Below are 66,930 nucleotides of genomic sequence, written 5' to 3'. Positions count from 1 at the left end.
AGTAAATAACTGCTCCTAGCTATAACAAAATAGAATCGGTTAACAACAAAATATTTTAGATCTATCTATGTATCTATCTCTCCCTGCCTGTCTCTCTGTCACTCACTCTCCCTGCCTTTCTCTCTGTCAATCACTCACTCTCCCTGCCTGTATCTTTGTCTCTCACTCTCCCTGCCTGTCTCTCTGTCACTCACTCTCCCTGCCTGTCTCTCGGTCACTCACTCACTCTCCCTGTCTTTCTCTCACTCTCCCTGCCCATCTCTATGTCATCTACTCTTCTGACTGTCCCTCTATCACTCACTCTCCCTGCCTGTCTCTTTGTCACTCACTATCCCTGCATTTCTCTCTGTCACTCACTCCCTTACTCACTCTCTCTGCCTGTCTCTCTGTCACTCACTCACTCACTCACTCACTCTCCCTGCCTGTCTCTCTGTCATTCAATCACTCTCCCTCCCTGTCTGTCTCTCACTCTCCCTGCCTGTCTCTCTGTCACTCACTCACACTTCCTGCCTGTCTGTCTCTCACTCACTATCCCTCCCTGTCTCTCAGTCCATCACTCTCTTTCCTGTTCCTCTGTCACCCACTTTCCTTCCTGTCTCTCTGTCACTCACTCACTCTCCCAGGAATAAGTAAAATCCATATTCAAATGGGTCATTAAAATATAAACTTATATGTAATTAGTTATTAATTACATTTTTGCTCCCCTTAGCAAAAAAATGTTGTCGACTTACAATATGATGGATAATTAAATACTACTGGCCCTTTAATCAATCAGTTGATATTGTCCCTGAGGAGGAGACACAGGACATAAGATGGCCACTGGTCACATGTCCACATTACATGTCATGCACCAGCCTGGGCAGGTCATGTGATCACAGCTATGTTTGTCTCTAGCTGGTTGGTTGCAGTGCATCCAGTATGGCCAGTTTTGTGGTGGGACTTCTCTCAGTGAGGCACTGTGCAGTAATGGCAGCTACAGACATATCGTTACTATGGTGACAGTCCGTTACATCATCATTGGGAGCAGAGCATAAGAGGAAAGAGCTATTACTGAGACCTGAGGGATCATGGGACTTGTAGTTTTCAGAGTCAGCCATCTTAAAGATAACTTTAGAAACCAATAAAATTTAGTGAATCATAAAAGCAAACTATTAAACCTCCATTTTGTGATTAATGACATTGAGTTTTGTTGTATCCACCTATTTATAGCATAATGGGTTTTTGTGGCAGATGTTCATATTCCAGGAATACCGCTTCATTAAAAAGGGCATAAAATATAAAAAAAGAATAATTTGGAAGGGCATTAGATGTAGGGACATCGTATACTTAAAATAATTTTTTGGAGGAAGATATACACTCACCGGCCACTTTATTAGGTACACCTGTCCAACTACTCGTTAACACTTAATTTCTAATCAGCCAATCACATGGCGGCAACTCAGTGCATTTAGGCATGTAGACATGGTCAAGACAATCTTCTGCAGTTCAAACCGAGCATCAGTATGGGGAAGAAAGGTGATTTGAGTGCCTTTGGACGTGGCATGGCTGTTGGTGCCAGAAGGGCTGGTCTGAGTATTTCAGAAACTGCTGATCTACTGGGAATCCAGTGAGTGGCAGTTCTGTGGGCAGAAATGCCTTGTTGATGCCAGAGGTCAGAGGAGAATGGGCAGACTGGTTCGAGCTGATAGAAAGGCAACAGTGACTCAAATCGCCACCCGTTACAACCAAGGTAGGCAGAAGAGCATCTCTGAACGCACAGTACGTCGAACTTTGAGGCAGATGGGCTACAGCAGCAGAAGACCAGACCGGGTGCCACTCCTTTCAGCTAAGAATAGGAAACTGAGGATACAATTTGCACAAGCTCATCGAAATTGGACAGTAGAAGATTGGAAAAACGTTGCCTGGTCTGATGAGTCTCGATTTCTGCTGCGACATTCGGATGATAGGGTCAGAATTTGGCATCAACAACATGAAAGCATGGATCTATCCTGCCTTGTATCAACGGTTCAGGCTGGTGGTGGTGGTGTCATGGTGTGGGGAATATTTTCTTGGCACTCTTTGGGCACCTTGGTACCAATTGAGCATCGTTGCAACACCACAGCCTACCTGAGTATTGTTGCTGACCATGTCCATCCCTTTATGACCACAATGTACCCAACATCTGATGGCTACTTTCAGCAGGATAATGCGCCATGTCATAAAGCTGGAATCATCTCAGACTGGTTTCTTGAACATGACAATGAGTTCACTGTACTCAAATGGCCTCCACAGTCACCAGATCTCAATCCAATAGAGCATCTTTGGGATGTGGTGGAACGGGAGATTCGCATCATGGATGTGCAGCCGACAAATCTGCGGCAACTGTGTGATGCCATCATGTCAATATGGACCAAAATCTCTGAGGAATGCTTCCAGCACCTTGTTGAATCTATGCCACGAAGAATCGAGGCAGTTCTGAAGGCAAAAGGGGGTCCAACCCGTTACTAGCATAGTGTACCTAATAAAGTGGCCGGTGAGTATATATATATATAATAATTGATAAGCGAGTCAAATTGTATATTTTGTAATTAAATGGGAGCATTACATATAATTCGGGGTACAGAATTATTTATTTAGAGGCTATAGTATATATATAATTTCTTTGAGAGTGGTTTTGTTATGATAAGGTATATTTTTAAATAGTTTAAGGACACATTCGAGTCAGTTTTTTTGTGAGGCAAAATATTATTTAGGAATAGAGATGAGCGAACATACTCGTCCGAGCTTGATGCTCGATCGAGCATTAGCGTACTCGTAACTGCTCGTTGCTCGGACGAGTATTTCGCCCGCTCGAGAAAATGGCAGCTCCCGCCGTTTTGCTTTTTGGCGGCCAGAAACAGAGCCAATCACAAGCCAGGAGACTCTGCACTCCACCCAGCATGACGTGGTACCCTTACACGTAGATAGCAGTGGTTGGCTGGCCAGATCAGGTGACCCTGGGATAGACTAGCCGCTGCCCGCGCTGCTCGGATCATTCTCTGTCTGGATGCCGCTAGGGAGAGAGCTGCTGCTGCTCAGGGAAAGCGTTAGGGTGTTCTATTAGCTTACTGTTAGGCAGGAGTGATTCTAAAAGAACCCAACAGCCCTTCTTAGGGCTACAATAACGTTATATTTTTTTTTTTTTTTTATTTGCAGCTAGTACCATATTGTGAGGAATTAGCAGGGGGACTTGCTACCGTTGTGTTTAGCTCTTAGTGACACACATATCCACCTCAAACACCAAAGTGGGAAAATTTATTAGGGGTTTGAGTAGAATTAGGCACAGTCTGCCAGTTTCTTTTTATTTTACGTTTATTTTTTTCATAACTCAGCGTCATCTCATCTGGCATAGTAGTGTGCTGTAATACTTGGCTAGAAAATAGCCATAGGAGAATACAAACGTCTTAATTACGCCTACAGTAGCGTTATATATATTTGATTTCTGGTTGATCTGCTGGTGGCTGTACTTGCTGCAGTGCATCTACTATCAAATTGGGAGCAATTTGGAGTCAGACTTGCGACCACTGTGTTTTAGTGACGCACATATCCATCGCAAAGACCGAAGTGGGAAAATTTATTAGGGCCCGGGGTTGTATTTCAATTAGGCACAGTCTGCCAGTTTCTTTTTATTTTACATTTATTTTTTTCATAACTCAGCGTCATCTCATCTGGCATAGTAGTGTGCTGTAATACTTGGCTAGAAAATAGCCATAGGAGAATACAAACGTCTTAATTACGCCTACAGTAGCGTTATATATATTTGATTTCTGGTTGATCTGCTGGTGGCTGTACTTGCTGCAGTGCATCTACTATCAAATTGGGAGCAATTTGGAGTCAGACTTGCGACCACTGTGTTTTAGTGACGCACATATCCATCGCAAAGACCGAAGTGGGAAAATTTATTAGGGCCCGGGGTTGTATTTCAATTAGGCACAGTCTGCCAGTTTCTTTTTATTTTACGTTTATTTTTTTCATAACTCAGCGTCATCTCATCTGGCATAGTAGTGTGCTGTAATACTTGGCTAGAAAATAGCCATAGGAGAATACAAACGTCTTAATTACTCCTACAGTAGCGTTATATATATTTGATTTCTGGTTGATCTGCTGGTGGCTGTACTTGCTGCAGTGCATCTACTATCAAATTGGGAGCAATTTGGAGTCAGACTTGCGACCACTGTGTTTTAGTGACGCACATATCCATCGCAAAGACCGAAGTGGGAAAATTTATTAGGGCCCGGGGTTGTATTTCAATTAGGCACAGTCTGCCAGTTTCTTTTTATTTTACGTTTATTTTTTTCATAACTCAGCGTCATCTCATCTGGCATAGTAGTGTGCTGTAATACTTGGCTAGAAAATAGCCATAGGAGAATACAAACGGCTTACTTACGCCTACAGTAGCGTTATATATATTTGATTTCTGGTTGATCTGCTGGTGGCTGTACTTGCTGCAGTGCATCTACTATCAAATTGGGAGCAATTTGGAGTCAGACTTGCGACCACTGTGTTTTAGTGACGCACATATCCATCGCAAAGACCGAAGTGGGAAAATTTATAAGGGCCCGGGGTTGTATTTCAATTAGGCACAGTCTGCCAGTTTCTTTTTATTTTACGTTTATTTTTTTCATAACTCAGCGTCATCTCATCTGGCATAGTAGTGTGCTGTAATACTTGGCTAGAAAATAGCCATAGGAGAATACAAACGTCTTAATTACGCCTACAGTAGCGTTATATATATTTGATTTCTGGTTGATCTGCTGGTGGCTGTACTTGCTGCAGTGCATCTACTATCAAATTGGGAGCAATTTGGAGTCAGACTTGCGACCACTGTGTTTTAGTGATGCACATATCCATCGCAAAGACCGAAGTGGGAAAATTTATTAGGGCCCGGGGTTGTATTTCAATTAGGCACAGTCTGCCAGTTTCTTTTTATTTTACATTTATTTTTTTCATAACTCAGCGTCATCTCATCTGGCATAGTAGTGTGCTGTAATACTTGGCTAGAAAATAGCCATAGGAGAATACAAACGTCTTAATTACGCCTACAGTAGCGTTATATATATTTGATTTCTGGTTGATCTGCTGGTGGCTGTACTTGCTGCAGTGCATCTACTATCAAATTGGGAGCAATTTGGAGTCAGACTTGCGACCACTGTGTTTTAGTGACGCACATATCCATCGCAAAGACCGAAGTGGGAAAATTTATTAGGGCCCGGGGTTGTATTTCAATTAGGCACAGTCTGCCAGTTTCTTTTTATTTTACGTTTATTTTTTTCATAACTCAGCGTCATCTCATCTGGCATAGTAGTGTGCTGTAATACTTGGCTAGAAAATAGCCATAGGAGAATACAAACGTCTTAATTACGCCTACAGTAGCGTTATATATATTTGATTTCTGGTTGATCTGCTGGTGGCTGTACTTGCTGCAGTGCATCTACTATCAAATTGGGAGCAATTTGGAGTCAGACTTGCGACCACTGTGTTTTAGTGACGCACATATCCATCGCAAAGACCGAAGTGGGAAAATTTATTAGGGCCCGGGGTTGTATTTCAATTAGGCACAGTCTGCCAGTTTCTTTTTATTTTACGTTTATTTTTTTCATAACTCAGCGTCATCTCATCTGGCATAGTAGTGTGCTGTAATACTTGGCTAGAAAATAGCCATAGGAGAATACAAACGGCTTACTTACGCCTACAGTAGCGTTATATATATTTGATTTCTGGTTGATCTGCTGGTGGCTGTACTTGCTGCAGTGCATCTACTATCAAATTGGGAGCAATTTGGAGTCAGACTTGCGACCACTGTGTTTTAGTGACGCACATATCCATCGCAAAGACCGAAGTGGGAAAATTTATTAGGGCCCGGGGTTGTATTTCAATTAGGCACAGTCTGCCAGTTTCTTTTTATTTTACGTTTATTTTTTTCATAACTCAGCGTCATCTCATCTGGCATAGTAGTGTGCTGTAATACTTGGCTAGAAAATAGCCATAGGAGAATACAAACGGCTTACTTACGCCTACAGTAGCGTTATATATATTTGATTTCTGGTTGATCTGCTGGTGGCTGTACTTGCTGCAGTGCATCTACTATCAAATTGGGAGCAATTTGGAGTCAGACTTGCGACCACTGTGTTTTAGTGACGCACATATCCATCGCAAAGACCGAAGTGGGAAAATTTATTAGGGCCCGGGGTTGTATTTCAATTAGGCACAGTCTGCCATTTCCTTTTTTATTTTACGTTTATTTTTTTCATAACTCAGCGTCATCTCATCTGGCATAGTAGTGTGCTGTAATACTTGGCTAGAAAATAGCCATAGGAGAATACAAACGGCTTACTTACGCCTACAGTAGCGTTATATATATTTGATTTCTGGTTGATCTGCTGGTGGCTGTACTTGCTGCAGTGCATCTACTATCAAATTGGGAGCAATTTGGAGTCAGACTTGCGACCACTGTGTTTTAGTGACGCACATATCCATCGCAAAGACCGAAGTGGGAAAATTTATTAGGGCCCGGGGTTGTATTTCAATTAGGCACAGTCTGCCATTTCCTTTTTTATTTTACGTTTATTTTTTTCATAACTCAGCGTCATCTCATCTGGCATAGTAGTGTGCTGTAATACTTGGCTAGAAAATAGCCATAGCAATAGGATAGCATCGTTTGGTTTTAAAAACTAAAAAACACAAAAAAAAAACAAAAAAAAAAAAAAAAGTTAAAAAAAAAATACAAGTTATAACTCTCATTTTCAAAATGTTTAACCCGAGGGCTAGGGGTAGAGGACGAGGGCGGGGACGTGGGCGTCCAACTACTGCAGGGGTCAGAGGCCGTGGTCCTGGGCGGGGTGAGACACCACCTGCTTATGAGGGAGCAGGGGAACGCCGCAGAGCTACACTCCCTAGGTTCATGTCTGAAGTTACTGGGAATCGTGGTAGAGCACTGTTGAGGCCAGAACAGTGCGAACAGGTGATGTCGTGGATTGCCGACAATGCTTCGAGCAATTTGTCCACCAGTCAGTCTTCCACGCAGTCCACCCATGTCACCGAAATCGGCACTCCTCCAGCTCCTGCACCTCAGCCTCCTCCCCCCCAGTCTGCCCCCTCCCAGCAAAATTTGCCATTTGAACCGGCATACTCTGAGGAACTGTTTTCTGGACCCTTCCCACAGTCACAAACCACTTGTCCGGTTGCTGATGAGCAATTTTCCGATGCCCAGGTTTTCCACCAGTCGCAGTCTGTGGGTGATGATGACCTTGTTGACGTAGTGGAAGAAGTGTGTAAAGAGGTGTCCGACGATGAGGAGACACGGTTGTCAGACAGTGGGGAAGTTGTTGTCAGGGCAGGAAGTCCGAGGGGGGAGCAGACTGAGGGATCGGAGGATGATGAGGTGACAGACCCAAGCTGGGTTGAGAGGCCGGGTGAACACAGTGCTTCTGAGACGGAGGAGAGTCCTCGACCAGAACAGGTTGGAAGAGGCAGTGGTGGGGCCAGACGGAGAGGCAGGGCCAGAGCTGGTGCATCAGCGCCAAATGTGTCAACTAGTGAAGCTCCCGTGGCGAGGGCTCCTGCGGCGAGGGCTAGATTTTCAGAAGTCTGGAGGTTCTTTAAGGAAACACCGGATGACCGACGGACTGTGGTGTGCCACATTTGCCAAACCAGGATCAGCAGGGGTTCCACCACTACTAGCTTAACTACCACCAGTATGCGCAGGCATATGAATGCTAAACACCCCACTCAGTGGCAACAAGCGCGTTCACCTCCGGCCGTGCACACCACTGCTCCTTCCCCTGTGTCAGCTGATAGTCAGCCCCCTGCCCAGGACCCTGCCACAAAAACCCCATCGTCACCTCCACGATCCTCCACAGCATCCACCAGCGTTCAGCTCTCCATACCCCAGACGCTGGAGCGGAAACGCAAATATAGTGCAACCCACCCGCACGCCCAAGCCCTTAATGTGCACATCTCCAGATTGCTAAGCCTGGAGATGCTGCCCTATAGGCTAGTAGAGACCGAGGCCTTTCGCAGCCTCATGGCGGCGGCCGCCCCTTGGTATTCGGTCCCCAGCCGCCACTACTTTTCCCGATGTGCCATCCCAGCCCTGCACCAGCACGTGTCAGACAACATAATTCGTGCCCTGACCAACGCCGTTTCTGACAAGGTCCACCTGACCACGGACACGTGGACGAGTGCTGCCGGGCAGGGCCACTATATATCTCTGACGGCACATTGGGTTAACTTGGTGGAGGCTGGGACCGAGTGTGACCCTGCGGCTGGTCATATACTGCCGACGCCGAGGATTGCGGGGCCTACCTCGGTCCAGGTGTTTGAGGCCTACTATGCCTCCTCCTCCTCCCACCCCTCCTCCACCTCCTCCTCCGAACGACCATCCGTGGGCATGGCGCCATCAGTCGGTAGCTCTAGGCACAGCAGCAGTGCCGTCGCTAAGCGACAGCAGGCGGTGCTCAAACTGCTGAGCCTAGGCGATAAAAGGCACACCGCCCAAGAACTATTACAGGGCATCACGGCGCAGACTGATCTGTGGCTGGCACCGCTGAACCTGAAGCCAGGCATGGTTGTGTGTGACAACGGCCGTAACCTGGTGGCGGCTCTGCAACTCGGCAGACTGACACATGTGCCATGCCTGGCCCATGTGTTAAATCTGATAGTTCAGCGTTTCCTCAAGACATACCCCAATCTGTCTGATTTGCTCACGAAGGTGCGCCGCATCTGTGCGCATTTCAGGAAGTCCAGCACAGATGCTGCCACTCTCAGGGCAGCGCAGCGCCGCCTCCAACTGCCCGCTCACCGACTGTTGTGCGACGTGCCCACGAGGTGGAATTCAACACTGACCATGTTATCCAGAGTTTACCAGCAGCGCCGAGCGATTGTAGACTGCCAGATGTCAACTTCCACCAGAACTGGTAGTCAGGTCAGTCAGCTTCCTCAAGTCTACAATGAGGAGTGGACGTGGATGTCTGATATCTGTCAGGTGCTGAGTAACTTTGAGGAGTCAACACAGATGGTCAGTGGCGATGCCGCCATCATCAGCCTCACCATCCCGCTGCTTGGCCTGTTGAAAAACTCTCTGGTCAGCATGAAGTCGGAAGCTTTGCGCTCCTCACAAGAGACAGGGGAAGAAGATTCCCTTGTTGATAGCCAAAGCACCCTTAGGTCTGTTTCTCAGCGCATATCGGAGGAGGTGGAGGTGGAGGAGGATGAGGAGGAAGAGGAGGAGAATGTTGGCGAGACACAAGAGGGGACCATTGTTGAGTCCTACACTGTTGAGCGTGTATGGGCAGAAGAAGAGGAGTTGGAGGAGTTGGAGGAGGAGGAAATGGACAGTCAGGTCAGTGAGGGGAGTGAATTCTTACGCGTTGGTACTCTGGCGCATATGGCAGATTTCATGCTAGGCTGCCTATCCCGTGACCCTCGCGTTCAAAGAATTTATTCCAGCACCGATTACTGGGTGTTCACTCTCCTGGACCCACGGTACAAGCAAAATCTTTCCACTCTCATCCCTGGAGAGGAAAGGAGTGTGAGAATGCATGAATACCAGCAGGCCCTGGTGCACAAGCTGAAACAGTATTTCCCTTCTGACAGCGCTAGCGGCAGAGTGCGTAGTTCTGCGGGACAAGTAGCGAGGGAGAGTAGGCGAGCAGGCAGCTTGTCCAGCACTGGCAAGGGTACGCTTTACAAGGCTTTTGCCAGCTTTATGTCACCCCAGCAAGACACTGTCACCTGTCCCCAGTCTCGGCAGAGTAGGGCTGATCTTTACAGAAAGATGGTGAGGGAGTACGTAGCTGACCATACCATCGTCCTAAATGATCACACAGCTCCCTACAACTACTGGGTTTCAAAGCTGGACATGTGGCACGAACTGGCGCTCTACGCCTTGGAGGTTCTTGCCTGCCCTGCCGCTAGCGTCTTGTCAGAGCGGGTTTTCAGTGCAGCTGGTGGCATCATCACCGATAAGCGTACACGCCTGTCGACTGACAGCGCTGACAGGCTGACGCTTATCAAGATGAATAAAGCATGGATTTCTCCTAATTTCAAATCTCCAGCAGGTGAAGGAAGCTCAACCTGAATAATTTATCCACTCCTCCTCCTCCTCATTTTCCTCCTTCTCCTCCTCTTTCTACAGTAAAGCAGAGGAAACTGGCTGTTTTTTGACAGGGCCCACTGGCTCTAGGTATAGTACTTTATGCATTTAATTTTTCTGGAGGGCCACCGACACGGTCCTCTGTTTTAAACAATTTTTGGGAGTGCCACATACAGGCACTCAATCTATTCAATTTTTCTGGAGGGCCACCTTTCCGGTCCTCTGTTTTAAACAATTTTTTGGGACTGCCACATACAGGCACTCAATCTATTCCATTTTTCTGGAGGGCCACCTACCTGCTCCTCTGGTTTGAAAAAATTTTTGGACTGCCACATACAGGCACTCAATCTATTCCATTTTTCTGGAGGGCCACCTACCTGCTCCTCTGGTTTAAAAACTTTTTTGGACTGCCACATACAGGCACTCAATCTATTCCATTTTTCTGGAGGGCCACCTACCTGCTCCTCTGGTTTGAAAAATTTTTTGGACTGCCACATACAGGCACTCAATCTATTCCATTTTTCTGGAGGGCCACCTACCTGCTCCTCTGGTTTGAAAAATTTTTTGGACTGCCACATACAGGCACTATCCAAATTGAATTGTCTCCATAGCAGCCTCCACACGTTGTCTCCATTGCTACCTCCAAAAGTCGTCCATATAGCTGCCTCCATACATCGTCCCTTTATCAAACGAGGTTTGTCAGGCCGAAATTTGGGTTGTTTTCATGGATTCCACATCAAAGTTGTTAACTTTGTCGCCACCCTGCTGTGTTATCCACAAAATACACTGGCAAACTTTTACCATTTACGGATATTATTTCAGCGCTTCTTGCGCATCTGTTTACATTCCCCTCACCCGCCATATCCTAAACTTATAAGAACGCTACTACACTTGATCTTATACAAAAGGTTCTTAGAAGTGCTGTTTGGGGAGTAGCCTAGAGACAGGGGCTTGGATTGGCGAAAGCTCGCCTAGCAGCGGAGCGCCAGCTCCATGCGCATCATGCGCTTCTTGCGCATCTGTTTACATTCCCCTCACCCGCCATATCCTAAACTTATAAGAACGCTACTACACTTGATCTTATACAAAAGGTTCTTAGAAGTGCTGTTTGGGGAGTAGCCTAGAGACAGGGGCTTGGATTGGCGAAAGCTCGTCTAGCAGCGGAGCGCCAGCTCCATGCGCATCATGCGCTTCTTGCGCATCTGTTTACATTCCCCTCACCCGCCATATCCCAAACTTATAAGAACGCTACTACACTTAACTTGGTGCAGGCTGGGACCGAGTCTGACCCTGGGGCTGGTCATATACTGCCGACGCAGAGGATTGCGGGGCCTACCTCGGTCCAGGTCTCAAAGGCCTACTATACCTCCAAATCCTCCCACCCCTCCTCCACCTCCTCCTCCTCCGAATTACCATCCGTGGGCATGGCGCCATCAGTCGGTAGCTCTAGGCACAGCAGCAGTGCCGTTGCTAAGCGACAGCAGGCGGTGCTCAAACTGCTGAGCCTAGGTGATAAAAGGCACACCGCCCAAGAGCTATTGCAGGGCATTCCACATCAAACTTGTTAACTTTGTCGCCACCCTGCTGTGTAAGCCACAAAATATACTGGAAAACTTTTTTCATTTACGGATATTATTTCAGCGCTTCTTGCGCAGATGTTTACATTCCCCTCACCCGCCATATCCCAAACTTATAAGAACGCTACTACACTTGATCTTATCCGAAAGGTTCTTAGAAGTGCTGTTTGGGGAGTAGCCTAGAGACAGGGGCTTGGATTGGCGAAAGCTCGCCTGGCAGCGGAGCGCCAGCTCCATGCCAAGAACCAACTAACATAGTTTTAACTGCAGTACCTTAAATCTACTACTAGTTCACTGCCTCCATACATCGTCCCCTTATCAAACGAGCTGTGTCAGGCAGAATTTTGGATTGTTTTCATGGCTTCCATGTTAACTTTGTCGCCACCCTGCTGTGTAATCCACAAAATATACTGGCAAACTTTTATCATGTACCAATATTATTTGAGCGCTTCTTGCTCACCTTCTTTGGTTCCTCTCTGCTACCCATTGGTTTGAAGCCTGAGTCCATTTAGGGTATGTCGCCATGACACTCTCTAGCCTTCCGCTGCTGCCGCTGCCTCTGCATGCCGTCCCCTATAGTGTCAGGGTCAATTATTGGATGTTTTAGATGCTATCTAGCTTCATTCTGTCACTCTGTCATGGCCATGCTGTTGCCCATAATTTTGGCATAATGGTGCGATTAAGCAGCCTCAGAGGCATCCATGCATGCTGCCCCTGCTGTTTCCTGTCCATTTCCGTGGTGTTTCCATCCTTTTCTGAGGTTCCCAGGTGTTTGGCCAAGCTTCCCTGTGCAGAGCCTTGGTCCCCTTGAAAAATGCTCGAGTCTCCCATTGACTTCAATGGGGCTCGTTACTCGAAACGAGCACTCGAGCATCGGGAAAAGTTCGTCTCGAATAACGAGTACCCGAGCATTTTAGTGCTCGCTCATCTCTATTTAGGAACATAGTGTGGAACATAGTGATTATGACATTTTCACTAGTTTTTTGTTATGACACTACACTGTAAGTAACTTTCATATTTTCACAGTTGCACAGTGTAGAGATGAGCTGCTATGAGCTGAGGATATACGGTTCTGCAGCCATAACACACAGTAATCCTGGACCTAAAGGTGAAGACATGTTACCTGTGACTAGATCCTACTTCTGCCTCTCTGATCAGTCCTGTAGTAAAAAAAAAAAAGAGCTTCTCCACTACAGCACAAAAATCAGTCACCTTTATTTTGATCAGTGGATTATTGTCTGACTTAGGTCATATACCCTTAAAGGGGTTTTCCCACTAACGGCCCACAGGATACGGTCTAACTTGCTGATCTCATCACTGAGACCCCCACCAATCACGACAATGGGAGGTCTGTGGTACCTCATTCGGACCTCTCTTTGCTCCCCAAGATAAACAGAAAACCCCTCTAAGTGTAGATGTATGTACTTATCCTTAGGTCAAATACCCTCAGGTGTATTTATCATGGTGGCTAACCCCAAAGGGCTTCACAGGAGCACTCACATGATCACTGCACGTAGTTACTATATAAAACTATGAACTCTGTGTACACTTCGGTCAAACATATTTTTTTTTCACATTGCAAATTAACCCTTTTACATGCCATATCTTCTCGCTAAAAACAATAAATAAACAATCTAATGAACTTTTCAAATCATAGGGAGACATCAGTCATGATAGTTTTGGGTTCTCTTTTCTGCAGGCTCCACAGGTAACTTCACATTAAATTCAGTTTTTGGTTTTAATTTCTTTTTTTCATGAGAAATATATTACAGATCTGCAAATGCTCTTGAAGTTTTTTTAAACTGACATTTAAAGATGATAGGGGAAGCGTGGAGGGACATCAGTAGGTCTTCGGCAGTAGCCAAAGTTGATGACCACAAGATCATCAAAGCCTTGAATAGACTTTAGTTTTCAGTAGTGAGATGATCCTGGTTTTTATATCTCCCAATAAAATGAGCAGCGCCGTCGACCCTCTTTTAGTTGTTAAGAAGATCAAGTGTTCCTGGTTTCAGGTAACATCAAAGAAGAAAAGATTTATCAGCAAATGCTTGAAGGATATGAGCTCAGATCATTTCACACTAAAACTGATGGGTGTATTCTGCCACCTTCTGGCTCGTGCATGTCTAGCGTCAGTTTATAAAGTGAACAATTTAGGAAAGGGACATTTTCTTATATTTCCTTCTATGAAAATGCTTTTTTTGTGTGTGTGGGTTTCTTTCAACATTATTTTCTGTATCCTCCTCCTTCCTTCCGAGTTATAGCACTAAAATTGTCAAAAAGTTTTGTGAATGAGTGTTTTGTAGGACAACTGCATGGTAGATCAGTGATGTGCACCTTTGCTTTTCAGCACTAGGATCCTGGCATCAAATCTGACCAAGAATAAAATCTGAATGGATAGAAAAGATAGTAAAGCGCAGGCGAACATGTTGTTGCTTTATAAGAAAAGAGAATACAAATAAACTTTTTTGTTGTTCTGCTTCTAGGAGAATTTATTATAACAGGTACTGGGATAACTACCACCATAACTGCTGTAGCAGCTGCTATGGGGCCCGCAAAGTGGGGGACCCAATCAGGCCTCTCTGTGGCATCCCATTCTCCATAGGATACAGATAGTGTTAACTGCAGAGGACCACCTAAGTTTTTCATTCTTCTATTGTAAGTTTTTCATTCTTCTATTGTAATTTTTTATTGGCACCATTTTGCTTATAAATGAATGAAACAAAGTAATTACCGGTAAGTAACTTTTGTTTCCAGCTATAGATTACAAAAAAAAAAGGTCAGATTTGTGTTTTTAATTGTTGACACATTTACATAATACTCATGTAAAATAATAAATCTTTATTGATTTGATTTCATATTTTGCATAACTACAGATTGTTGGGTTTGCGGCGACTATTGTTGCTGATATTACAGTTTGTAAGTATAAAACTGACAATGTACTAATAATAACCAGACTGAGAAGGTCATGACAGCTATAGGTGCCATGCAGTTGCGCTTATAGCCACCTGTAGAGCCTCTGGTCACTGGACAGGGTGCACAGGGTATATGAACTGTTCAGCACAACACAGTACTCTATTGTCTTTCCTAAATGTACAACATAACTCCTCTCGAGCATGGCTAACTCTTTACTTGTGGTTTGTTTTGTGATTTGCTCACGTACATGATGTCTGCTGCGCTCCAGTAAGTGGCAAATTGTGGCACATTTACTAAGACTAGTGTAGTGAGTACTATATGCTGTCTGCCTGTATATAGTGCAGGGGGCACCAGATTCGGGATTTCTAGCGCAATGCCTCGACAGAGAGCACATCTCTTTTTGGGTGCACATGGGCCAATCAGACACATTTCTGTCGGACTTTGCATGATAAATGTGTTGCACGGTCCGACTGAGCACCGGGACGCCCCCTTCAGTGCAGAAATTTGTGTCATCTGAAGAATAGCGCAGCCGTGCCACAAAGCGTCGCGTGTGACTTCTTACTAATACCTGTGCAAAGTCCGACAGAAAACTGGCGCAAGGTCATTAGTAAATGTGACTGTTCATCTGTGCTCCAAAGGTCCAGGCTTGTACGGCCCAGAAATAATCACAATTTTCTTTCAAATAACTATGAACTGTGATTATTTCCCCCTTTTTACAACCTCTGACCTCCATGGCGAGTAGGCTAGAGGGGTATGAAGTGAGGGGCATGCCGGGCAACGGAATGGTAGTGGGAAGTTCTTGCCTGGCTGCTGTGCAGTCGCTATAGCCTGCGGCCGTGCAGGTCTGAACGGTTGCAGGTTATAATGCTATTCCGTGCTAGGCAGGGTTCTCTAGGAAGGGATCTCTAGTGACCGCAAAGGGATCGCTTGGCAGTCTCAGGCTTCCGAGGGAATTAGGCAGACAGTCTAACTCCGATTTAGATTTTATCATGTAACAGTATGTGGCATTAGGATAGCTGCTACAGTTTGCTTGCCATCAGGCCCTCCACATCTACAATACTTCCATGCCCGCTTACAGCACGGATCTGTCTGCAGTATATGTTGACAGCATATTACTCTGTTAATTAAATTGTATTGTGTCCTATTCTCTGACACAACACGCAGGGTCCGTGCACGGCTGTCTACGTGAATGAACCTCTTCTGCCTCGGTGTCAAAATCCATTTTGTCATGTTGACAGTTTCCGAGGTGAAACATTTAGTGTTTATACCATCCCCACAGACCATAAACATTGCTTGTGACAATGCCCTGGTGCTTGTCGTGAGCTTCTTGGTAAAGGGGAAGTGTCACAGAACAGCATTTTACATCTGACAGATGGATTGTGTCTCTGTATGAGAGGTAGGAACAAGCCATCCGAGAGCTGCTACAAACTGCATCAGGGCTGTTATTCATTAACTATTCATTTAGAAGATCCTCTCCGCACGCCCATGGCTTTGTTAGACAAATCTTCTTCCCACAAAGGTAAACAGGACAAATTCATTAAGCAAAGAAAGAGAAGAGAAGGATTTAAGCACAGCGCCGTAGTAATTAAAAAACCAAAACTCCGAGCCAGTGCAGGGAATTCATGAAGACATTGATAGGATGCACTCTTTATAGCTGAGAGAGAACGAACGTGAAGAAAATTCAGTTATCCACAAAAAACATAGGACATTTAACAGGAACTGAATACAGTTTTTTTTAATCCACATCAAAATAAAAGACAGAATGAGAATGGATCTCTTTCCGGTTTATCACTAAAATATTTGTAAATGTGTAGAATAAAGATCCACAAGTAAAGTGGGAATATAAAATATAGACCATAACACTGAGAGCTAAATTTAAAAAGAGAAAAAAAAAATGGGAGACAGGACTAAACAGTGCTGGGAAAAATAGGGGCACAACAGGGAAAACAATCAAAATGAATACATTTTACAACTAGCGATGAGTAGACTCTCCATTTTTAATTCCTGCCATCAACTCCAGAGAAAAGCAAGGCGGCACTCACCGATGTGTAGAACTTTTTTATTCAGACAGGGTGCAGTACAAGGGAAGAGCGGGGCCAGGCGACGGGCCGTTTCCCGCTAGATCGTACTTTCTCAAGTCGTTGACTATTCTGGCTATGTTTGGCAGAATCTAAAAGTTCTGTTTGGGTTAACCCCCAGCGGTAACACCCACCTTCACTAATAACGTTTGTCACTCGCTAAATGGTTCCGGGAACCCCAACAACGGCATTCAATTGCTGGCAGCGTTAATTGTAGAGTAAATGGCTCTGCTCGCAGCATTAAAGAGTTAACGCCCACAATAGGTACCAGCAATGATCGCAGGTGTTACTTGCAGAGGGTGAGCATGAATGGCAAACTTCTTGCTGAAGTCCAGGTTCAGGGACCCCAACCCAAGGTGTCCGTCACAGACCTGAACATTATGGTTGGGTTCCAGTCATAAATGGACTAAAATATACAGTCACCAGAGGTGAACCTTATAAGGGGGGCAAAACTCAAAAATGCAACCTACGACAGCCAGCATGGTTCATACTAGTTACAGTGTAAATGGTCAAAAATAATGGTTACAGAAGTGGGTAGAGGGAAAACAGGACTAAAAACAAGGGGTAGGACTAAAAAAATAATCATCAATGGTGACAGGACAGAAAGATTTAGCAGCAAACGTGGGAATTAAAACATACAGGCCAAAACTAGGAATATGTATCACTACAGGTAGGAGGACATAAAATACAGGCCACATCAGGGAAAAATAACCAAATATCTCATTATGTACTTAGGGCCAGATTAAGGTCAGTGGACTCAATTTATAGACTGTAACAGTGTCCTCATCTAGAGTACCATAATACATTATGTCGGTGTTATGTGGCTTTGGGCCCCTCCAGACAACCAGACCCCCAATATCTATACTCTGGCATGGCAGGAGTCTTGTAATCTTTACAGTAAATAGCCAGAAATTGGGTGAAATATTATCTTTATTTGTACAAAAATATAAACACACTGGAAAAGAGTAAAATATAAAAAAATCATATGCAGTTTATGAAGTTTAAAAATAGAAAAATATGCACTTAATAAGACATCAAAACAGAACAGATAAAGACAGGTAAAATATATTGCCATTTGTGCTTATTCACTTATAAAGTTAATTTCCATATGAAAACAGTTTAAAGCATAATGATTGTTCATAATCGATACAATTCTGCATCACCAGAAAGAGGGAAAGAGGGTTACTCGGGGTACTTAAAAGTGGTTGCAGTTTTTTTGTTTTTACAAAGATGACATATTGGGGCAGATTTATCAAGCTATCTGAAAGTCAGAATATTTCTAGTTGCCCACGGCAACCAATCACAGCTCAGCTTTCATTTTACCAGTGCTCATGAATATTTTAAAGGGGAACTGTGATTGGTTGCAATCGGCAACTAGAAATATTCTGACTTTCAGACAACTTGATAAATCTGCCCTATTATCTGTCATTTAAGATAGTGTCCCCAGCCTTTTTTTGTCCAAGGACCGGCTGTGAGCATAACATTTTAGCATTCCCTCTTTCCTATGTCCCCTCTCCTGTAGCATGCCTTCCCCTTTCCCCTAAATGCTACAGGAATGGGGACATTGAAAGGGACACAAAAGTCCCCTTTCCTACAGCATACTCCCCTTCTTCATTCCCCCACTGCATTCTTCCCTTCCTTTACTTCTCTTCTGCATTAATGTTTGGCTCTATTGTCGGCAGACACAATGGGGCACATTTACTTAACTGGTCCCTGCACGATCCCCGAGGTGCGTTGTCCGCCAGAATGCTCATCTGCCGCAATTCATAAAGAGGATGTGCCTGATTTCCTGCTGGTGTCGCTTCCCTGCTGAGGTCCGTCGGAGTTCACCTTCTTCCTCCCGGTGTATGTAAGTGCATTGGATGCGACACAAATTGATTTGTTAAATCCCGCGCGTTGTCAGAATCCATCGGATCGTCCGTTGGCCCGCCCCTCGATTTCTGTTGTGTGAAAGCCGGCGTGATTGCGACACCATACAATCGCGTGCAACGCACTCCCCGGCGATCCCCGAAAACTTTGGAAAACCCAAAGGAAATGCAGCTGCGGGACCTTAGTAAATATGCCCCAATGTCAAGACATAATGTACTGCTCTATTGCCAGTGCGCGTTTACATGTAAATGAAGTAAAGGAATAGAGGACTGCTGTAGGGGAAAGGGGAAGGTATTGGTGAGTTTGGCCACGGCCCTCTCTTGGGCCACGGCCCTGTGATTGGGAAACACTGCTTTAAGGGGTTGCCCAAGTTTGAATTATTTTAAATATATGGCTGGAGGAGCTTAAAAAATAATACAATACATGTGCTTACCTATCTCAAGGTAAAGTTCAAGGTCAAGGTATAGTTTTCAAAACTATATAACAGAAAGCCAGATCACTGTAAGTCTAAAAAAATATCCCCAATATAAAGAACATAACAAACTATTCATATTCAGATATTCATGACCTCATATGCACATTGGAAGGAATTACTGTTGTACTTGACAATAAGATTCTTAAAATGTTCAAGGGTTAGTTAAAGGTATTGGGTCACAGAAGAGTCTCCGGAAAGGGTAGAACCCACCATAGAAAATAAGAAAATAAGCCCCATTTTAAACCTGATGAAGGAACAATTCTGAAAATTTTTAAAATAGAAAATCTAAAAATTCAAAGAGTTTTAGAAAGTACATTCTTGGACTGCGTTCAGAATGCAGAAAGTTAAACTAAACCTGATTCTGATTAGAGTACATAGCAAAAAATAAGTACCCTGTACATACATATCAATAAGCCATTTTAACATATATTAACCTTTGTAGATATAATTTATTACAAAATATATTATTATTTATTTTTATGAAAAAACTGTCATATTTATATATATTCATATAAAAAAGGAAAAGGAATTTAATTCTGAAATTCTGCTAAAAAGTGCAACATTCTACCATTATGTACGCAACATTACGTAATGAATTTCCTTGCAAGATTCTGTGTGATTTGAGTGGAAACAAATGTTTTAATTGGTTTAGATATAGGGGAAAAAGGGGTTAAATGGAAATTAATATTAGAATTTGGAAAATTGAACACAAGATTTGACAAAAAAATATTCACCTTAGGGGACTACACTGTAATTTTTGACTCAAACTCAAAAATTTAACAAATGTAAAAGAACATCTGTATCTCTTCTGCAATGGAAGGCATTTTGAAAGGAAGATAGAATGTGGTCTTCAAACCGACCAGGATTAATTCAGAACAAGATGCAAATTATTTTAGTTTTATGCTGCAATGTATTGTTGGTGGATTGAAATATTGCACACTAGACTTTCCCCATAATTTGGGTTTTTCATGGTGCTCTGTGTTACCATCCCTTTGCACTTGCGGAGCTCCAGATACTGGTTGCGTGGGAGCCTGTAGAGTCTGCACTTTGCCGTAAGGCTGGCTGAGGTTTCCTTGGACTTTGATCCAGGTTATCAGTGATTTCTTCCAATGATGAGAATTCAGAGTCTGTGTCATCCCATGACTAGAAAAAAAGAACATTAACACAATCTCATTTGTTGGTTAAATACCGTATCTACTCAAGTATAAGCCGACCCAAGTATAAGCCAAGGCCCCTAATTTTTTCCACAAAAACCTAGTAAAACCTATATTTTTTTTACTCGAGTATAAGCCGAGTTTGGGTTTTCAGCACAATTTTTGTGCCGAAAAACTAGGCTTATACTCGAGTATATATGGTAGTCGATGTAAAAGTATAAAAATAAAAGTTGCAGTTTTGAAGTTTGCAGAATTCAGAATCCAGCTCTGGAGTATAATAAATGCTGTATCACTAGTCATTAGCGGATCCATCAGAATTTTAAAACCCAGCATGGGTCCGGACTCAGTTAGTGAATCCCGACTTCCACCGCTAACTATTTATATGCTTGTGGCAAAGTCGCCAACAGAATTGAAATTACGCCATTTTGAGGAGGATTATCACTGCCAGTGACATCATCAGGACCAACAATCCTCCCCAAAATGGCTGCGCCCTGTGCCATATTGGGTTCGGCCATTTAAAGACTGCCGGTGACTGATGCTACATCTCTATCCACGATATTTAGATTAACTGCAGCTGGAACTGCTGAAGGGTCCAGATGAGACCCCTGCCATTCACATACTAATGACCCATCCTGCAGATAATTTATGATATGAAAAGATCACCCATGATTTGCCCATGCAATTGGTATGACCCAAAATTATAAATGTTATAAAACAAATAAAAATTTTAATTTATTATTTTACCTGAGATTTTCTTATTTCAGATGCATTTGATGATTTTAAAGTAGAGTTAACTGTTTCTATTCCACCAAATGGTTTCTCCCGTGGCTTTGATAGTTGCCTCTCTAGGCTTCGAGCCATAGACTGCACCACAGACCCTAAGTGTAGAGGACAGAATATACATGAAGTGCAACTATTTTTGCATTACAACTCACTGATTTTCTTGTGTACCCATTGTCCAAAGGGCTCCCTTTTAAAGGCCTGAAATTCTTTAACTTATGATGGCTTTTCTTTGCCCTGGGACAAAGGGAATTTGGCAAAATTGCTCCCAAATCATCCTTTCTGTACAAGCCCTCCATAGTACTTACATAGTATGTAGCATGTGCAAGCTTGGATCTTGATAAATATATCTAACATACAGTACTTCAGTTTATATACTATATCATGCCTGATTCCAGGAACACCTGAACCCTAAGACCAAAATCAAATCAAATAATATATCTGCTGCTTGAAGTCCTCTGACACTGGCACTACTAAGAGACTAAATACAATAAATAGGATACATGTACAGGCGGTCCCCTACTTAAGAACACCTGACTTACAGATGACCCCTAGTTACAAACAGACCTCTGGATATTGGTAAATTACTGTACTTTAGCCTTAAAGGGATATTCCGGGAATAAAAACGTCTGATACAAAAACCCATGATGATATAAATAAATGAATGTAACAATACTCAATGTCATTAGTCACAAAATGGAGCTTAAATAGTTTGATTTTATGATTCACAAAATTTTATGGCCTCTCTAAAGTTATCACCAAGATGGCCGCCACTGGAAACTACAAGTCCCAAGATCCTTTAGTTCTCAGTAACTCCTCCTACCTCTTATTCTGCTCCTAGTGATAATGTAACAAGTTTTCTTGCCCTGTTACCATACTAATGATGTGTAACTGCCATCACCAAAACAGGCAGGTACAGGACATGTGATGTGGACATGTGACCAGCGGCCATTTTCTTTTCTGCAACGGACCGCGCGGAGGAAATAACGGACTGATTAAAGGGCAAGTAGCATTTTAATTCTCCATTACAGTCTATGTCACCAGCATTTTTCTGCTAACGGGGGCAAAATTTTAAATAACAACTAATTTAATTACATATAAGCTTATATTTTAAGGACCCGTTTGTATATAAAGTATGCTGATTCCTGGAATACCCCTTTAAGCTACAATAACTAGATTTATCAGTTATCACAGGTGTCTGCAATTAAGATTTATTATTAATCCTGGTTCCTTATGACAATCCAAAATTTTAATATCCAATTGTCACAGAGACCAAAAAAATTTTTGGCTGGGGTTACAAATAAAATATACAGTTTTGACTTACATACTAATTCAACTTAAGAACAAATCTCCAGAAACTATCTCGTACGTAACCCGGGGACTGCCTGTACTTAGTCCTCATGACCCTAGAGGCAAGATAGTCCAGAATACTAGCTGTGCCAGGAGCTCCTAGACTTTATTGCTTGAACTTATCTCTGGTTTAGCAGAAATACAGACTCTTCTTGTAATTATTTTAAAATTCTACTTAGATAAACTTAAAAAAAAAATTTAAGTGGTATTATCATCTGGCCAATCACATTTACATGAATTCATCTACCATATATAAAATGTACCTGTTTGAAGATAATTTCCTGTAGTCATGTTATCCCTAAGAAATTACATATCTGTCCTTGGATACAACCACCCCCACACCCTGACAGTGGTCAGGCAAACACTATTGAGCCCTGACTGACCACCTGGATTCAGGGTTCATTACCACAGGATGACTGAGGGACATGCAGTAACTCCGGGACATTTCATATGTAAAGACTATTTGTATCTTTGCTCGACCAGAGGTGGTCGTTTCCAAGGACAACAATCTTGTTTCTAAGGGACAACATGATTACATTTATGGAAAATTATTGTCACACAGGAACATCTTATTAATAACATCCAATTGAAGAAATGTATGTAAATGGCAGATAAATTAAATGTCAATGTCCAGATAAGAATATCCCGTTAAGACTTTAAGACTTTGGTATGCATTGTGTCTGAGGGAAAGGCCCAACATGTCCTAGCTCGTGAGTCCCCAGTAGAAAAAACTGAGAACTCATGCATAGTAGTGGATTATAATATAGGCGGTTTGGGCAGTAGCCCGGGGCCCAAGACTTCTAGGGGCCCCTGGCAACCCAAGCTACCTAGCAAATTTTAAACTGAGAAGGACCTTCACCTATGAAAGTGTTGTACATCTGTTCCTCATAATACACATGTACATAAGAGTCATTTCAGGAACTTTTATTGTCCTCCAAAGATCCTGAAACTACAGATTGAAAGCAGGAAGACACATCCTCCAAGTCTGATTCTAGTACCGTACTTGTAGGGCTTAAATATTCATTTAGTTTAATCCGCCCCATGCACTAGTAGATAATCCTCTACTAGAACCTATTGGAAGTTCTTCTCTTCCAGAGGAATAGATGTTCATGTCATACTCGACTCGACTTGACAGCAGGGGGGAAAGAAGAATATCTCTGCTAAGTTTGTTGAAAGTTAAGATACACTTTAACTGATAAGTTCAACTCTAGTGTTAATTAAAGTAAATAATAATTAATATTTTTATTATTTTGTATCAACAATGTTAGCAGTTCTAGTTTTGTTCTATCATCAGTTGCACATTTGTAGAATTTCTGACCTTGGTTTGCTGTGTCCTTAGAAAAGCTAACCACTCTGGGGCTAGGCTTTCCAAGAGGGATATCCGAGTCATCTGACCAATCATCATCACTGATATCTTCAATTGGTTTCTGCACAATAGGAGGAGCCTGAGAGTTTACATTAGTCCTGGGTTTGGGAGTAGGATAGGATGAGCGGTCAACCATTGACGTATCTTCTTCTGAAGTGAAAGGAGGTGTTCTGAAGGGAAAAAAAATAAAAGACATTTCAAACTGAAAACATTCCATCTGCAAGGAAGGAATTACAAAGGCATTTTTACCCAGAATTTTGTTAAAAAATCCTAAACCACGAAATAAATGAAATATAAGATAATGGGGCACATTTACTAAGGGTCCGAACGCTGCATTTTGGTCGGGTTTTGCAATTCTGTCCCGTTTTGCCATGAAATGCCCCAGGTTTTTGGCGCACGCAATCGGATTGTGGTGCATCGGCGCCATCTTGCATGCGGCACAAATTGGGGGGGGTGGATGTCGGACAACCCGACTGATTCGGACAATCTGTGGAATTTAAAAAGCAAATTGTGTTGCAAGATCAGCACTCACATGCACCGGGAAGAAGAAGGTGAACTCCAGCAGACCTCAGCGGGGGAAGCGACAGATGCAGGAAATTGGACGAACAATCTTGGTGAATCGCGGCAGACCCGAATCCTCTTCGGACAATGCACGGCTGGGATTGCAAAGGGACGGGTAAGTAAATGTGCCCCATTGAGTTTATAAGATATAGGGGCTTATTTACTAAGGTCCCGCGGCTGCATTTTCCAATGTTTTCGGGGATCATGCCGGGGATTTTGTTGCACGCGATCGCTTTGTGTCACAATCGCGCCAGCTTTCACGAGACAAAAATCGGGGGCGGACCATTGGACGATCAGACAGATTCGGACAACGGGCAGGATTTAACATTTAAATTGTGTCGTATTACCAAGCATTTACATGCACCAGGAATAAGAAGGTGAACTCCAGCGGACCTGAGCAGGGAAGCGACACATGCAGCATATCGGGCGCACAATCTTTGTGGAATGTGCCAGCCGTGCTGGATCGTCGGACAATGCACCTCGGGGATCACGGAGGGACAGGTAAGTAAATGTGCCTCAATGAGTTTGCCAGCCAGGAATTTGACATTTGACTGATCAACTGCTCAAAGCGTTGGAATCGATATTAAACTCACTAATTTGGGGAAGGAAGTGAGTTTGTATGTATTTTATAGACTCTCGGATATAATTTTTGTATATTTCTTATTAAAATGTGGGGCTTATTCAAAGATATTTTTGGGATTAAAGGTTCTATAAGATGTATGCCACTCTGAGATAATCACTGCCCGAAAGAATTTTCTCGTTTTGAGGGAAAAAATTTGGGAGGAAATTGGGTGTTCATAATGTTTGTCACTAATTTGAAAATTGTACATTGATATCAAAAGGGTTATAGGGCTTAAATACAGTGTTCCATAAGCACTATTGCACTATAGATATTTGCAATTTTTTTTTGCATTTCAGAAATCTAAAGATAAAAGTCACTTCAATGTAAATACACACAAGGTTCTTGAATTTATTCTTATTACAGATGTAAGGAGAAAATGATTGTCTAAGATTTATAAAATGTTAAGTAATATTGAATGTAAAGATTCAGTCAATTTCCCAACCCGTGCTTTTCAATTTGACAGTGATATTAATTTGAACCTCTCAAGCATGTCTCCAGGACTTCTCCAGAGTTGCACCAATTCTCTGGAATGCCCTTCCCCAGACGCTTAGACTAATATCCACCCTCCAAGGTTTCAAACTTGCTCTTAAAACCCATCTCTTTAGGCAGATCTATCACACTCACTAACTGCATGAAACGTCAGCTCTCTCTTCACTAACCCATCCTGTGTCCTATCTCCCATCCTATATCCGGCAAACAGCAGATATATACCAAGCTCCAGGCTTCTCTGCAGTCACTTTCACCTTGGACTGTGTATATAATATTGCAGTTGATGACTTCAAATGGTTCATTTTTTATTTATTCATTTGATATTGTTCCCTTATAAAGAATGGCTGGACCATTATACAAACACTTTTACCTCTTGTGTCACCCCCTCATCCTCATAGACTGTAAGCTCTTGTGTCACCCCCTCATCCTCATAGACTGTAAGCTCTTGTGTCACCTCCTCATCCTCATAGACTGTAAGCTCTTGTGTTACCCCCCTCATCCTCATAGACTGTAAGCTCTTGTGTCACCCCCTCATCCTCATAGACTGTAAGCTCTTGTGTCATCCCCTCATCCTTATAGACTGTAAGCTCTTGTGTCACCCCTTCCTCCTCATAGACTGTAAGCTCTTGTGTCACCCCCTCATCCTCATAGACTGTAAGCTCTTGTGTCACCTCCTCATCCTCTATAGACTGTAAGCTCTTGTGTCAACCCCTCATCCTCATAGACTGTAAGCTCTTGTGTCACCCCCTCATCCTCATAGACTGTAAGCTCGTGTGTCATCCCCTCATCCTCATAGACTGTAAGCTCTTGTATCACCCCCTCATCCTCATAGACTGTAAGCTCTTGTGTCATCCCCTCATCCTCATAGACTGTAAGCTCCTGTGTCACCCCCTCATCCTCATAGACTGTAAGCTCTTGTATCACCCCCTCATCCTCATAGACTGTAAGCTCTTGTGTCACCTCTCATCCTCATAGACTGTAAGCTCTTGTGTCACCCCCTCATACTCATAGACTGTAAGCTCTTGTGTCACCCCTTCATCCTCATAGACTGTAAGCTCTTGTGTCACCCCCTCATCCTCATAGACTGTAAGCTCTTGTGTCACCTCCTCATCCTCATAGACTGTAAGCTCTTGTGTTACCCCCCTCATCCTCATAGACTGTAAGCTCTTGTGTCACCCCCTCATCCTCATAGACTGTAAGCTCTTGTGTCATCCCCTCATCCTTATAGACTGTAAGCTCTTGTGTCACCCCTTCCTCCTCATAGACTGTAAGCTCTTGTGTCACCCCCTCATCCTCATAGACTGTAAGCTCTTGTGTCACCTCCTCATCCTCTATAGACTGTAAGCTCTTGTGTCAACCCCTCATCCTCATAGACTGTAAGCTCTTGTGTCACCCCCTCATCCTCATAGACTGTAAGCTCTTGTGTCATCCCCTCATCCTCATAGACTGTAAGCTCTTGTATCACCCCCTCATCCTCATAGACTGTAAGCTCTTGTGTCATCCCCTCATCCTCATAGACTGTAAGCTCCTGTGTCACCCCCTCATCCTCATAGACTGTAAGCTCTTGTATCACCCCCTCATCCTCATAGACTGTAAGCTCTTGTGTCACCTCTCATCCTCATAGACTGTAAGCTCTTGTGTCACCCCCTCATACTCATAGACTGTAAGCTCTTGTGTCACCCCTTCATCCTCATATACTGTAAGCTCTTGTGATCAGGGCCCTCACTCCTATTGTTCCATATGACTGTGTTATTACTCTGTAATGTAATATTATATTTGTATATGCCCATATAATTTGTAAAGTGCTACAGAATTTGATGGCGCTATATAAATAATGATTATTATTATTATGATTATTATTCCCAGTAGGAGAAAAAATAGGATCTTGAAATAGGAATTAAAAATAAGCACTTTTGGAAAAAAAAAATATAATTTTGGTATAAAAATATAGGTAAAGTATCTTTCTGTATCAGTCATAGAATGTACAATTCAACATTATATTTACATTGTATTATTATCCTTCTGTTCTCAATAAAATGAATAGGGGGGGGGGGGGTGTTTAGGTGTAAGAAATGCAATCAGGAAGATGCAGATTTATTGCATACGTTATGGAGTTGCCACAAGATATGTTCTTTCTGGAAGTAGATTTGTTTGGGATTGAACAGATTGACTAATTTACAAATATGCTTGAAAATAGAAAATGCCCTTGTAGGTAGCAAAATTTGGGTTGGTTGGATCACTAGCACAGAAGAATTATATTTTCAAAGGACTATTTATCGCTACAGTATTGATAATTAAGGAATGGATATCTGAAGAGGGACCAGTATACATAGAAAGGGCAAATATGATTGATAGAATTATAAGTTATGAAAAAAAATTGGTTTAAGGAGAAAAAACATATTATTTCATGGCAGAGAAAAGTGGCTTCTCTGATATGACGTCTGGGATGGGTTTTTTCACCAGTTGGGACCAGAGGAATGTGGAGGGATTTGGGAATTAAATTGGTCATATTTATTGATTTGTTGTTACCCTGTTTTTTTTTTTTTTTTTTTAATGGCATCTGATAGAAACCTATGGGAAATTATGTATTTTTGAATTTTTTTTAGTGTATGTCTTGATAATCATTTAATAAAGCATTTTGGAAAAAAGAAAAAGACTGGGGAACTGCTGGGGGCATGGCTTGTCCAAGGGGGTGGGGTTTATTTATCTCCGTTTCAAATTGCAGAAAGAGAATAAGAGGGGGGTTCCTACTGCAGCCAGTTGTCTTACAGATAGACACAGTAAATGTAGGATGGGGACATGGCTGAACTCCAGGGACATAACAAGAGATTATGTATATACACTTATTAGTGTAAAGGAGTTTTCCAGGATTAAACATTTTCCATACTGTACCAATGGGATACAATGACATAGAATCACCACTGTCTACAGTTACATTTTCCTTGTAAAACAGACTCATTGGTGTGGTTATTGTCACAGGTAACATGACTAGACTACTTGCAAGTCAGACTTTGATGTAGAGAGACTTGCTATATTTAAGGTAGCACTGAGGTATAGTTTTCCTTTTCCCTCCCTGGAAAACGTATTTGCATATTCTTTACTTAGCCGATCATGCACGGCCTTTATGGCCCCTTACACCTGCAAAGGCAAACGAATGACATACTTCCTGACCTTAGTCCATGGCCTCACACCTACCCAAACCAGTTACCTATACTGAACTGACAGGTTGTAATTACTTTAAAACAGAGATATCTATAGTCGCGATTTGGGATATAACTGCAAAAATGTAAAATTAAGACAATGGGATTTTGAACACTGCACCATGTGACACCATGTGAACTGTTCTTGTAAAATCACACAGTATTTTATGAGTATATCCCTATTGTTTGCAAAAAATAATGGTCACATATTAGACTCACCTGGCCCGTGGGGAGACATTCATTGCTTTTCTTGTATTTTGACCAGCTGTCTCCCTTGGGAGTGGTGTGGAAGATACAACCATTCTGACATTGCCAACTTGCTCAGTGGATCCAGAGGTGGTGATGAAACGTGGACTCCTCGGGCTCTGAACTGTGGCTGCATGTAGATAATAGGACATGGCAATGAGTGTGCATAGGGACATACAATACATCTGAGAAATACAAAATACATGAGGTAAAGTGGCCAATTCCTTTAACTTAAGTTCCCAATTGTATATAAATAAGTATCCTCTCCTACACAGATGCAAGGATCCTTACTTGAGAGCTGTGAGGCCGTGGACATTAACAATTCTTTATCCACATTTCTATTTTGTTTCTTCACTTGCTTGTTGAGAAGTTTTTCCATTCTTGTTCTTTCCGTCTCAATTTCTGGCCATTTCTTCACTTTTTGCTGATACTGCTTTGTCAGGATAGATCTCAATTCTTTGTAGACGGATAATGATATTCCTTTAGAGTCCTTTAAAGTACACAAACAGGGGACTATTAAAGGGATGATAACATTGCTAATGTTACAATAGGCCATTTAGGACTTAATTCTCAAAATTTTCCACAAAGGGCCATGGCTAAAGACCCACAGGTCCTTGTACAACAGTCTAGGTTGCAACCAGGCCAGTAATGATGATATAACTCTATGTCATGTCATAGACAAGGATTCTTTACGGTTAGAATAGCGAGACTAGATTCTTAAAGGAAATAATCCACCAGGATCACGGATTGTAAACTAAGCACACTTACATACAGGTGTGTGTCCTCTCTAGCAGGATCAGTTCTTTCTTTAGCTACTAATGCCCTTGTTTTTTTTAAAAAAAGGCTTTAAAAATTGTGCAAATGAGCCTGATGGGCTCCAGTTTCAATTAACAGGAGCCTGGAGCCCCTCAAGCTCATTTGTATAATTTTTAAACCCTTTTTTTGTAAAAAGAAGGGCATAAGAAGCTAAAAGAAGAACAGATTCTGCCAGAGGGGGCACACAGCAGTATATAAGTGTGCTTGGACTACAATTCTAGATTCTGGTGGTAGATTTCCTCTAAGATGGGACATTGATCCAGGGAATTACTCTGACTACTATATAAAAGTTGGTAACAAATCTTTTCTCACTATGGGCTAAAAACCCAAGCCTTATGGGTTTTTTAACTTTCTTTGGATCACCACTGTAGAATTATAGGAAGGATTTGAGAAACGTTATCTTTATTCAATCTAATCTACTCTAGTGATCTGCCCTCCAGAAAAGGTTTATCTCCATTACCTTTTTCACACCCATACTTTCAAGCTTCTCCAGTAATGTTTGCTTCAAAATAGGGCGAAACTGCTTGGCAAAATTAGGGTCTTTTCTCATTGTGTCAATCTTTCTCATTCTTTGCAGTAGAGACTCATCTAAAATGTCCAAGCAAATTAAACAATCATATTAATGTAGAACAATAAGCAGTTTTCATGTATAATGATTTGTCACAAACCCACCACCACCCCATCATTTCCTCCCCGTTTCTGACTTTTTAAGGATCAGAGAAACCCTCCTTCAAAGTTTTAATTTACATATCAGTAGTTTACTATAGAAAGCCCCTTCAATGATGAATGGCCATCGTGTACAGATATTATGAGACAATGAAGCTATACTAACATGTGTCAAGGAGACATGAGTTGTTCCTTTGAAATATAAAAGCTAAAGATGCAAATTGAGGTCCTTCATTTACAAGTAGGTCATGTAATTCAGATGTGACCTTTCAGTAAAATAGATGCATTGCGGCTTATTTACTAAGGGTCCCGTGGGTGCATTTCCGTCGGGTATTCCAACATTTTCGGGGATCACGCCGCTGGGACAGGGATTTAGAATGGGATTGTGTCATCGGATTTGTCATCGGATTTCGGTGCATCGGTGCCAGCTTTCATGCGTCGGACGACCAGACTGATTTGGACAGTGCGCAGAATTTAACTTTAAAATTCTGTCGCAAGCCAATCACTTACATGCACTGGGAAGAAGAAGGTGAACTCTGTCGAACCTGAGCAGGGAGTGAGACATGCAGGATATCGGACGCTTGATGTAAGTGAGTCGCGGCACAGTGCATGATCGTCAGACCATCTGGATCGGGGAACGTGCAGGACCGGGTAAGTAAATGTGCTACATTGTCTCTTATGGTTTATGTGTCTACATTTATGTGCAGCAATAAGGGATACTGTCAGTCTAACTTTGAGGAAGAAATCTGTATGTTCTACTTACCATCATCACTTGACTCCTCACTTGGTTCTGATTTTCCTCTTCCAACTGGTGCAACCTCCACTGCAACCTGAGGCACTGTATTAGAAAAGACACATTAAATTAAGGTTCTCTTCCATGTAATACAATGTTGCACAGTAATCAAATATATTTTGCAGTTTTATATGAAAAGCCATCAAATCAACAAAAAAAAACTACTTTTATTTAGCTATTTAACTTTTTATGCAATCAATATGCTAATAAATCTATCTTCTGTAAGTTGAGTGTTACAACCCTGTCTTCTCTGGACAAGGACCTCCCACCTAATGGGGGGTACAGAGCCAGGTGTCTTCAAAAAAATTTCAGCTGCTTCAGAATTAGTGAGTCGGCACCTACTACACCCTAAATTTAAATCTCCCTCTTTTACCTGGAAGACAATAAACAAAATATCTCCAGGTTCTAATGCCTGGTTTATCAAAATATAAAAATAATTGGGCCCATACAACGATAGTGATAAACCAGAACAAGAAAAAACATCCAAATGTTCTCAAAATTGTGTAAATGAAAACGGCTTAAAGAAATAAAAAATAACACCTTATTGAGCTCCAAACACAAAAGTATGAAAAAGTTACGAGTGTCATCACATGGCTAATATGGACTGGAATTGGCAATTGGAATCTCTGTGATCGTACTGATCTAAAGAATAAAGGAGGTGTAAAATCTAATAAAGTACATAGAATATAAATGGACGACAATTTGCTTTGAGGTAAACAAGCCCTCATACCACTCTTCAAATGAAAAAAACATTTAAAGTTCTGGCTTTTGAGAGGAGGGGGTAAAAACACAAAAACAAAATTAGAAAAGGGGTGAGGATTTTAGACGATTCAAAGATCTGAATTTGTTGATCCCCCGAACTCATGTATAGTTGGGCCAAATGTTCACAATTTCAATCATCTCTGGAATACAGGGCTCTGCTTTTTCTATGTGTTGAGGATGCTCTAGAAGAGTTACATTGTTTGAAATTTCACAATCTTTTTTCCCAATTCTGGCACCTCCCATTTTTCTTTTTTTTTTCTCTTTCTCCTGCCATATAAGACATCAGCATTGTTTAAAATGTTACTTTCCCCTATATTATATTGAGTTTTTTGTTTTGTTTGATGCAATATGCTAATAAATCGTTGTAAAAAGCTTTAAATAAAGAAGAAAAAAAAAATAGAAAAAGGGGTGTGTCCATCAAAGGTTAAACGAGGTAATAGCAGAAAGGTGGTAGAGCTTCCTCTTTAGTTTATATTCGGTATAAATATATGTTGTCACATTGATAAAGTGTATCTTTTGACTTACCCTCTTTGAATTCTCGGCTTGAGTTCAGATCTCTTATCTTCGGGGAAGAAAATGAAAGAATTGATTTAATTGGACTCTACTGACAACAGAAATGATATAAACTGAAAAATAAGAACTATACCATGAGGATATTCTCGAATATTGTTTAGAACTCTTATCGTTTATTTCATTGTTTAAAAAAAGGCGTATAAAATAGAAATAAAGCATAGATAAAAAGCTATGGTAGACAGAGTCTACATGTTTCTGTACTTTCGGGACTTTTAACCCTGACTTGTAGGATTAGAACAGGTGTTTTTTTCACTGTAATGACTGCAGACATTACACAACAAGTAGGTCATACAGCCTATTTTTTCAATATTACCAGTATAAACATTTTTTAATTTTACACTTACTGTACATGAAAAAATCTAAGATATGAATCAGTAGTGTAGTAAGTATTACATCCTGTTTTTAATTTAACCCATATGAGCCCGGGTATTTCGAGAAAAGATCCAAAGCATTTCTTGATTTAAGAGAATTCTCTTGTGATCGCCGCCCCATTTTGGTTTGTTTACTCTCTCAATTGCACTAAGATCACACCAACTACAACTCCCAGAATGTACATCCCGTAAAAGTCAGAGGTATTTGTCACATTCTTATTCCCGAAAGCAGACAAATGTCTTTTAAAGGGTATTTTTAAAGGCCCAGTTGTGCATCCAACATATGGTATGTTGCAAATATTGCAGGAAGCAAGAAAAATTACAATTGCAATGAATGTATTGTTTGATTCAGACCCTGTAACCAATCATCTGCACATTTTACAGGGTTGGGCAAATTTACAACTAGCACAGAGATCACGGTCATATTTATAAAATCCCTCTTGCTGAGCGGAAAAACAAAAAAAAAAAAATGATAAAAGCAATCCCAACATTTAATCTTTTTTTTTTTGCCACGTAACATATATTATTTTTTGTCTACTAACGTAGACAATGAGGAAGAGTGAAGAAATCAGACGATACCTTTTAGAGGCTAACTGAGTACATTTGATGGTGACCTTTGAGAATGCTAGTTAACGTAGACAATGACACATCTCTTCGGAGTAAGGAGAGTTTTTATTTTTTTACAATATTTACTAGCTCTTTGTATTGTGTACTGTAAGTTGTGGAAAGTATGTATTGTTTGTCGAATATTTATTTCATTTTTGTTGGAACTCTCCAGAAGACTCGCTGTAGGTATTTTGGCAACTATTGGGAAGAACGGGAAGAACTCTATTTATCTTTAGATGATAATCCTTTCCTTTTCCATATCAGGTGGTACAGTTGTTATATTGATGACCTTCTCCTAAGAATTGTCCTAAGAATGGTCATTTGACTCATCAGTCAAAGAAAACAGTATATGAACACAGGTTTATCTCTAAAATACCCTTAGTATATAAGGAAGTGCTTGGTGATACCGAGTCAGCTCTATTAGGACATATTACACATCCAGTACCTTTCTCTCCTGTGACTTGATGACTTTTTCCTGACTCTTAATTGTAGATTGCAGCGTCTGGATTGCCGACTCAAACTGTTCATCTCTTGCTTTCTGGTCACTGGACAAAGACGCTCTCAGACGCTTATTCTCACTCATAAGCTAAAGATATGATACAGATAAATTGTTTGAACATGAAAAACATTCCACATGGAATTTAGTTGCAATGAAAACTTGTCATTTAGTAGGTTGTGTGGTCATGTTCCCATCGTACATTAACAGGAATAACTTTAGTGGTAACATTTGTGCCCTCAAACCTTGAATAGGCCAAATGGTCCCTGTACGGAACCTGTTCCCAGGGTTGGCTCCAGGTTTCAGTAGGCCTCTGGGCAACAGAGCCACAGTGGGCCCCTTTACAGTAAACTCACTTGGCTACTGTAAACTAAAACAGTCTCATATTCCCTAGTTTATCATTCCCAAATAGCCCCCTCATGGTAATTTTATATAAAGCCCTCATCACCCCCTATGGATTCATTGTGCATAGCCTTATGTGGGCCCCCCAGCAGCTCTGGGCCCCGCCACTTGCCCAGGGATGCCCAGAGCTGGTGCCAGCCCTGCGTGTCCCACACCCCAAACTGGAAATGGGATAGAGTGTATTACTACCAAAGAAGTGTATTGGAACTCTCTTGCTTAACCCTTGCATCCACTTTCTCATTGGGGGGACTGTAGGACACAGAGGGTCTTGCAGCATAGTATCATGACCTGGACCCTCAAGCTCATTACCCTACAAGAATTGTCATGACTTTTTATACTTTTAACGAGGATAACATAAATCTTTCTTACCTCTTCTCTCTCTGCGCTGTGACTCGTCTTCATTTCTTTTATCTTCCTTTTCCATTCAATTTTCTGAAAGAAAATGTATTTTGGGGAATTTAGATTCATGCTTATAGAAAGCAGTTATATGATTAGAAATAAACTCTAGGAAAGCAAAACTATTCTCTGCTATACCTGCTTCTCCAGCTCTTCTCTCATGGTGAGAAGTTCTCTTTGTATCCTCTGCTTCTCATGACGGTCCTCATCATCTAGGAGCTCACCAAGATTGGAGGTCACTGACATTTTATTCTCCATGTCCTGGAATCTCTAAGGAATGAAGGGCAATTACATTATTGGATTTAGTCTTCTCATGTATTTACATGTATGATGTATGAATGTAAGATGTTGAGCATTGTTAAGAAGAATGGCTGCTCAGCAGATAACTGTAGAAGACATATGTGAACTTCACACAGCTTCACACTTACAACTGTGTTCTTGACAGCAATGTCTTCAAACTGAGAGATGAACTGTTGTCTAAGTTTATCCATCTCATTCTGCAGTTTCACTCTTTCTTCTTCTTTCCATCTTGCAAAATCCATTATCAAACTTTCCTCTTTTCGTCGAGCTTCCTCAAGCTCCTTGTGCATACAAAAACAAATGTTGTATTAAAAGAAGAAATAACCAAGTTTGGAATGTATAATACGAATCATGAGGTACCATGAGAGTTCCCAACTGAAAAATAAGAAAGACTGCTCCTTTAAAGGGGTTTTGACACAAAACAAGTTAAGCCCTATCCACAGCATAGGGTCTAACTTTTTGATGAGTCTGGTTCTCAGTGATGATTGTGCCGCACTCGACAATCTCCGCAATAGAGATGAATGGGGCAGTCCAACCATGCGTGACCTGCTACTCCAGTCATCTAGGGGTCAACACTGGGGAACATTGGACCCCTGTTCATCACTGAGACCGCCACTGATCAGCAAGTTAGACCCTTTCCTTTAAAAAAGCTCTCTCACCACAAGAATATGGCAAAACTGTCCAATGGTTGAGAGTCATCCACCTGTAATACCCTTGTCATCCAGGAGAACATTTGGTATATCAGGTGTGGTGGACTAATCCATTTCCAGAAGGTTCTCTTCATAATAAATTTAGACTTCATTCATCTCTGTATAACATACAGGCCCAGATTTATCAATAGTGAGGCAAACTGCACCTCAGATTATTTTTGGTTCCACTTAATTTTTACTCAATAGCTGCTGTACCTGCATCCTACGCTGATGTTCCATCTCCCTTTCTGTCTCCAGCTGTGACTGAGTCTTCACCAGGGTGTTCTTTAGTTCCTGAATGCCTTCTTGAATGTCATCGACCTGCCTCTTCTTTTGTTTTTCTTTAAAAAAACAAATAATAAAAGTTTTTGTTTCTCCAAGAAAAAAAAATCAGGGAGGTAAACTTAAGCACAACCGACCAAATGATTCTGAACCTCAAAGCCTGAATTAGAATTTTGGAACAGTTGTATGTGATGGTCACCCTCATTGTACTCCTTCGTAAGCCATGAAAACTGTAACCAGACTTTATAGTGACTTCTCCCATAAACTTTAATAGACATTGATATAAATAATAATAATAATATATATTCCAATAGGCAAATTTATATTATTATCAGTTTATTACAGAAGTGCTCAGAGATTTGCACCTATGGTCAACAAAGATCATGGACACCCTTTACCAATCTATAAAAATCACTCCTGGAAAAAATGTCTTATAAAATCACCTAAATATTACCGGCTAATGAAGTGCCAAATATTTTTTGTTGTACATCTTTATTAATATTATATTTTCATATTGATTGTTTTCACTTGTTCAATTCTCTGTCTATCAGCTCCTGAAAAGCTGTTCTTCAGGGTTGCTGAAAGTTGGGCCTCCAACAATCTGATAACAAGGACCTATTCTATGGATCGGTTATCGGTAGTGATGAGCAGATCTAAACCTACAATGTTTGTGTCCCTGCCGAACATTGCTGGTTTGGGTCCCTGAACACAAACCTGGACTTCAGCCAGAAATTCGGGTTTGGCGTTCAGGCACACGAATGAACTTCCAGCTTCAGCCGAACTCTGCAAACCGGAAACTGAACTCATCCCTAGTTATCAGACATTTTTAGCTCAGAAAACCCCTTTAAGCCAATATTTTCAGGCGAACAAGAGGGCAATTCTCACAGTATAGAGAGTATAGATACAACATTACTATAACACATGGACAATACCGTGCTCTGTGACCTCAGGGTGTCTGCGTTTATGATGCTCCTGGAGATGGTAGTAGGTCATAAAGGCTTTATCACACAGCTGGCACTAAAGATTGAAAGGGAAGAGGATAAAAATCGATAAATAAATTCTCAACACTCTACAATATTGTATTGTTTCATATATCTTTGCATTTTTGGTCCCTACCTTATGATAATTATTAGCGTCAGCCTTGAACATGGTCTGTTGAGCTTCAAACAGCTTCTTCCTTATCTTATTCTCCTCCTTAACTTTCCGCAACTCCTCACCTTGCTTGACCATGTCATCCTTAGTTTTCTGATGGTCACTTATCGCTTTTTGGACCTGATCTTCTAACTGCGTTACATTGTTACAGAGAAATTCTTGGCACTGGAGAAGGTATTCGATTATCAGTTGTGCCAGCTTAAGGACCTTGAGGAGCACTGGGTCCACGGGCTGCTGACAATATGGACACTTCTCACTATCCAGATTACAGAAGGTCACCGTGCTGACGGTCTCCTGCAACGTGGTGATGTCTAATTCATAGGCAACTCTGTCCACATCAATGGCACTGAAACGCCTCCAGTCGATAAGATCCTTACGAGGGCGAAATCTGAAGCTCTGAAGTAGAGTGCCATTCTGTGACAGGGCTAGAAGAGGTGCTGATGGGTATTGATGAGGGTTTGGAACATATCCCGGCATCTTCAGTGAACGTGGGCTGGATACCAACGAGGACAGGGGATAGTATATATTTCCAAAGAAAGACTGTGGATGAAAAACAAAGGACAATTTTGAACAAAAACTTCATAAAAAGTCATACGGTTTGTTAACATGTGAGTATGAATATTTTATTTCAACGAGCTGTAAGTAGATGTACTGTCCACTAGGTGGCAGAATAATCTAAATAAAGAAAACGCCTGTCTTATCTCTATTTCATGAATTTATTGTAAATTTTACACTAGTTTTGTGTGGCGCAGTCACATCTGTTCTCTATTGAGTGCTACTTCCCATGTATATGATACTAATTATGGCCACTATACAATATATGTCACTGTGCTTGGTAGAATGAGAAGAAGCCACAGCTGATATTGCGGTACGGGGGGTGTCAACAAAGTCTCAACAAGTCTGCTATATAAACCTTTAACTCTGGCCTTTTGGTTTACTTATTGTCCCAAAAAGCCCTACCCTAAAGCTGACCTGTGTAGCAATTAAAGGGGATGTCCATAGTGAAGAAAGTTGCGGCTCTTTTTAGTGAGCCAGATCAGTAGGTTCGGCTCCTAAAAAGAGCTCTTCTGGCTCTCAAATGGCTCCCTATTACCTGTATAATAAGGAGCCTCAGTCCAGCCAGTCACCCCTCTACACCTCAGGTTTAACCTTATTTTATCAGGTTAAAGGGGTCGTGGTGAGCCAATTAGGGGGGGGGGGTCAAGTTAGCTATCAGCTTATTGTAGAGTGCTGACTCCCATCATTCACATAGAGGAGACAACTCTTAGGGTGTTGCCACACGTGGCATTTTTTAAGAATGCGTTTTCAGTCTGTTTAAAAATGCATGCAATAATTGAAAAACTATCACAGGCCCTCAGCTGTAAAGCGATTGCGGCCTCCCAATGTTTAAACGTTTTTGGATGATCTGATGTTAAAGGAAACCTACCACTTGAAGTGGCAGGTTTCTGATGGAAATACCGGGCACCAGCTCAGGGTGAGCTTGTGCCGGAGCTTATTTTCGTTAGTGTTTTAAACCGCGGTATCGCGGTTTAAAACACTTTTTAAACTTTATAGCCGGCGCAGGCAGGTATGCGCTCGGCGCTTACCGTGCGCGCGGCTACATAGGAAGTGAATGAGAGCCGCGCGCATGGTAAGCGCCGAGCGCGTACCTGCCTGCGCCGGCTATAAAGTTTAAAAAGTGTTTTAAACCGCGATACCGCGGTTTAAAACACTAACGAAAATAAGCTCCGGCACCAGCTCACCCTGAGCTGGTGCCCGGTATTTCCATCAGAAACCTGCCACTACAAGTGGTAGGTTTCCTTTAAGTGCATTAAAACACTAAAATAACAAACCTTATTTCATAGAAACTATAACATAACTAAACGGACCACACAGTACTAAACCCAATTTTACTACATGGATATAGCACCTGTACCAAACTTACAACATAGATACAGTACCAGAACCAAGCTCACAAAAAAGATACCTTAGCAAGACCGTGATATTCACATGGATACAGGACCAGAATCAAGCTTACTACATAAAAATGAAAGCAAAACCAATATTTCTACATAGATACAGTACCAGAACCAATAATACTAGATACATTACCATAAACATTACCTCTGCACACAAACATATAACATAATATAAACACACACACATATACACACAACACAAATTGCTCACATATACTCCATAACACATACACACTTAGTAGAAAGTTCATCAGGGCTTATACACATAGTTGCTGCTGTGAGTATATTCAATGTGGGGGATTTTTGGGGGGGTTTTACACCAGTGCGTAGTAAAAGTAGACCGATCTCTGCTGTGCCAGATTAATCCCTGTGCCTGATGCTGGAGGATTAAGCTGGTGCAGCATAAGACTGGAGAGTTCTACTTTACACCTCCTAGTAGTTGGTCTAGTTTCCTGCACCACAATATTGAATTTTCTGGTGCACGGGCCAGGCCACACCCCCTTTACATAGAGCACACCCCCTTTTTGGACAAGTCTAAAAAACTGCCCAAAAATGGTCTAAAACCCACAATTAATTTGCATGTCAGATGTAAATGACTCCGGTGTTCTGGCATAGACAAATGAATACATGTCCCCCAATGTTAGCCAATTTACGAAAGAGGAAATAAAAATAGTCAAATAGGGACAGATGTAGCAGTGTCGGACAATTAACCCTATCATATACTAAGAAAAGAAAAATATATGGCAGAGGAAAACTCTGACATCTATAATATTAAATATAGGAAGCAGATTAATTTAAAGGGATGAATTTAGAATTTAGGGGGTGAAATGGTCCAGTGTCTGTACATACCATGTCTTCTTCTGCTGATCCTCATCATGTTTTGTTGTAGAATTTGGTATCTAGGTGTGTTCATCAGTAACCCGACTCCTCAAGTCTTTACACTGTGTATAATTCTGCTGTACAACAGGCACCTATAGAAACTGTGATCAGCACCACCTACAGGTATTTACTTATAATATGTTATTACTGGATGTTTACTAATAGAACTAGATTGTTACAATGTATATATCCCATCCCTGCAGTCAGAAAGTAATGACATCCCATTTTCAGTGTATGATCGTTGCACACAATCATCTCCCTGAGCTGTCCTGTGTGCATGAGTGTTATGATTGGCTAGAGCTGTCCTGTGTGCATGAGTGTTTATAATTGGATAGAGCTGTCCTGTGTGCATGAATGTAATGATTGGTTAGAGCTGTCCTGTGTGCATGAGTGTTATGATTGGCTAGAGCTGTCCTGTGTGCATGAGTGTTATGATTGGCTAGAGCTGTCCTGTGTGCATGAGTGTTTATAATTGGATAGAGCTGTCCTGTGTGCATGAATGTAATGATTGGTTAGAGCTGTCCTGTGTGCATGAGTGTTATGATTGGCTAGAGCTGCCCTGTATACATGAATGTTGATTGGCTAGAGCTGTCCTGTGTGCATGAGTGTTTATGATTGGCTAGAGCTGTCCCATACCTCCCAACCGTCCCGCTTTCAGCGTGACAGTCCCGTTTTATGGGCTCTGTCACGCTGCCACGGAAAGGGGAGAGAATGTCCCGGGCCCCGCCCACTTTTTCCGCTTTGTCCCGCCTCCTCCAGCCCCCGTAGTTAAGAGCTGCAGAGCAGCCAAGGCATGGGGGCTGGTAGGAGGCGGGACCAGCCCCTGCTCCCTCCTCACATGATGTCTGCACCAATCATGTGAGGAGCGAGCTCCGCCCCCGGCTGGCCACGCCCCCTCCGCGCGTCCAGGGGAGAAGATGGAATGACAGAGGTAAGAGACTGAGGGGACAGGGGGGCCACAGGGAGAGGAGCCAGGAGGAGGATGCAGGCTACAGAAAGGACAGGGGTGCTGGGGCACAGGAGGAGGACAGGGGGGGGTGCTGAAGGCTACAGGGGGGGATGAAGGCTAATGGAGGAGGAAAGGGGGGCTGGGGCACAGTAAGAGGACAGGGGGGTGCTGGAGGCTACAGGGGGGGGGGGCTGGAGGCTACTGGAGGAGGACGGGGGGGGCTGGAGGCTACAGGAGGACAGGGGGGGCTGGAGGCCACAGCAGGACAGGGGGGGCTGGAGGCTACAGGGGGGATCTGGAGGCTACTGGAGGAGGAAAGAGGGTCTGGGGCACAAGAAGAGGACAGGGGGGAGCTGGAGGCTACTGGAGGAGGAAAGAGGGTCTGGGGCACAAGAAGAGGACAGGGGGGTGCTGGAGGCTACGGGGGGGGGGACGTTGGAGGCTACAGGAGGAGGAAAGGGGGAGCTGGGGCACAGGAAGAGGACAGGGGGGTGCTGGAGGCTACAGGGGGGGTGCTGGAGGCTACAGGGGCTGGAGGCTACAGGAGCAGGACAGGGGGGGCTGGAGGCTACAGGAGGAGGGTGCTGGTGGGCAGGAGGAGGCTCGTGGGGGGCAGGAGGAGGCTGCTGGGGAACAAGAGGAGGCTGCTGCGGGACAGGAGGAGGATGCTGGAGGACAGGAGGAGGATGCTGGAGGACAGGTGGAGGCTGAGGACAGGAGGATGCTTGAGTAGGCTGGGGGACAGAAGAAGGCTGGAGGGCAGGAGGAGGAGGCTGGGGGACAGGTGGAGGCTGCTGGGGGACAGGTGGAGGTGGGAGGAGGCTGCAGGAGGACAGGAGGATTCTGGAGGGGACTGTGGGACTGGAGGACAGGTGGAGGATGCTGAAGGAGGAGGCTGGAGGAGGACAGGGGGGGCTGGAGGCTACAGGAGGACAGGGGGGGGCTGGAGGCTACAGGAGGACAGGGAGGGCTGGGGCACAGGAGCAGGACAGGGGGGGCTGGAAGCTACAGGAGGACAGGAGGAGGCTGCTGGTGGGCAGGAGGAGGCTGCAGGGGGACAAGAGGAGGCTGCTGGTGGGCAGGAGGAGGCTGCAGGGGGACAGGAGGAGGCTGCAGGGGGACAGGAGGAGGCTGCTGTGGGACAGGAGGAGGAGGCTGAGGACAGGAGGAGGAGGCTGGGGACAGGAGGAGGATGCTGGAGGACAGGTGGAGGCTGAGGACAGGAGGATGCTTGAGTAGGCTGGCGGACAGAAGGAGGCTAAAGGGCAGGAGGAGGAGGCTGGGGGACAGGTGGAGGCTGCTGCGGGACAGGAGGAGGAGGCTGGGGGACAGGAGGAGGAGGCTGGGGGACAGAAGGATGCTTGAGGGGGAGGTCGGAGGACAGGAGGATTCTAGAGGGGACTGTGGGACTGGAGGACAGGTGGAGGATGCTGAAGGAGGAGGCTGGAGGACAGGAGGCTACAGGAGGAGGCTGGAGGACAGGGGGCTACAGGAGGAGGCTGGAGGGCAGGGGGCTACAGGAGGAGGCTGGAGGACAGGGGGCTACAGGAGGAGGCTGGAGGACAGGGGGCTACAGGAGGAGGCTGGAGGACAGGGAGCTACAGGAGGAGGCTGGAGGACAGGGGGCTACAGGAGGAGGCTGGAGGACAGGGGGCTACAGGAGGAGGCTGGAGGACAGGGGGCTACAGGAGGAGGCTGGCGGACAGGGGGCTACAGGAGGAGGCTGGAGGACAGGGGGCTACAGGAGGAGGCTGGGGTACAGGAGGCCACAGGAGGAGGCTGGGGGACAGGAGGCCACAGGAGGAGGCTGGGGGACAGGGGGCTACAGGAGTTGGCTGGAGGACAGGAGGCTACAGGACGAGGCTGGAGGACAGGAGGCTACAGGACGAGGCTGGAGGACTGGAGGCTACAGGAGGAGGCTGGAGGACAGGAGGCTACAGGAGGGTGTGGAGGACAGGAGACTACAGGAGGAGGCTGGAGGACTGGAGGCTACAGGAGGAGGCTGGAGGACTGGAGGCTACAGGAGGAGGCTGGAGGACTGGAGGCTACAGGAGGAGGCTGGAGGACAGGAGGCTACAGGAGGAGGGTAGAGGACAGGAGGCTACAGGAGGAGGCTGGAGAACAGGAGACCACAGGAGGAGGATGGAGGACTGGAGGAAACTGGAGGACAGGAGGATACATTATGAGGAGGATAGAGAACAGGGACCACACCATGTGAGGAGGGTTGGGGATAGGAGTACAGATAGGATTATGTGTAAGTTTGGGGAGATAAATAAAAGTGGAAAACGAAATGTCAAGGGAGGATAAAATTAAAGAGGGCTTTTACATGTTGCAGATTTGCTTTATGGGATATTATACGGGTCCATGGGGGTGGGGGGGGGGCTGGCCAAAGTAAGGGGCACTTTACTATGTGGGGACCGTCAAGGTTGATATTATACTATGCTTGTGGGTGGGTGGGACAATGGGCGTGGTTTAGAAAAAGGGGGAGGGGCTTTTGTCCCTCTTTCTCTTGTCCAAAAGTTGGGAGGTATGGCTGTCCTGTGTGCATGAGTGTTATGATTGGCTAGAGCTGTCCTGTGTGTATGAGTGTTTATGATTGGCTAGAGCTGTCCTGTGCGTATGAGTGTTTATGATTGGCTAGAGCTGTCCTGTGTGCATGAGTGTTTATGATTGGCTAGAGCTGTCCTGTGTGTATGAGTGTTTATGATTGGCTAGAGCTGTCCTGTGCGTATGAGTGTTTATGATTGGCTAGAGCTGTCCTGTGTGCATGAATGTTATGATTGGCTAAAGCTGTCCTGTGTACATGCATGATAGTGATTGGCTACCGAGAATGAATGGCAGTGATTACGGTAGTTACAGCGGTCATGTTTTCATATTTGGTTGTGATTAGTGATGATCGGACCTGAGACAGAACCCGGACCCAACACCAGTGATCGTGATCGATGTGTTTGTGCGTGTGTCACCACTAACATACCATGATATTGGGGAGTGACGATCCTCCCAAAAATGGCAGCACCCTGCACCTTTGTCATGTCAGTTTGTGAGGTTCAGTCCGTTAGATGTCCCTTGCAATTTTGCCAGTGACATTTGAAGAGTTAATGCCCACAATCAGGTGTTAACCGTGCAGTGTGTTGGCGCCACACTTGAAATTAGGGTTTAGGCGAGGAACCTAAATTTTGTGCTTTGGGTCTGCTCATCACTGGTTGTGATTGGTTGCAGTGGTCATGTGTGCATGAGTGGCAGCAATTGGTTACAGTGGTCATGTGTGCACGAGTGGCAGTGATTGCCTACATCCAGGGCTGGCGCCAGCACTGGGCATGCCTGGGCAAGTGCCGGGGCCCAGAGCTGCTGGGGGAGGGGCCCACTGAGGGTTGTACTTCATGATTAGGAGGGCTGTATCTAATAAACCTATAGGATGTGAGGGAGCCTTATATAAATTAACCATGAAAAATAACCAAGTCATTCATTCTGAAATACTACAGACCCCATCACATATCACAGAACAGTTGTGTCTTCTGTGCACAGGTGTGAATCCATGTATAAATGACAATTGATATACTCATAATGTATATGAATGTGTATAGTTGTAATTAGACCAGAGATTTTAGATGATTTAGATTTAGATCAATATACATTAAATCACTTGAATTTACCATTATCATTTAGCAGTCAATGGTTTCACTATTTTAATAAAATATTTGCCCCTGTCACTTTATTTTTACAGAAGTTTGAAGATTCCAATTAATTCACTGTGCTCAATATTCTGGTCCAGTAAAACTTAAGATGATACCAGCAGGGGTACTACACAAAAATACTTACAGGGGCAGATTTACTTACCCGGTCCATTTGCGATCCAGCGGCGCGTTCTCTGCGGTGGATTCGCGTCCGGCCGGGATGTATTAAGGCGGTTCCTCCGCCATCCACCAGGTGGTGCTGCTGCGCTGAAGAGCATCGGAACGCACTGGAATACACCGAGCCGGGCTGAGTGAAGGTAAGTGCAATTTTAGCGACACATTTTTTTTTAAAAATGCGGCGGTTTTTCCGAATCCGTCGGGTTTTCGTTCGGCCACGCCCCAGATTTCCATCGCGTGCATGCCGTCGCTGATGCGCCACAATCCGATCGCGTGCGCCAAAAACCCGGAGCAATTCAGGGGAAATCGTCGCAAATCGGAAATATTCGGGTAACACGTCGGGAAAACGTGAATCTTAGTAAATGACCCCCACAATGTCAGTGTAGTATGTGTAATGTGTTCTAACGCAGATCATATGTGTCTATAAACCTTAGGATCCAGATGTAATCTTCTATAATACACAGACATGAAGCAACTGTGGGTCCACTGCATATGGAATAAGACAATTCTAGAAATCAGAAGTTTATCTACAGCACCGTCTCCCTGTATCCAGAAGGAAGAAGCCTTAGTAACCAGGAAGGCTGCACATGGGAGGGTGAATATTCGGAGATCACCTTTCACTATCTTCCAGCACTGACACCTGTCTGCTTACACTGTGCTCCGACTGCAAACAGAAAATCATTGATCCCACAGATAATCGCTATGTGAACGTCAACACGTAAAATACAACTGACTTCCTATAGATTGTAAGCTCCTGTGCTTTATCTGACCATGGTATTACTCTGTAACATCTTATTCTATTTGTATGTGACCCACAATCTGTAAAGTGCTGAGGAATATGATGGTGCTGTAGAAATAAAGTGAGAGATTTATCATATGCCAGTATATGATTGCGCCAACACTCCCCCACCCCGCGTCCTGCCGGATATGTCAGAGGGGTAAGCCTTTTCATGTATTCGGCAGACGGCACAGCCACTAGGCACACTTTTTGCCCAGATAGAGAACAAGTCGTGAGTGTTGGAAAACCGCCTAAAATTTTGGTGCTGACACTTCATAAGTAAAGTGCAAGAGGCGCAGCAAGGGAAAAAAAAATTCCTCCAATTTCCTCTATAATAAATGCTGTGACTGTGACTGTGATAATCTTTTTGTGTGTTATCCATGGCCTCCTTCCTTCCAACTTTTAAAATTATGCTAATGAGACAGAAGGGCTATTACCAGGGTGTTACCAGAGTGTTAACATGCTGTAGCTTCACAGGTTGTTACACTGTGTGAGATTACATTAGGCAGAGGGAGGAGGGAAGTGCAGAGGGAGCAGGGGGAACAGTGTAACAGCCTGTGAAGCTGCAGCACGAAGGGGCTCTGGTAACATCCCCTTCTCATGCATTAACATAATCTTAAAAGTTGATTTTAGAAGGAAGGAGGCTGTTGATAACAAATATATAAGTATTTTACAACTTTGGAAAATTTCTTTGTAAGTATATACAGTTTATAGGAAATACAGTGTATGCCGCTATTTGCCTTATTGCCATTGGGCTTTGTTGACACTGGCTTATTCTGTCCAAAACAAATAAAAAAATTAAGTGCAACAACATGGCCGATCTGACAATCCTTACCCTGACATTGTATGTTGGGGTAGAATCAGTGGCGTAACTAGAAGCTGATGGGCCCCAGTGCAAAGTCTGTGCCAGGCCCCCGACTATAATGTATGGTTCATAGTAATAGTCTTCTCATATGGGAAAGTGACACCATAAGGGCCCCATAAAACTCTTGGGCCGGGGTGTGACAAAACCTCTGCACCCCCTCAAGTTACACCCCTGGGTAGAATCAGGGCAGCCCCACACACATCAGAGAGTCCATCTCATAGATGTTATGGGTTTCCCAGATGTTATAGAACGACCACAAGGCTGAGGATGAGACTTTGAGCATCCTAGTGATATATGATGCAAGGAGTCCCAATGGGGAAGCAAGGACTCCTTGTTTAATATATCACTATATTGCCTCAGGTCTTATCCTCAGTAATGTATTCAATCCTTGAAACCCGGCCAGGACATGATTCACAAAGCGAAACCGGTCATCTGTTAATCCTTAGTCTGAGAGTATGAACTTTGTATCTTACATGTCCTATATTCTCATGAGGAGATCTCTGGGCTGAATCCAAATGCCTGTGCTTATTTTCATGTTTATTTTTATGCAAATGAGCAGTTTTGTGCACTGTGGGTGTGGCCATAGGATCCACAGCTGAATGAGAGGCTGAGCTGGGAGCTGGCAGGTTTCCTTTTAAAGAATATACTGTATATTCAGTTACTTTAGAAAAGACCACAATATAGGTAAAAGCACATAAAAAAAGATATAAAATAATAATTATAATAATAATTCTTTATTTATATAGCGCACACAGATTACGCAGCACAGAGCTTGTCACATCAGTCCCTGTCCCCAATGGGGCTCACAATCTAATCAACCTACCAGTATGTTTTGGAGTATGGGAGGAAACCGGAGGACCCAGAGGAAAGCCATGCAAACATGGAGAGAACATACAGACTCTTTGCAGATGTGGACCCTGGGACTTGAAACCAGGACCCCAGCTATATTTATATAAGAGAAAGTTGCTGTAAGTTTCTAATGGGGGTGAATGAGCGGTCACCACCGTGGAAGTCGCTGTAGGTCGTATTACTGGACAGCCAATGGAAATTAATATTTAACTCCCATCCACCAGAAATAATTCCTACATTTCAGGGCTTCACAGAGCATGAAAATCAGTGAGCAGATAAGGAGACAGCAGGGCAACAGCACCGTACAGGGTATACAGGACTATAGTCACCTCCCTGTATACGGGGATATATATATATGAGTGACTGTAGATGACACCTGACTCCTTGCCGGCGGCTGCAGGTGAAGGCCGGCGCCCGCATTCCTCTGTTAATATATTAATGTTGCCCAGTAACAAGATCCGGCCTCTCGCTCCCCTCACCTGCATTGTCACCAGTGCACATTGTCACAAACACCTGCTGTGAACAGTCACAACGTATAACACAACACGAGATGCTCAGAATTGTTTACCAGCTCCTTCAGGACACAACATCTTTCCCTTTATAAATCATCCACATTCAAAAAGCTAGAACTTTATTTGTATTTTTCCATTTACAGCTTTTTATCTGTGGTAGAAATTGTATTTCTTTGTGTCAGCATCTTCGGTGACATGTTTTGGGGCGCTGGGAAAAGATTCCAAAAGCTGTGAAACTGACAAAAAAAACAAAACATAGTTGCCCCATTTTCTTACGGACTATGGGAGAGATTTATCATAAGTGTCTGAAAGCAGAACTCGTGGCAACGAATCAGATTTCAGATTTCTCTTTCCCACAGCAGTTTAAAAAATGAAAGCTGGGCTCTGATTGGTTGCCATGGGCATTGCGAACAGTTTTACCTCAGACACTTCTGATAACTCTCCCCCTGTGTTTTACGGCTTTCCCTGTACACTTAAAATGACACATCTCCCCGGCAAGTGCCGGGCCCAGGGTTCCTGGTGAGGCTCACATAGGGCTGTGCATAAGGAATTCATAAGTGTGAGAGGGCTGCATCTAATAAAGCTACAGGGGGTGAGGTGGCTGTAGCTAATGAAGCTATAGGGGGTGAGGGGGCTTTATACTTTACAAAATAAATATAAGGGGGCTGTTTGGTATGACAAAACAGGGAATATTTTAGGGAACAGGAGACTGTTTAAGTTTCTGAATTTTTTATGCCACCATTTGGGTTTACTACAAAGGGGCCCACTGAGACTCTGTCGCTCAGGGCCCCACTGAAACCTGGAGGCACCCCTGCCTAAAGGGTAGTATCAAGCCTAGTCAGTCAGTAGTTTGAGGGGTCATGGGCCCCTAGAAGTGTTGGGGCTTAGGCTGCCGCTAAAATCGCCGTGAGAGATATATTCCACTACAGACGCCATCAAAATGACCGAGCGGAAACCATTTTAATCTGTGAACTGCATTTTATGTGAACTGTTTAGAAATGATTGTGTCTTCGCTTTCCATCTAAATTTCCATTTGGGTGCAGATTTATTTTTTCTTTTGAAATCCATTCCATATCTGCAGCAGAAAAGTTATGGGGTTTGTGCCAAGTCTTCAAGTTATGCCCAATCCACAGGATAGGAGATAACAATCTGATCAATGAGGGTGTGTCTGCTGATACCCCCACCGATCTGTAGAATTAATCCGGAAACGGGAGTCCCTTTCTCACTAATGGGAGGAGCTGAAGGTTGAGCATGTGTCCTGCTGTTCCATTTTATAATATGGAAAATTGTGGAAAATTTTCACAAAAGTTCTGTTCTCAACAATTTTCTGACACTCACATACTATTGAATGGAGGGGAAGGAAGCATGATTGACTTGCCTCTGCTTTTATTAGTGAGAATGGGACATGGGGGTCCTGTTCCCATGGTCAGTGGGGCCCCAGTAGTCTTAACCCTGTGGGTGGGGATAAGTTGTAAACTTTGTACAAACCTTTTTCACTGTAGTTAAGGAGTAATAGTTCTCCTTACAGAAACCTTGCCAATTAAGGCCACCTTGTAGGCATGTGGAGACTTATAGCCATTGATGCTCCACTAGTGGATTCTGGGAAATAACCAAATAAGCTTTCCAGGATGGGACAAGGAAAACCACACCTCTTTTTCTACCTTGTAAGGCTACTGCATTATGTACATCCATCTTATTTACCTACTGTACCTGGAAAAACCCTATTAGAAGGTCCACAGACCTTCCTTCTATGATTATTCAGAACCTTCCAATGGATTTGTCATCTGGGCACAGAGCTGGGACATCGGACAGTTCAGGAATGTCCTTATCTAAATCCAACAACACTTTGTACAGAGCAGAGACACAGGCGTCTTTGTATTTTGGTGACAGGACGGTGTCACAACACACAACGACTCCTTTATGGGGAAAGACCTTTACAAGGCAGGACACCGGGCTGCAGCGATAAGCGGCGCCTGATCCATGGGCTGAATTACAACACTGGACAACCCGACAATAAACATAATTCTGAATTGATTTAAAGGGGCATTACTCTGAGTACCTAACTTTTTTTTGGTCCACTACATACAAATTCAGATTGCACATCTACAAATAAGTGAGACGAAACTTTACATTTGTTAAAGGGTCTGTCCACTGTTATTCAATCTATTATTAAAGAGGTTTCCTAGAATTTATTCTTACATGTAGCACATGTATCATAAGTCTGGCTTTGTCCATCTGTTTTTGGGACTTTCCTTGGCCTTTCTGCTGGTCGGATGTATTTTAGTGGTTTTTCCTTAGTTATACATGTGGCGTCTGGTCCTTAGTGAATTTGCAACTTTTTAAAACAAAAGTTGCAAAAAGTCTCAAAAAGTCGCATTTAGCTCTAAGCTATTTTCTACACCTGGTCCGGTGCAGCTGTAGATTTGTGCCAAAATTTGCTACATTTTTGTGACTTTATATAAAAGTTGCAACCTCGACATCTGGATTCTCGTGATAACTCAGAAAACACTACAGAAAACTAGACAATGGCGAACTTTGAAAGGAGACTGTTTTAGGTGCAAAAAAAGTCGCAAATGAGCACATGCGCCATGAGAAGTCTGAAAAATTTAAGAAAATGGCAAGCCAAAAGTTTAATACATATGCCCCAATGTATCACATACCCAAAGGGTGAACCTTGGGTGTTAGGCCACTGTGACCCCTACTGGGATAGTCATGTGCCAATCTCTGGAGCTGTCAGAGATAACATGACTAACTCCTTATGGAACTTGAATGGCGTGTCAGGGACATGTTCAACCAACGCTCCATACAAAGCTGGGGCACCAGATCCCTAAATGTGATTGGTGGGGGTGGATCTTGTCTATGGATAGCTACAAAGTTTTAATATTCATTAAAGGGGAAAAGTTAAAGTGTCCCCATTTACACGGGGGACAAGCTGTACATGTGGTTTAACCACAGTCGAATCACTGGCGATTGAAAATTTCAGTCATTAGATTTCAGTTTATACAAATCTAATGCACGTACTGAGAAAGAAAACTGATTTCGATCCATATCAATTAATGCTGCGGATACAGATTTTAGCATTTTGCAATGCAAAGTTCTAGCTCCGCCCCCTTGCCACAAGAAAATGGTTGCTCATAGCACCCGATGCCATCTACTGAAGTTTGAATGACTAACTAATGCATTTCTAAGATCTCTGCTCGCTGTCACTGTCTTCTGTACATAAACAAGATGAGAAACTGAACTTACTGTGCATAATTTGTTACAATGTCTCAGCCTAGGTCAGTGATGGCGAACCTTTTAGAGACCGAGTGCCCAAACTACAACCAAACCCCACTTATTTAAATTCAAAGTGCCAACATGTCAATTTAAGCAGTAATATGTTGCTACCTGTTTTGTCACAGCTTTTAGTTGTATCGGCATCCTGAGGACACCAATACAGTTGAAAGAAAGAGAAGAAATTAAAATTATCATTGCAGCTTCCCTCAGGGGCCCCTGAACAGGAAGAATTGTGGGGCCCAGAGCAGGAGCTCCAATAATAACACAGCCTTGTCTGCACCTCCTTGCCCCTCCTGTAGTCCCAGACAGCTAAGGAAGGATGTGTAGCTTTAAAAAAGTCCTGATCACAGCACAACCTGGGTGGCCAGGGACTGCAGGAGGAGGTTTTGAGTCCAGTATGGAAAATCTGTGCTGGGGTGTTGGCCCGTGTGCCCACAGCGAGTGCTCTGAGTGCCTCCTCTGGCACCAATGCCATGGGTTCACCACCACTGGCCTAGGTGATAGTCCAGGCTCTTTAGCCTACACTACAGAATGTTGTCTACACTGGATACAAATGTTGCAATTGTTTTATGCACAAGTTTATCAATAGTATAAAACACCACAGCAGAGTAACATCAGTGACACAGAGGGATCAGATGCCCTGCACCTTGACAAACCCAGCTCTACTACACCTGTACTGGAGCTGCTACAAGCCCCCCTCCCTCCAGCATCAGTGTCATCTGCAATAATAGCACATTAGACACTGCACTCACCTCTCTGCTGGGAGCATGCACCCCTGTGCTCTGAGCATTCACTCCTCTGCTGGGAGCATGCACCCCTGTGCTCTGAGCATTCACTCCTCTGCTGTGAGCATGCACTCAGTGTTCTCAGCACCGATCTGCAGTGTCCTCTTCTGATACTCCCTCACTGTACTGAGTGTTACTCATTAGAAGCCAAGCTGTTACCTGAGCAACAAACGGCTCCTGAGGTTAGAAAAGGCTGTAGCACCGCTCCTGCACCGCCAGGGGGCGGCTGTGCCCTGTACAGACTGCATGCACCTTATGCAGGTGTCACTCAGTGTAATACTTCCCCCCATACATCCTGATCTTACATGTATTAGTACTGGTGGTTTAGTTCTAGAACTGCAGAACCCAACACACACATTATCAGATATCCTGTCTACTTAAAATCTACTGCTTATCACAGCCAATCTGTCCCTCCTTATAGTACAAACATTTGCCATAAGTCTGTAGTTATGTAATAGAGATATTCTGGATGTATGATAGATGAGTGTGAAAGATAGACAGATACATATTAAAGGATGAATATATAATTCATAGACGATGCCTGTTTCTATACATCTATCCATTCTTATATAGTGTAGACAGATAGGTTAGATTAATATAATTTGAATATGTATGTATGTATAATAGGTCATCATTTATTATTGTTATATAAAGGATAAATAGATGTCTACATTGTCGAACAGGTGACTTATCCTAAGACTGGTCAATGCTATAAAATATACAATAGATAGATATGAGATAGATAGATAGATAGATAGATAGATAGATATGAGATAGATAGATAGATAGATCGATAGATGGATAGATATATGATGGAAGATAGATAGATAGATAGATATATGATAGATAGATAGATAGATAGATAGATAGATAGATAGATAGATAGATAGATAATAGATAGATAGATAGATTGGAGATAGTTATGATGTTGATACTTACATAGATATAAATGGATTGATGGATAGATATATCCAGAGAAGAGGCAGCACTCCGTAGTATGTGGAACAGGGAGACTGCCTCTTCTCTGGATTTATATTTGTGGACCCTTATATATATATATATATAATATAAGGGATAGATGAATAGATTCTACCACTCACTAGTAGATGATGTATTTGTACATTTTGCTGTCACTAGTGTTTTGATGAAGTTTCTCTAATTACAGTAACAGGAGCCCCCAGAGACTAGAGAGACTCCTAATGATCCCCTGGGGCCCCCTGCATCACACACATGGGGCTCCCCTGTGACTCTGGTTGCTCAGTGACTCTCACTAATTGGTGACTGATTGTAATCCTGTACTGGAAAAGCTGGGTCCCCCATGTATGTGTATAAGGGATGTCGTGTGCTTGGAGGAGTACAGTAGAATTCACAGCACTCTACTTTCTTCTGTTACAATTGTATTAGTATAAACACAAATTGATAAGGCATAATCACAGTCCTGACAGCCCCACAGACTTTCATTATTCCTTGGAGTAGTTGGGCCAAACAGAGAATCTGTGTCCTGACTTAGATTTGCTGTTCACAAATGTTCTCCAACCAATGTGACTGAGCTACAGTGTCCTGCTAAGAAGAATGGACAAAGATTCCAGCCTCCAGATGTGCAAAGATGGTAGAGACAAACTCCAATAGACTGCAGCTGATACTGCATTTAAAAGAGGGGGGGGGGGGGGCTGAATACATATGCAAGACACTTTTTTTTCTTTCATTTTTTTTTCTTTCATATTATTTTCTTAAACTTCAGAAATACTTGAAATATGCTTTATCACATATTATACATTTATGTTTGCGGCTGTCCCCAAATAACCCACATATTACCAAAGACTAAATCTCGTCCATAGTGCTGTATTTAATGAGCAATGTCTGCCACCTAGTGGTGAGCGCATGAATTACTAGATGAGAAATATACAGTACACAGTATTTATACATTTGCTATGTTTATTTAAAAATAATTACATAATTACACATATTTTTGCTTGCAATGGTGTAAAAATTTACAGAATCCCCAAAATACACCTGAGTGAAGTTGCCCCCCCACCTTGTTCAAATCAAACAAAATTGGTGTCAAACATTTGTGCTACGTTTGTGCTGCTCAAATTTTTGTTTGTGCTGCTTTTGTTTTGAATAAATGAACAAAAAATTAAAAGGTCAAAAGTTCAACTAGCCCCCCCCCCCACATTAACCGAATCAAACAAAACTGGTGTCAAACGTTAGTGCAGCAAAAATTTTCATTTGTGCCGCTATCATTTTTAACCCCTTATCACCGACACTAGTTTTCAGCTCAATGACCAGACTCGATTTTTCAAATCTGACATGTCTCACGATAATTGGTTATAACTTCGGAACGCTTTAACATATCCCGGTGATTTTGAGAATGTTTTCTCGTGATACATTGTACTTCATGTTAGTTATAAAATTTAAGTGATACGTTTTGCGATTCGTTCTGAAAAAAAGTGAAAATTTGGCAAAAGTTTGTAAAAATTCTTCATTTTCCAAGTTTGAAATGTTCTTCTTTCCAGATAGGAAGTAAAACTACCCAAAAAGCTTGATAAATTATATTTACGGAATGTCTTCTTTATGTTGGGATGATATTTTATGCTTCCGGTCATTTTTCTAGGATGTTATGAGGCGCAGAACTTTAGGTGCGATTTTTCTCATTTTCATGAAAATTGCCAAAACTCACATTTTGAGGGAAAACTCAGCTTCCAAGTGACTTTGTAAGGCCTAAGTAATAGTAAAACCCCATAAATTACCCCACTATAGAAACTTCACCCCTCAACGTATGTAAAACAACTTCTATTAAGTCCATTAACCCTTTAAGTGTTTCACATGGGTTAAAACAATATGGACCTGCGATTTAGAAACTATGGAATTTTTTTGGAAAATAAATTCATTTAGGCCAAACTGACAGTTTCAGAATAAATTAAATGATGAAACGCACTACAACGCTTGATGCCCAATTCCTCCCGAGTGTACTGATACCCCATATGTGGTGGTAAACTGCTGTACGGGCGCACGGCTGAGCATAGAATGAATGGAGGCGCCATTCACAGCAGATTTGTATTGTCACATTGTACGACCTATACATTTTTATTTTTTTTTGGTAATGCAAACATATGAGGGCTTATTTTTTACGGAATGAGATACAATGTATAGATAATTCATTTAGGGGGGTCTATAGCTTATTCATGAGATTTTATTAACTATTTCAAGGGGGACACAAACAAAATCATCAATTTTTATTTTGGATTTTTAGCATTTTTTTTCCCCCCGCTCATCGTAATGTAAAAATAATATTTTATCTTTATTCTCTGGTTCACTACGATTGCGGTGATACCTCATTTATATAGTTTTTCTTATTTTTGCTTCATTTTCCTGAGCAAACCCAATATTGGAGAAAATCGCATTGTTTTTACTATTGACAACTTTTCAGGGCCATAACTTCTGTATTTTTATCTTATTTTTTGCGAAAAGAGTTGTTCTTTTCAGTTGTATCATATTAGGGAACGTAGCTTTTTTTGATCACTTTTTAGAACATTTTTTGTGATGGTGTTTGATGAAAAATTGTATATTACGGGAAGTTTTTCGTAGTTTTTTTTTTCATCGTTCACCGAGCGGGTTCAATATTGATTTAGATTTATTGTACAGATTAATACGGACGCGGTGATACCAAATATGTACGTGTTTTTGTGTTTTATTTACTGTATTTGCATTTTATGTGTTACTGGGGAGATTATGGGACTTTTATTTTATTTATTTATTTAATTATATTATAAAAAGATTTAATTTTTTTTTTTTTTAACTTTTTTACATTTTCTACTTCTTGGCTTGAATAAGCGATCATCCGATCGCTTATTCAAGCCTTTACACTGCAATACACTTGTATTGCAGTGTATAGTGTAAGTAACTGAGCATGCTGCGCATGCTCAGTTACTTACAGCCGGGTCCTGCCAGGAAGGCAGGACCCGGTGAGAAGAGGAGCCGACAGCCCCGGGTCACTCGTCGGAACCCGGGGCAGCGGCAGGAGGGATCGGATCCCCCGGTAAGCACACCGGGGGGTCCGATCCACAGGGGGACACACTTGCACGCCGCGGTCATGCTTGACCGCGGCGTGTAAGGGGTTAAACACCCGGGATCGGAGTTTTTCCGATCCCGGGTGTTAGTGCCGGGTCTGGGCTGTGATATCACAGCCCGACACCGGCACTATAATAACCCGATGTCCCGAAATCTTCTTCTGATGCGGCGCCGTAGAAAGGCGTCGCGTCAGAAGAAGTACCCTTAACCCCTTAAGGACGGAGGGTTTTTCGCCTCATTTCTCGCTCTCCAACTTCAAAAATCCATAACTTTTTCATTTTTCCGTGTACAGACCTGTGTGAGGGCTTATTTTGTGCGTAACAAATTTTACTTTCCCGTAATGTTATTTATTTTAACATGCCATGTACTGCAAAGCTGAAAAAAAATTCCAAATGTGGAAAAATTGAAAAAAAACCGCACGTGCGTCACGTTCTTGTGGGCTCAGTTTTTACGACTTTCACTCTTCGCTCCAAATAACACGCCTACTTTATTCTTTGGTTCGGTGCGATCGCGGTGATACCAAATTTATACAGGTTTTATTGTGTTTTAATACATTTTCAAAAATTAAACGAATGTGTACAAAAAAGAAAAAAATTTTTTTGCCATCTTCTGACGCTAATAACTTTTTCATACTTTGGCGCACGGAGATGTGTGAGGGGTCATTTTTTGCGAAATGAGGCGACGTTTTCATTGCTACCATTTTGAGGTCTGTGCGACATTTTGATCATTTTTTATTTCATTTTTTATGTTATGTAAAAAGGTGTAAAAGTCGCATTTCGGACATTTGGGCGCCATTTCCCGCCTCGGAGGTCACCGCCGGCCGTAACCATTTTTATATTTTGATAGATCGGGCATTTTGGGACGCGGCGATACCTAATATGTCTGTGATTTTTACTGTTTGTTATGTTTTATATCCGTTCTAGGGAAAGGGGGGTGATTTGAACTTTTAATATTTTATTAATTTTTTTTATTTTTTAAACTTTTTTTTTTCTTTTTTTTTTCACTATCTTTTAGACCATCTAGGGTACATTAACCCTAGATAGTCAGATCGCTGCTACCATATACTGCAATACTTCTGTATTGCAATATATGGCATTTTTGCAGCACATTCATTACAATGAGCCACTGGCTCATTGTAACGAATATGCAGCTGCCAGATAGCCTCGTGTCAAAAGAAGACACGAGGCTACCATGGCAACTGATCGCCGCCCCCCGATGACGTTCGGGGGCGTGGCGATCGAAAAAAAGATGGCGGCGCCCACGCGCCGCCGTCTTTTAAACGCCGCCGGCGACTTTGCCGGCGGCGTTTAGGGGGTTAATAGCCGCGATCGGTGCAAGCACCGACCGCGGTTATTAGCGGTGGGGGTTTTGTGCAAAATGCAAAAACCCCCACCTTTGTATGAAGAGGACTCAGCCCGTGAGCCCTCTTCATACATCCCTTATACCTCTGCGCCGTAGAGCTACGGCGCAGAGCGTTAAGGGGTTAATGACCGACGTAGAATCCCAATAGGGCGGTCATTAAGGGGTTAAGGTATGTTCAGGTGTTTACATAGGTTAAAGGTGTTTAGGATGAACTGGTAAAAAACAAACCTAGTGACAGTTCCCTGGTTTGATCACCAGGGGGAGCTAGCAAACACATTGTACTTTGGAAGAAATTAACTCTGATGACCTCTGGAAAAAAGTATGAATACATTAACCCCTTAGCGCTCTGCGCCGTAGCTGTACTGCGCTGAGTCCCGCGAATAGCGCTCAGCGCAGTACAGCTACTGCGCAGAGACGATGCCGGTTCAGCTCTGCACAGGAGCCAAACCGGCCTCGGGAGCCGCGGGATGTCAGCGGTAATCTACCGCTGACATCCCCGGCTAACACCCGCGGTCGGAGTGGGCTCCGATCGCGGGCGTTTAACCCGTTAAATGCCGCGGTCAACGCGACCGCAGCATTTAACCTGCCTTCTGGGAGTCTTTACCCCACGATCGCCCCCCCCCCCCCGCCGTTTTCAGTATTGCAGAGTATTGCAGAGTATTATCATGAACAAGCAATCAGATGATTGCTTGTTCATATCCCATGGTGGATCAAGTAAAAATGTAAAATAAAATGTTTTTCAATAAAAAATAACTTTATAAATCACTAAAAATGCCCCTAAGCCCCAAAACATATAAAGAGACATATAACGCTCAAAAAAGTCTAAATCATAACACAAACCCCACATATATAGTATCACCGCGTCCGTAACAATCCATAGAATAAAACTAAATAACTATTGAACCCATATGATGAACGCCGTAAAAAAAAAACGTTAAAAACCCGCCAAAAATTGTGATTTTTACCTGTTATATCCCACTAAAAATGCAATAAAAAGTGATCAACAAAACATATGTACTCCAGAATGATGTTGCAAAGAACAACATGTCCCGTAAAAAACAAGCCATCAACCAGCTCCGTAGCCAAAAACGTAACAATGTTATGCCACTTGGAAGACGGCGATGCAAAAATGATAGATTTTTCCCCACATTAGGGTTTTATTTGGCAAATTTAGTAAAACATAAGAAAAAATATTCATGTCTGGTATCCCCGTAATCGTATCGACCCATAGAATAAAGATAACATGATTATTAGGATATACAGTGAACACGAAAAAAAAAAAAGAGTAAAAAATCCAGTACAGAATTGATACTTTTCTACTCATGACCTCAAAAAAAGTTCCAAAATTTTCAACAATAGGTGATACCAACCCCACTGGAAAAAGCATCTCATCGCGCAAAACAAATGCCTTCACATGGCCCAAATAACGGAAAAGCTAAAATTTTATAGCCTTCAAAAGGGGGCAACGAGAAAACTAAAATCCTGGCAGCTGCAGGGTGCTCCTTCCCTTCTGCGCCTCGCTGTGCCCCCATAACACAAGTAATGTCCACATGTGGGGGGTTGCTGCACTCAGGAGAAATTGTAGAACAAATTTTATGGTGTGTTTTCTCTTTTTATCTTTTGGAAATGTGCAAATTTTAGGGCTAAATGAACATATAACTGTCAAAATTTGAACATTCTAAATTTCACCGCCATTTTGATTCAATTACTATGAAGATCTCAAGGGGTTAACAATCTTTGTAAATGCTGTTTCTGATAGTTTGAGGGGTGCAGATTTGAAAATGGGTTGGTTATATAGGGGGTTTTTGATGCTAAATATGTAAATTTTAATTTCAAACAGTATTTATCCCCAAAATAGTCAATTCTGAAATTAGGAAAATCGCTATTCGATTTGTAAGCCGCGTGACGTCAAAATAAATTATCCAGACATGTCAAAAATGATGAAAATGTAAAATAGACATATGGGAAATGTTATTCAGCAAGTTATTTAGGTGGTAAATCGATCTGCCCGAAAACGCGGTGATTTCGAATTTCGAAAATGGCAAATTTTTCTAAAAATTCATCATTTTTTTCTTTTTTTTGTAAATAAACGCAAAACTTATCAGCCAAAATTTACCACTAAAATGAAGTGCAACATATGGGGAAAAAACAATCTCAGAATCGCTTTGATAAGTAACAGTGTTCAAAAGTTATAACCATATAAAGCGACGCAGGTCAGAATCCAAAAAATGGGACTGAGCCTTAAGTTACAAAATGGCTGCGTCCTTCAGGGGTTAAAAATGATATCGGCACAAACGAAAATTTTTGCTACACAAAGCAGCACAAATGTAGCACTAACATTTGACACCAGTTTGGTTCGATTCGGTTAATGTGGGGGGGCTGCTGGAACTTTTAACCTTAAAATTTTTTGTTCATATATTCAAAACAAAAGCAGCTCAAAAAAAAATTTGAGCGGCACAAACCAGCACAAACATAGCAGAATTGATTGGCACCAGCTTTGTTTTGTTTGGGCAATGTTGAACTCTGGCTGACCTCTGATGACCTCTGGAAACTTTCATTAAAATCTTAAAAACGATAGCGGCACAAACGAAAATTTTTGCTGCACAAACCAGCACAAACGTAGCACAAACGTTTGACACCAATTTTGTTTGATTTGAACAGTCCACTTAGTGCCAGCGTATGAAAGATGTGCACCTATATGTTTATGATTTATTTCTTTCCATAGGTGTGAGAAACAGGGGTGATTTGAAATATTATTTTTAAAAAATATATGTTTTTCTAAAATTTAAAAATTTAGTTTTAACCATTATTTCAGGCCCCTAAGAGTACTATAGGAAAAAACTGTTATGCAAATAAACCCACCTAAGGCTACATGCACAAGATGTATGCCCGCCGTACCGTAGTACCCTCTCCATAGGACTATACAGCACCTGGCGCCGTATTACATAGAAAGATAGGACATGTTCATAGCCCATAGAAGTGTATGGGGGACGTGTGAATGTATGGGGATGTGTGTGAATGTAGCCTAAAAGTAAGACTTTACTAAAAATTCTGATTAAAAAGCATTGCACTTATCTCTAAATGGTTTATTTCTAGAGATGAGCGAACACACTCGTCCGACCTTGATGCTCGTTCGAGCATTAGCGTACTCGAAACTGCTCGTTGCTCGGACGAATATTTCGCCAGCTCGAGAAAATTGCATCTCCCGCCGTTTTGATTTTTGGCGGCCAGAAACAGGAGACTCTGCACTCCACCCAGCATGATGTGGTACCCTTACACGTCAATAGCAGTGGTTGGCTGGCCAGATCAGGTGACCCTGGGATAGACTAGCCCCTACCCGCGCTGCTCGGATCATTCTCTGTCTGGATGCCGCTAGGGAGAGAGCTGCTGCTGGTCAGGGAAAGCGTTAGGGTGTTCTATTAGAATAGTGTTAGGCAGGAGTGATTCTACAAGAACCCAACAGCCCTTCTTAGGGCTACAATAGCGTTGTATATTTTATTTTTTTTTATTTGCTTGTGGCTGGCCTTGCTAGCACTAGTAGTGCAGCTAGTACCATATTGTGATGAATTTGCAGGGAGACTTGCGAATGTTCTATTTAGCTCTTAGTGACACACATATCCACCTCAAACACCTAAGTGGGACAATTTATTAGGGGTTTGATTGAATTAGGCACAGTTTGCCGATTTTTTTTTTTTTTCAAAACTGAAAGTCATCACAGGCACAGCACAAAATCCTGTTGTGTGCTGTCAGTGTAAGTTAGAAACTAGCCATAGCAATCATCATCATCTTCTGTGGTTGCTGTGTGATTTCTTCAGATCAACAACAAAAAAAAAAAAACACAAAAACACACAAAAAAAATTTTAATTTTAATTTTGAAAATGTTGAACCCAAGGGCTGGGGGTAGGGGTAGAGGACGAGGGCGTGAGCATCCAACTACTGCAGGGGTCAGAGGCCGTGGTCCTTGGCAGGGTGAGACACCACCTGCTGATGAGGGAGCAGGGGAACGCCGCAGAGCTACACTCCCTAGGTTCATGTCTCAAGTTACTGGGACTCGTGGTAGAGCACTGTTGAGGCCAGAGCAGTGCGAACAGGTGATGTCGTGGATTGGGGACAATGCTTCTAGCCATTTGTCCACCAGTCAGTCTTCCACGCAGTCCACCCATGTCACCGAAATCAGCACTCCTCCAGCTCCTCCACCTCAGCCTCCTTCCCCCCAGTCTGCCCCCTCCCAGGAAAATTTGGCATTTGAACCGGCATACTCTGAGGAACTGTTTTCTGGACCCTTCCCAGAGTCACAAACCACTTGTCCGGTTGCTGCTGAGCTCTTTCCCGATGCCCAGGGTTTTCCACCGGTCGCAGTCTGTGGCTGATGATGACATTGTGGAAGAAGTGTGTAAAGAGGTGTCGGACGATGAGGAGACACGGTTGTCAGACAGTGGTGAAGTTGTTGTCAGGGCAGGAAGTCCGAGGGGGGAGCAGACTGAGGGATCGGAGGATGATGAGGTGACAGACCCAAGCTGGGTTGATAGGCCGGGTGAACACAGTGCTTCTGAGACTGAGGCGAGTCCTGGACGAGAACAGGTTGGAAGAGGCAGTGGTGGGGCCAGACGGAGAGGCAGGGCCAGAGCTGGTGCATCAGCGCCAAATGTTTCACGTAGTGAAGCTCCTGTGGCGTGGGCTAGATTTTTGGAAGTCTGGAATTTCTTTAAAGAAACACCGGATGACCGACGGACTGTGGTGTGCAACCTGTGCCACACCAGGATCAGCAGGGGTTCCACCACTACTAGCTTAACCACCACCTGTATGCGCAGGCATATGACTGCTAAACACCCCACACAATGGAACCAAGGTCGTTCACCTCCGGCCGGGCACACCGCTGCTCCTTCCCCTGTGTCATCTGCTGCCTCTGCTAGTCAGCCCCCTGCCCAGGACCCTGGCCCAAACACCTCCCGTGCGAAAACCACACCTTCGCCTCCACGATCCTCCACAGCATCCACCAATGTCTCCATGCTCAGCGTTCAGCTGTCTATACCCCAGACGCTGGAGCGCAAGAGGAAATACAGTGCAACCTACCCACACGCCCAAGCCGTCAACGTCCACATCTCCAAATTACTCAGCCTGGAGATGCTGCCCTATAGGCTGGTAGAGACCGAGGCCTTTCGCAACCTCATGGCGGCGGCCACCCCTCGGTATTCGGTCCCCAGCCGCCACTATTTTTCCCGATGTGCCGTCCCAGCCCTGCACCAGCACGTGTCAGACAACATCATCCGTGCCCTGAGCAACGCCGTTTCTGACAAGGTCCACCTGACCACGGACATGTGGACGAGTGCTGCCGGGCAGGGCCAACTATGCCTCCTTCTCCTCCCACCCTTCCTCCACCTCTTCCTTCGAATTACCATCCGTGGGCATGGCGCCATCAGTCGCTAGCTCTTGGCACAGCAGCAGTGCCGTCGCTAAGCGACAGCAGGCGGTGCTCAAACTGCTGAGCCTAGGCGATAAAAGGCACACCGCCCAAGAGCTATTACAGGGCATCACGGCGCAGACTGATCTGTGGCTGGCATGGCTGAACCTGAAGCCAGGCATGGTTGTGTGTGACAATGGCCGTAACCTGGTGGCGGCTCTGCAACTAAGCCATGCCTGGCCCATGTGTTAAATCTCATAGTTCAGCGGTTCCTCAAGACATACCCCAATCTGGCTGATTTGCTCACGAAGGTGCGCCGCATCTGTGCGCATTCCAGGAAGTCCAGCACAGATGCTGCCACTCTCAGGGCAGCGCAGCGCCGCCCCCAACTGCCCGCTCACCGACTGTTGTGCGACGTGCCCACGAGATGGAATTCAACATTAACCATGTTATCCAGAGTTTACCAGCAGCACAGAGCGATTGTAGACTGCCAGATGTCAACTTCCACCAGAACTGGTAGTCAGGTCAGTCAGCTTCCTCAAGTCTACAATGAGGAGTGGACGTGTATGTCTGATATCTGTCAGGTGCTGAGTAACTTTGAGGAGTCAACACAGATGGTCAGTGGCGATGCCGCCATCATCAGCCTCACCATCCCGCTGCTTGGCCTGTTGAAAAACTCTCTGGTCAGCATGAAGTCGGAAGCTTTGCGCTCGTCACATGAGACGGGGGAAGAAGATTCCCTTGTTGATAGCCAAAGCACCCTCAGGTCTGTTTCTCAGCACATATCGGAGGAGGTGGAGGAGGATGAGGAGGAAGAGGAGGAGAATGTTGGCGAGACAGAAGAGGGGAGCATTGCTCAGTCCTTCACTGTTCAGCGTGGGCAGAAGAAGAGGAGTTGGAGGAGGAGGAGATGGTCAGGCCAGTGAGGGGAGTGAATTCTTGCGCCTTGGGACTCTGGCGCATATGGCATATTTCATGCTAGGCTGCCTATTCCGTGACCCTCGCGTTCAAAGAATTTATTCCCCACTGGCAGGGGTACGCTTTACAAGGCCTTTGCCAGTTTTATGTCACCCCAGCAAGACACTGTCACCTGTCCCCAGTCTCGGCAGAGTAGGGCTGATCTATACAGAAAGATGGTGAGGGAGTACGTAGCTGACCATACCATCGTCCTAAATGATCACACAACTCCCTACAACTACTGGGTTTAAAAGCTGGACATGTGGCACAAACTGGCGCTGTACGCCTTGGAGGTTCTTGCCTGCCCTGCCGCTAGCGTGTTGTCCGAGCGGGTTTTCAGGGCAGCTGGTGGCATCATCACCGATAAGCGTACACGCCTGTCGACTGACAGCGCTGACAGGCTGACGCTTATCAAGATGAATAAAGCCTGGATTTCTCAGGATTTTCATTTTCCACCGGGTGAAAGAAGCTCAACCTGAATAACCGCCATAACCAAGCCAATTACTTATAAGAACAGTACTACACTTGATCTTATACAAAAGGTTCTTAGAAGTGCTGTTTGTAGCCCCCGCCTGCTTTGAAAATTATAATTTTTTCAAAGTAAATGCTTCTGGTGCCGAGGCCCATTTTGGGTGGGGAGGAGCTGAGAGGCAGGGGCTTTGACAGCCAGCTCCATCCCAAGATCCAACTAACATAGTTTTAACTGCAGCACATTTAATCTACTACTACTTTACTGCCTCCATACATCGTCCCCTTAGCAAACGAGCTGTGTCAGGCAGAATTTTTGGGTGTTTCACCAGATACATAATGGAACTCGGCCCATCTGTCGCCGCCATGCTGGAGTCCTGAAGTTGCAATCATAGCAGCGCAATATGGATGCCCCATACTGTCGATCTTAATCATGGAACCATTTCCGAAAAAACTATTAAAAATAGAACCACTATGCTATTCCATTATTCCTAGATGAAATATTCAAACGACCCCGCTTGCTTTGAAAATTATCATTTTTTCAAAGTAAACGCTTCTGGCCCCCAGGCCCATTTTGGGTGGGGAGGAGCCGAGAGGCAGGGGCTTTGACAGCCAGCTCCATCCCAAGATCCAACTAACATAGTTTTAACTGCAGCACATTTAATCTACTACTACTTTACTGCCTCCATACATCGTCCCCTTAGCAAACGAGCTGTGTCAGGCAGAATTTTTGGGTGTTTCACCAGATACATAATGGAACTCGGCCCATCTGTCGCCGCCATGCTGGAGTCCTGAAGTTGCAATCATAGCAGCGCAATATGGATGCCCCATACTGTCGATCTTAATCATGGAACCATTTCCGAAAAAACTATTAAAAATAGAACCTCTATGCTATTCCATTATTCCTAGATGAAATATTCAAACGACCCCGCTTGCTTTGAAAATTATCATTTTTTCAAAGTAAACGCTTCTGGCCCCCAGGCCCATTTTGGGTGGGGAGGAGCCGAGAGGCAGGGGCTTGGACAGGAGAAAGCTCGCCTGGCAGCGGACCGCCAGCTCCATCCCAAGATCCAACTAACATAGTTTGAACTGCAGCACCTTTAATCTACTACTACTACTAAACTACTTTACTGCCTCCATACATCATCCCCTTTTGAAACGAGCTGTGTCAGGCAGAATTTTTGGGTGTTTCACCAGATACATAATGGAACTTGGCCCATCTGTTGCCGCCATGCTGGAGACCTGAAGTTTCAATCATAGCAGCGCAATATGGATGCCCCATACTGTCGCTCTTAATCATGGAAGTCGTCTCCATGAATGCCTCCACATGTCGTCCCCTTATCAAACGAGCTGTGTCACGCTCATTTTTCGGGTGTTTCACCAGATATGTTATGGAACTTGGTCACTATGTCGCCACCATGCTGTGTTATTGACTAAATATACCGTCAACCTTTTGTTCACATATCAAATCATTTCAGCGCTTCTTGCTCACCTCCTTTGGTTCCTCTCTGCCGCCTTAACCAGGCAAAATTCTGATACATACAGTGCTACACGGTATCCTCGCCAAAAGGAATTTTTTAAATTGGTTTGAGTCCATTTAGGGTATGTCGCCATGAGACTCTCTAGCCTTCCGCTGCTGCCGCTGCCTCTGCATGCCGTCCCCTATAGTGTCAGGGTCAATTATTGGATGTTTTAGATGCTATCTAGCCTCATTCGGTCACTCTGTCATGGCCATGCTGTTGCCCATAATTTTGGCATAATGGTGCGATTAAGCAGCCTCAGAGGCATCCATGCATGCTGCCCCTGCTGTTTCCTGTCCATTTCCGTGGTGTTTCCATCCTTTTCTGAGGTTTCCAGGTGTTTGGCCAAGCTTCCCTTTGCAGAGCCTTGGTCCCCTTGAAAAATGCTTGAGTCTCCCATTGACTTCAATGGGGCTCGTTATTCGAGACGAGCACTCGAGCATCGGGAAAAGTTTGTCTCGAATAATGAGCACCCGAGCATTTTAGTGCTCGCTCATCTCTATTCATTTCCATTCCTGAAATATTTAACAAAATCGGTTCTTTTATCCCTCGCTTTGCCTCCCCTCCGATTAATAAAAAAAAATAGATACTGTGGCTTTCTTTCACACTGCAAAATTGCTCCATAATTATGAACCCCCCAGCCCTCATGTTGCTTATTGTTCATCCCTCTGTCTCATTGCTCAGCCTCACCGTTAACCGGGTGTGTAAGGGATAAGTTCTCGCCCATGCGGATGATGTCACCGGCTGTCTGAGCATTGCGGGCAGGTCGGATGGGTGAATGATAATGAGCCGGGTGGCGTCCATAATTATCGGTGGAGCCATGAGGCGCTCAGGTATTTTTAGAACGATTTATTCCTATTCATATGTTTATGACGTTATATTCTTGCTACTAAGGGAGCCCTAGATTTAGTTCCATCATCCCCTAGACGAGGTAACGGGCATCCATAATAGGACAGTCTATCTCCAATAATCTGGTGGTAGATGTCCTTTAAGCAACAGTAATGGTTATGTTGTGGGTAGTACTGATCAGTATTGTATGATATCTTCTAGTATGTGGTCGTATGTTTATTGTGTTGGGTTGGGGAAGTGCCAACAGTTTTGAGATTTGAGCTTTTGCACTTCAGAGACCCCAGCAATGCAAGGACCTTGTAAATGATCATCATTTTATGACTTCTTCTGAATTAGCAGAATGTGACTCTTTTTACGTACAGTTTTTCAGTATTAGGGACCTCTATTTCCAATTTTGGCCAGAGCCTTATTGTGTCCAATGGCCCTAAGTGTCAGTTTCCTATGGATACTGTTGCTTCCTTCCACACTGAAGCCACTGACCAACCTGTTCCACAACTCCTTCCCT

At 43.4% G+C, this 66,930-nt stretch overlaps 1 protein-coding gene across 2 annotated transcripts; it reads right to left on the bottom strand.

Moving 5' to 3' along the window:
• Positions 1–19,561: 19,561 nt before the first annotated feature.
• On the bottom strand, positions 19,562–51,903 carry DZIP1L (DAZ interacting zinc finger protein 1 like). 2 transcript variants are annotated; one of them, XM_072143449.1, is made up of 16 exons: positions 51,765–51,903; positions 37,060–37,635; positions 36,876–36,960; positions 35,878–36,002; positions 35,101–35,253; positions 34,811–34,942; positions 34,646–34,708; positions 33,824–33,964; positions 32,354–32,390; positions 31,037–31,111; positions 30,068–30,195; positions 29,083–29,281; positions 28,765–28,921; positions 23,626–23,843; positions 20,922–21,055; positions 19,562–20,166 (listed from the first exon to the last, which is right to left on the bottom strand). In XM_072143449.1, exons 2-16 carry the CDS (start codon positions 37,570–37,572, stop codon positions 20,005–20,007), a joined length of 2,322 nt encoding a protein of 773 aa, XP_071999550.1. In that variant the 5' UTR covers positions 37,573–37,635; positions 51,765–51,903; the 3' UTR covers positions 19,562–20,004. The 2 variants fall into 2 exon arrangements, with proteins under 2 accessions (XP_071999550.1, XP_071999549.1); XM_072143448.1 differs by lacking the exon at positions 51,765–51,903 and adding an exon at positions 39,903–40,003.
• Positions 51,904–66,930: the final 15,027 nt, after the last annotated feature.

Source organism: Engystomops pustulosus, chromosome 3 (assembly GCF_040894005.1).
Source record: "Engystomops pustulosus chromosome 3, aEngPut4.maternal, whole genome shotgun sequence".
Taxonomy (NCBI): Eukaryota; Metazoa; Chordata; class Amphibia; order Anura; family Leptodactylidae; genus Engystomops; species Engystomops pustulosus.
The sequence above is the reverse complement of the archived record's forward strand: the minus strand, read 5'-3'. Positions and strand labels throughout refer to the sequence as shown.

Bases quoted from the DNA above. Each gene is read 5' to 3' on its own strand.
- DZIP1L (XM_072143448.1), bottom strand. The intron at 35,254-35,877 runs GTACAGCAGCTA...TGTATGCACAAG, and splicing joins AACATCAGCGTAGGATGCAG to GAGCTTGAGGAAGCTCGACG. The intron at 28,922-29,082 runs GTAAGGATCCTT...ATCTACATGCAG, and splicing joins CACGGCCTCACAGCTCTCAA to CCACAGTTCAGAGCCCGAGG.